We start from the raw sequence: 72,089 nt of genomic DNA, 5'->3' as shown, positions 1-72,089 counted from the left end.
CTGAATGTTGGATAACAAGATTCTTTTATAAGGTAACAAGAACAATGACATAATGGAGGAGGTACCTGGATGGGGATGACCTAATGGGGGGAGGCACTTAGGATGACATAATGGGAAGTACTGGAGAGGTTACTGATATTCTAATGACATCTAAACTGGATAAAGACCTTTATCCCATCAAACATTAAGAAGGAATAAGTAGGGTCCTCAAACTTTTTAAATAGGGGGCCTGTTCACTGTCCCTCAGACTGTTGGAGGGCCAGACTATAGTAAAAACAAAAACTTTGTTTTGTGGTCCTTTAAATAAAGAAACTTCATAGCCCTGGGTGAGGGGGATAACCATCCTCAGCTGCCTCATCTGGCCCACAGACCGTAGTTTGAGGAATCCTGGAAGATATAAGATCTTTATCCTAACATTAAGATGGAATGAGGCAGATTAACTGAATAGGACAATTAGGGAAACTGGGTCAGGACATTTAAAGAGAACTGTGGCACAACAACATGTGATTTCTTAAGTGTTAGTGGGTATAAGAGAGAGAACCTAGGACACAAACGTAAATGTATAAGCTACATCAGATTGCTTATCATATTGGAAAGAGTAGATGATAGAAAGGGAAAGAGATGGAAAATGAATTTCAGAAAGTTATAAAAAATGAATGTTGAAAGCTATGTTTACATGTAATTGTTAAAAAATAAAATATTATTTAAAAATAAGCAGAAAATTGTTTTGAATGAAATGGAGGAAAAATTTTTAAACAAATAATAAATCAAGTAAAAATATATTCTTTCTTTAATAAAAGAGTACAGATAGTATATTACATTTAATAAATTGCATATAGATTATAGTTAACATATATATGGAGGAAGAAGAAACAGATTAAGATCAGATTTATAATTCTAGTCTGGCTAAATGGTGTACATAAAGGAGAAAAATATGAATAATGCTGAAAATGTAGGTTAAGCCAGGGTGGGGATGGATGGAGGAAGAAGTATGGAGGAAACATTGCTAAGATTAACCTACTCCACTAATGAGGTCTTGGGTATCCAGGGAAATCCTGAAGCATTGATAAGAAAGCACAGAAGATCACTGATAGGATTTTCTCAGCCTTAAGTGGACCTTTTTGTTTCTAAATTGGCCTTGCTTGAATGTGTGCTTTTGAGGTCTCTAAAAACAGAACTTTACTGTATCTAATTAGAAAGCCAATTTATGATATCAAGTCCAGGGTTATATTTCCCCTACAAAAGATCTTTTCATACTATAGATCCCTAGTGAACTTCTTTAGGAGTAAAATTCTTTAGAAATCAGTGCTCTTACCTCATGGCATCTTCCTGCCTCATGACAGAGTTCCATTAGGGAACTTGTCTCTTTTTGATAATTGCTAAAACTCCTTTCTTTATTATCTTTTCTTTGAATTTAGCCCTCTCTTAACAGTGTAATAAGATCTTTGCCCATTATTTGGAGGCCTAAAAATTTATTTGAGATGACTCATGACACGGCCCATAATCCCAAAATAATTTTTGGATATCATCCCATATTCTATTATTTTGGTGGCTTAGTACAGGAAGAGTCTGATTGCCTCCTAAAACATCACTGTCCTTCCTGTGGTATATGTTTTTGGTAACAAAATTCCTTTCCTGCTGTTTTTCCACCTAGAATTGGAGAAAAGTCAAAAGAAAACCCAGGTAGCACTCTGTTCAATATTAATAAACTCTCATTGCTCTTATATTTTATGTTCATAAATTACTTTCGAGAAAAAAATAAACAAAAAACAAAATAGAACAACTCTACTGTAGCTCTGAAATATATGAGGTACATAATACTAGTAGCATTAAATGTCTAGTTTTCCTTTGAGGATTAAAATGGCAAATTAATTTGTGTAGGATTCTAAAGGTAGTGCTATAATATAGGGATTTAAATCCAGATCTTCAAACTTCCAAGTCTACTTGACCACATTAAGCTAGCATGCAAATTTTCTAACTTATTAACTTTCTATTAGAGAACATGGTACCTATTAAGGTAAGGAATCTTTGAAATTTGGCATTTTCTCCTTGGAGAAAGGCTACTAAAGGAAAAGAGAAATTGAATTCTTTTCTGGTTCTCTGAAAAATTCCATTGTCCATTAAGAGCAGTTCTTAAGGAGAAATAAATGGTCTTCATATTACTAAGCCTGGATAGTTGGTTTGGATAACTAGTTAGCCATCTCGTACAGTTTACTAGGATATCTTTAATGTTTAATTCACTGTCCATTTTCTCTTTCAAGGTATAACACCCAGTTAAAATCATTAAAAGAAAATCTTTTTTTTCAGGCCTCCCCCTCAATAATTAAGTAAACCCAGAAAGAAAAAATTTAATGGAGTTTATTGGAGCACCCAAGGGAAAAGAAAATTAAATGCAGCCAGGCACCAGATTCAAATTGCATGCTGTTTTTATAAATGAATTCTATAATAAAAGAAAACAATCCTGAGAGATGCACATTTCTAAAAGATGATGACCTAGGATCTTCTCAGAAATGACTTTACAATCTTCATAGTTGCACATTACTAAAAGGCGATCAAAGTGCATGTATCTACCTTTTTCTAGGCTTGAGTTGGCAGATAGTGGTGAAAAAGCTGGCATATATTACTAAGAAAAAGACATAGGAAATCATGGATTCACTAGAATTAACTTTGTGGTAGTGGCTAAATTCTGTATACAATAATTACTTCAGGGCTTACTTTTTTTGAGGGGGAGAGGGGGGGAAGAAATGTTGTTATTCCTGAGTTTAGTCACTATGCCCCTGAATTCCCAAGAAGGAAAAATTGCTAATACCTAGGCAAAGATTGGATTCTTCTTTATCCATCCTTTCATTTATATCTATCCCTTGTTAATCTCTGGCCTCTTTGTGCTTGAAGCAGAATAGAGTACACTTGGGTAATGAAAACAGCAAGTTATATTATAGTGTCTGCAAAAAGACAAGTAATCAGGAGGAAAAGTTGGGAAAGAGACAACTAATTCTTTGGATTTCCCTCAGTCTGAGTCCATCTTTCTGAGATGCAATGACTTTCCTATGTGTTTTCCTTCTCTGCCATAGATCAATCATCCTTTTGTTCTATTCTTGTTCTAGCTGTGATGTTTGTTGGCAAAAGATAACTATGATATTCTCTACCACGATCCTGAAATTTCACAGAATTTTACAGTACTTTTTTTTTTGCCAACAAACATCAAAACAAGAAGTGTCAGGTACATCAATTGAGAGATTTTTTTGTCATAAATTTTAAAAATATATAATGGTTTAATTTGTCCTCTCTGTGCAAATGCACCTGAATATTTGAGAATTATAAGACTATATTATGATTTTACTTTGAAATAAAAATTTATATAGAACTTATTGTACTTTCCTTATCTTATGAATTTTTTAAAAATGCACTTTGTTAATTGATCCAGCTTGGTTCTTTGATGTATATTTAAATTCTTGGTCTCCTGGTTTAAACAAACATTAGTTCACTTTCTACCACAGTGAACAAAGAGCAATTTTTACCTAACCTATTCTGTTATCATGTTTTGTCTTTTCTCAAAGAGGATCATGATATCACAGAGGTGATACCATGACATGCAAGTGAATTGGATTTAAGTGAGAGAGAGCTCTTCAAAGTCACCTGACTCACTTTCCCTCTAGAGCCATGTGGGTCCAGTAGCAAGATATAGATCAGGACAACTGGAAATGGCCCTGGATGAAATGAGTGACCTTGGACCTTGACCTAATGCTGAGACTAGTAATGTGAAGAGTGAAGAATATTTGAGTTTTCTATGTCTGAGATAGCCTGGGTTTAATTTTAATTAGACCTGTTTGTAGACACATTTAAAATTAAATCCATGACATTAGACATTTTTAATTCTTAATTTTCTTTGATTTTTACAAAGTGTATTTTTACAAGTATATTAATACAAGTATATTTAGAAGTATAGACTTCTTTTCTATTAAATTCAATACTGTTTTGTTTATAGGACCACAAACCCAAAGTTTATTATGTTTGCACACATACAATTTAATTTTATCTATATCTCTATCTTTGCTAAACCTAGTTTAGCCTCAAGAATAACAATCTCTCCCAATCTGATTGGAAAACTCATTCAATTCTATCTAAATAACAAAGCTGTCTTTTACTGTTAAGTAGCAGGGTTGTGTTTTTTGCTTTGCTGTTGGTGGGTGATGAAAGGAAAAGCCAAAAAAAAAAAAAAAAAAGGAAGAAAGAAAGAAAGAAGTAAATACAAAACATACCATAAACTGGATATTTGACAGACTTTATGAAGCAATTGTGAACTGCAAATAGGAAAAAAAGAAAATTGAACAGTAAATAAAGCAACATAATTGAAATGAATTGAACCTTCCCTTGGAAAAAAGTAATAAAAGGAAAAAGAAAAACATAACTGCATGTTGGTAGAGCTTATATTGGTTTTTTGTTCCTAACTGGACTGTTTTGATAAGTGCCACTATTTTGTGGAACAGTTATGATAATTAACTTTGAACTGTATTTTCCTCTTTGCCAGAGGTGTACCATAATTCGTTCAAATGACTTTTTCCTCATTTACATTATTTTCCTGCCCCAAAGAAAATACTCAATATTGAAACCTCTTGTAAATCACTGGATTGTTGTAACTAAAGGATTTATAATCCACCTGCTTTTCTCCCAGTGCCTAATATCCTCTTTACAAGTAAGTTTAAAGCTCCTCAGGGATCATCACTATCTTTTTTTTTTTTTTTTATATACCAGACTTGCTTTCACTAGAGAAATAGCCATCTCCAAGCAGAATCTCAGAGCGGTGGGGTTCTATTTGAGAATACTAAATGGCACCCTAATGGCTTAAATATATTAATGTTCCTCCCAAAGAACCTAGCTTATAGCAAGTAGTAAAAGTTCACTAGTAAAATAGTGTGGAATAACAATATTCAATACTTCTAGAATTCATGATTTTATTAATGTAACTCATAACTTTCTTGACAGACTATGAGCCTTTTATATTTTAGTAGACTTCCTGAATATGTGCCAGAAAAATAAATAAATAAAATATATATTCTTCTAGTGATGATGATTTCTGTATATGATTGAGCTGGCTTTTTATAGAGAAACATACTTTGTCAGTATGCCTAGATTTGAAATCTTTCCAACTTGGTAAAAGCTTCTGCCCAAATGGGACAGACTTTGAAGGCCTGGGGTCATTTAGGTATCACAATGAGGAATCTTTGATGTAAGGACTAAAAATAGTAGTAGTCATTACTTTTAAAAATAGATTCCCTACGTCATCAATAAAGGAATGACATTTATTTCTATGAGGTCTGATTTTTATCTCTATTATTTACTAGATATGATTAAATCATTTAACCTCTGCAAATCTCAATTTCCTCACACTTTTAATAGTGATAATGATATCTGTAGTTCCTACTTTTCAGGGATTTTTTTCCATCTGTGATTATAAGATGAGATGATATCTGTAAAGCATTTTATAAATCTTTAAATACTCTTTTAATGAAGCAATTCATAAGGATTCTTTAACTACTGAATACCTGCCAGGGGTATTCAGGGGGAAAGGAAGGAACTAATACCTGGGGAATCAGCAAAGAATATTAATATAAATATACAATGTTTTAACACACAAATATACACACATATGTATGCTTTGTTGTTGTCCTTCATTTTCAAAGTCAAAGGTGATTTCAGAGAAGTGTTGCCATAACATGCAAGTGAATTAGATTTAAGTTAGGGAGATTGAACAAAATCACCTGCCTCACTTTCTTGTTTGAAGCCATCAGGGTCAGTGGCCAGACATAGATCAGACACTGGGATATGGCCCTGGATGGAGGGGGAGACCTGGGCCTTTTTAAATCTAAGGTTCTCCGTTTGACTAAGCTCAATCAGAATTGAAGCAGAAAATGTTTTCCTAGTCAAACAACAAACAAGCAAACACACATAAATAAAGGTATATTTATATGGGAATATCTATGTAAGTTCATATATAATACACACATGTATATGTGGACACAGTCTATACATATACATATACATGTGCATGAGCTTGTGTCTGTCTGTAAAACCTGACAGGGAAGACCTCAGTATTTCAGAACAGAAACAATTACTATTTATATTCACTGAGCCAATGAGGGCCTGAAGAAGGCCCAAGTGGAGCTTGATCTAGGGCCTATTATTGGTCAATCAATGAGAGGGAAAGGGAAGGGAAAGGGAAGAAAAGGGAAATGGAAGGGAAGAGAAAGGAAGAGGAAAAGAAAGAGGGAGAGGAAGGGAGAGGGAAGGGGAGGGAAGGGAAGGGCAGTTGAGACATATACAGAAGAATAAAAAAAGTATCATATCATACAGGATATATTTATACCTATATCTATAAAGACAAACACACATGTACACACATACACAATAATATGTATACATATGTATATGCATGTGTTTGATGCATGTATGTGCCTTTGGATACTACATGTGTTTAGGTTCACATACATACACATACATACATACACACATACACACAAGATAGGGAGCATAGTAAATAGAATACTGGACTTGAAGGCAAGAAAACTTCACTCAAAAATCCTAACTCAGTTGCTTACTAGTTGAATGATCTTTAGCTAGTTACTTAACTTCTCTGTGTCTCATCTCTTCATCTGAAAAACAGAGATAATAATATTACCTATTTCACAATATTATCGTTGAGACTGAGATTAGAAAGCTATTTTTTGCAAACTTGAAAAGTGTGTTTATGCGTGTATGTGCATTTAGGACAGACTATCCCAAACTCTAGTTTGCACTCAGACTAGACCCCTCAGTAGCAATGGTCCAATCTAACTTCAGGGCTCTAGGAAAGACCTTGAGGGGTGAGGTAAATTGCTTTTCTAATCCTTTTGCTATGGAGATCTCCATAAATATGGTTCTTTATTGATTAGTAGCTGATGTGCATTAGCCTTCCAGGCATAATTAGTTTTTATAAACATTTCCTTTGGTAGAGTGGTAAATACAGTACACAACATTTCCCCAAACTGGGGACATGCTTTTCCATAAGCACATACAGAGTCCATAATAAATGGACTTAGCTTAGAGAGCACACAAGTATGGTAAAGGGTCAATTCTGCTTGTGATTGTCTTTTCTCTCTCTTTCTTCCTAGAATCCTCATGAAATTCCTCCTAGCTATAGTGCAGCTTTTTACTGTAGAGTTCTCAAATTACCTTTTCTTGGAAATTCTAGTTTGTCATCAATGTGTCTCCCAGTTCATGTTGCAAAGGTTGCTTATTAGAAACCAGAGCTCAGCTCAAATTCACTTGTTCATTGTGTGAATGTTGACAGCTCAGAGAGAGTGTATATAGCACTTTTTTGCTATTTACCAGAAACCCTGAGAGTCTCCCCCTCACAAATTGATTTTTTTTTTTTTTGTGAAGACAAACTAGGTCATGTTTTATTTCAATTCTTATCTAGCCTTTCATTACTGAATGGATATTCTCTCAGACAAACTGAGACCTGGGAAGGCCCTACTCAACAAAAGCCAAAGTCTCTCACTACATCTGGGCCATCATCGTTGTCTTGACTTATATTTGTCACTGGACATGGATGACTCTGGAGAAGTGTGGCTGATGCCTCATTTAACTCCAACTGATTTGCAAGTCAGAATGTCATCTACTTGATGTCATTGGTTCTCTTCAGAAAGGAAGAAGGAAAAATAATAACTGCTCATCCATCACTATTGTTCCAGAGACAATGACAGGATACCTATGGAACTTTCCAAATCTTTCGAATGATCTTTCAAAATTAACAAAATCATCTTCTAGTCTTGAGGGAGGGAAGGAGCCGGAGACTTGTAAGCAGTTAACTCTCAGGAGCTAGATTTATTTTATTCCTTCCTTCATTGGACTGAGCCAGAACTCAAATCCCAGATTGCAAAATGTTTGTTCTTTTATCCAAGTTCCATAGCATGTCACTGAATCTCTTCAACCAATATCCATACTTTTTTTTTGTTTCATTTCATTCCATCCAATTGCTTAAAACCCTCTACTGCTTCCCTGCTGTATTAACTTATATTATTCACAAGTAGTTAAATACATATGATTGATGGATTAGCTTAATAGAGTTGTTTTCACCTGAAAAAGATATTAGGCTAAAATGTATTTTCTTAGTAAGTATTGAAGTAGGGTGGAGATTATTGATTAAATCAGCTGCATATGCATATATACAGACACACATGAGGAAGTCAATTAAATTATAATGATGATGATAGTGATGAAGAGACTTGTCTATACACATATATGTCATTTACATATCTAGGTATGTTGTTTCTGATACACACATATATGTATATGTACATGCACATAGATTTATATACATACATTATACAAATACACACACATACACATACACACACACATATACACATACATACATATATATGAATTTATCCTGTGAAGGATATTTTGTTCTTTGACAAAACAGCAAATGCAAAGTGGAATAGTCAGTATATTAGGTTCTAAAGGAAAAATAGTGCTTTCCCTTTCAATTTTAAAAAATAGATCAGAGATACAGCTATGGTTTCTTTTGCTACTGATGAATATTTTCTCTGTGACCCTGAATAAATCACATAATCTCCCAGTGCTCTAGGTAATTCTTGGAGATTATAAATTTCAGAGAAGATGCTGACCTGCATTGATGGAAGAATTAACTCATCCAGGAGTTAGATATATCAATGAAATCACAGTTCCAATCCCTATCTCCTTCCCTTTTGTGAAAATAAAGCAATGAAATGAGAAACTAGAAGAAAAAATATAAGTCTGACATTAAAAAATATGCAAGGATTTTGAAGTAAATTTAAAATATTTTTTAAAAAGTTCCTGATTAGCATAGTAGTCAAAGAAAATAAACATCTCCTTTAGCAACAACCAATAATTTTAAAGAATATTTAAAATTGCATAGAATCAGAGCAGCTAGGTGACAGTGGATAGAGCACCAGCCTTGAAGTTAGGAGGACCTGAATTCAAATGTGGCCTCAGACACTTAACACTTCCTAGCTATGTGACCCGGAGCAAGTCGCTTAATTCCAATTGCCTCAGGAAAAAAAAAAAAATCGCAGAATCAGAGAAATGAAAATTAAAATAATATTCTGCATCAACAATGCAAAAATTTAGCAAGCATGGTTAAAGATGAAAAAAATCAATGTTTTTTTGGCTATTGCGGGGGGAAAAACATACTTCTGGTAAAGCAATAAATTAGTCCTACTCTTTTTGAAAGCAATATGGAATTATTTAATAAAAGTCATGAAACTGTTTATGACCTTTATCCAGAAATGCCATTAACTTGTTTGAGATCTCAAGAAAGCATTAGTATTGAGAAGAACTAGCTGCACCTAAATAAATAAAATACAATAAAAATCAAGCAGTGATATTTTAAGAGTAAAAAGATGTTATTTAGGGACTGTTGTTTGATCTTTTCATTTTGTTATTGTTAACAAGTGCCTGACATATAGTAAGTGCATAGAATGTTATATGATTGACTGACAATACAAATATGAATATCAAAATGTTAAATGGCAATAAAATGCAGGTTAAATATAATATAATACATTTTCTTATTAAGATCACAAGACATAACTTACTTTCTTCTAACAGCAGTTCTCAAGCTTTATGGTCTCAGAAACTCTCTACACTCTTAAAATTTATCAAGGATCCCCCAAAACTTTTGTTCATCTATATAGATTGTAGCTGTTAATATTTATCATATCATCTAGATGGCTAGACTGCTGAGCTTGGAGTCAGGAAGGTCAGAGTTCTAATTTAGCCTGAGAGCCTAGCTGGATGTCCTAAGGACACCACTTAACCTCTGTTTTCCTCACTTTCCCAGATGGTAAAATGGGGATTATTAATTCCAGGTTTGTTGTAAGAATCAAATAAAATAAACAATTTAAAAAGTGCTTGCACAGTGCCTGACAAAAAGCAGGCACTGTATGAAGGTTTATGATTATAACATTATAAATTAAACCAATTTATTATTACTATGAAGGTATTTTAATCTTTCAGTCTACATAAAAAGATCTTGGGTATCTCCCCACCACGCCCAGATGTTGCTGATTATACTTTGAGAACTGTTTATCTAAAAAATATAGGAAAATACAAGAGGTTCTCATTCTGTAAACTCCTTACTAGTCTCCAGAATTCTTATGGGATGTTTTTACAACTATTTGGGGAAAATTAGTACATATTTTTTGTGAGTTGTGAGTCTATGTTTATCTGATTTGTTAAAACAAAATATAACAATAAAAAGGAGTGACAAATACTCTGCACAGCACTTATTTGCTCATGAATCATCACATGCACAACACAGACTTGTGAACAGCATATTTAATTACCTCAAATTTGATTCCTCTTAAATATTATCAAATGAGCCCATCTGTACATATTTATAGTTTTAAGGTAGGATTTAGTAATTATGCAATTGACTAATTTTAAATATTTTCATTTTAATTTTAAGAATACATATGAAAAATGCATTTATTCTTTAATGTTATTACCCTCTAAATTGTTTATAAATCTGTATAATTGCATCTGTTTCTTCCTTGCCTCCAAGTTAAGAGAGCTAGAATTTAATTCCTGCTCATTTTCAAACCAGAGCTAGCTATAAAATTTAGATTTAATGTTAGGGCAATTCAATGGCCATCTGACCAGGATAAAAGCAATAAATGTTCATTTCACCATGCCATTGACTTTGACATCACTGGACAATCATTTCCCCAACAGTGTCATCATCCCCTGAAAAGACACAGGGATGATTCAATATTATATTTTTACTTTGACAAGAGCATATGCCTTTTGGGATGGATTAAGTACTGCAATGCAGAATTTCATTGCTAATTTTCATATTTCTAGATGAACTTTTGTACCAAATGCCCTTTAAAAAACTTTTTTTAAAAAAAGGTTTTAAATAATGCCTACAGGACTCTCTTTGTGCTCAGTAAAATATCCAAAATTATATTCACCTTGCTCTTGTTAATCCAAATTTGTCTCTTTACTGTTGTTTTACTTTAAAAATTATGAAATGTTCAAGTGCTTTTAAATTGTTCTAAAAAGAAATAAAGACCATGAGAAGAATTAAACTATTTTTGAAGCAGGCTTAATTAGTAACTGAGATCAGGTTAGGATTATGCTAATATTGGAAGACAATCTTGAAGGGTTTGATGAATATCAAAGCCTGTTGTTCCTTTAAAAAGGAAGGTGGGTTAGGCAATTTTTTGCAAATAACCAGCCATCACAGTAAACAGATTCATCCTTTTTGGGATTAAAATACCACTAAACTGAACAAGGTTTAAGCAGGCCAAAAAGCATAGGGATCTGGGATGTTTAAGGAATTTTTCAACATTTTTTTGGTAGGGTTTGTTGTTTTGACTCAAAAGGAAATACAGGGGATAGCATCTGATAGAAACATACAGCAGATAAGGGAGCTCAATCTGGGTGTTGCCAGGATGAGCAGAAAGCAATAACAAGTAATGGTACTCACTAAGTGTCACTAAGATATTAGGATAAGTATTTAATTAAAAGGGATGGCTAGTGGGAGTATATAGAGGCAGGAACTTTCCAGAATTGATGGAGAAAGGCCAGAATAAGAGACACAGTGATGCTTCCAAGCTTCTATAGGCTAAAACTCCACAAGTATCCATAGCCAAAGTTGTTAGCAAATAATAGTCTTATTGATCCCTGAAATATTACATTAGAATTTGAACTACTTAAATGTTAAGAGTTACAAGGGAAACTTAAAAATCTTCTACTAACTCTGACCTGTTGGTGCCTTTAGTGCGGACAAATTCAGGGAGTATTGATCAATTGATTGATTAATTAATTGATTATCTGACTGGTATTCTTCCTGTCATCCTTATTGTGGGACCTATTCTGTCCTAATGTGGCAACAATTAAAGAACTAAAATCTTTTCCCCCACTTCCTTCCTACTTTCTTTGTAATTCTTGTCCAAACTACTAACTTGCATAGGTGGACAACAAAGAAATGTGACCCTCAGTTGTTTGAGATAGAACTAATCTAAGTCGCTTACCCAAACTCAAACTACTCAAGAATATTAGTATATGAAAATATGCATTTGAACACTTTCAGTAAGAGGCAACTTAGATTTGGAACTGGGAAGACTTGAATTCCAATTCTATGTTCTATAATTATTAGCTATATGGCCTAGAATAAATCATTTAATCGCTCTACTTTTCTTTCCTCAGCTACAAAACAAGAATTCAGAATCAAATGGCTTTTTAAGTCCCTTCTATATTTGAATCAATAATCCTAGGAAATGCCTTTCATTTTCTAATAGCCCCAAGTTTTTAGAAAGTTGTTATTTATTTCACACTAAAAAGAACTCTGCTTCTTTGAATGCTAACATTTAGTCCTTGAGAAGCAATCAAGTGCAGAGGAAAGTCCTCTGTCTCTGGAGTCAGAGAATTTAGATTTAAATCCCTGCTTCTGAAAGTCACTAACTTCATGAACTTGGCTAGTAATGTAACTTCCCTTAACCTCAGTTTCCTCAAAAACTGTATTAGATCAGTACCTTCCAAAGCTCTTTCCCACTCTAGACCTTTTATCATATGGAATAGAATGAAATTCTGATGAGTTTGGAAGCATACCAATATATAATTAGGAAACTAAAAGCTTTTCTATTGAATGTAAATCTTTATGGGGGAAGGAGCATGCTCTAAATGATGTATCAACTTGTGACACTGATTGAGAGCTATTGTGTAAGATATAAAATTATACTTTACTCATAAAATGTTTAAATACTTTATGATAGCTGCTGATTTATTGCTGTTCTCTAGGTATGGTTCAGAAGAGATGCAAGCTATTTGCTTAAATTCTCAATAATTAGTGCCATCTGGTGGTGCTTTCAGACAATTAACGCTACATAAACCTAGCAAAGGCTCCGTGTTCATATTCACATATTCATATGTATATACACAGAAACACATATTATATGTATGTGTACATAGTTGTATGTTTTTGTGTGTCTGTTTATATTGGAGCAAGTCAAAACTATATTTGATTTGTATAAATGGCATATTCTTGGTAGAGAGAATTTGCTACGATTGTAATAATATTATTAATGATAACTACCACCATTTATGTATCAGTTAAATATTTACATAAATTATCTCCTTTGATTCTCACAAAAAAAAAAAAAACATGTTAAAGATACTAGTTAGATACAGAACTTGCATTTTACAACGGGGAAACTGAGACTGACAAGTTAAATGTCTTGATTAAAATCCTCTAAAAATGTCAAAGGAAGAATTTGAACTCAAGTGTTTTTTAATTCAAATTCAAAACTTTATTCTTTATTATTCTAAGATTTTTTTTAAAATTGATATTCCATCATTCCTGTTTCATAGAACAGAGATAAATTATATATCTGAATCATTGCCTTACTGTTTATGTACATGTAATACTTCAGCCAATAATTCTAATAATTTCTTAACAGAAATGATTTAAATTGATTCAATAGTTATTTGTTTTAAAATTAGAAAAAATCCAATTATTTATAATCACAGCTGACACTGGTTTATAATTGAAATGGGGAAAAAATGACTACTGACCCTTTCATTGAGATGATTGACTCACTGAAGAAAAAATGACAACTTAAATATTTTCTCAGTCAATAATGGGAAACTGAGTAAAGTGAGATTCAAATGTCATGAAATATTGAGACATTGACATTAGATTTAAGATATGTTTAGATAGTTATATTTCCCAGTGATCTTAAAATCTGGATCTAAATTTTCAATATAACTACTTTAGGTAAACCTCAAGTAGTGTTGTTTCTGTTGTTTTCCTCAAGATATTTTACATCAAAATGGGAGCAAGAAAATCATATCCAATTCTGAGAGCTGTTTATTCAAAATTCGCACTTACGAGTAAAAAGAAAAAATGCATTATTTTGAATTTTGAATTTACCATTTCATTTTTCTCTGACTGGTAGAAATAACTTTCTTGTGAATAATTAATCATTAGGATTATATTGGATTATCTATGTAGTCCTTAAAACAATATTGAAAACTTTTTTGAACACTTTTTTCTGCACCTAATATGCATATTCCAGAATTGAAGGCATCTATATTTTTATAATCTTCAGTCAAATTATGTCAGCTGAAGACTTTTATAAATATCTTTGAAAAAACTTTAAAATTTGAAATATGAATAAAATATACACTAATATACTATTGTTATGCCTGACAACCACTTAGAAGTGACTCCTAAATTATCAAAAATAATATCAGTGAATGCCAGCTCTGGCAGGTCCAAATAATTGGAAAGATTTCAGGTATGGTCTTAAAAATAGATTCTACACATATTATCTTTGTTAAATTTAATGAGATATCATAAGAAAATTGATAATTTTTTTGGAGATTATATACTAAGGAGGGGCTGAAATCTGCATCAATAGAAGCAATAGCTATACTTCTATACAAATTTTCTGAATTACATTTCTATTTAAATACCAGGAAGAAATCATTAATTCTTTTGGTGAATCATATAAACACTTTGAGGTCCTTAATGGAAATAGGAAAATCATACAATTTTATTTTTTCTCTCTTGCCTTCTTCCTTGACAGTGTCTTCTTCCTGAGCTTCAGAAACACCAAAATCTCCTGTTTTTTTCCTGACTTTACTAGTTTTTCCTTCTTCTCTGGCACTTCATCCTCAATGGATAAAACAGCTGACCTCTAAAGTCATTTACTTATTTTGCCTAATTCCTTTTCTGTAAAAAATGAAAATAATAATAACAGCACCTACCTTCCTAAGGTTGTTGTAGAAATAAAATGAGATAACCTTGTAAAATGCTTTCAAACATTAAAAATCCACAATTAAGTGGATGGTGTCTAATGCTCTACATTGTCCTCCTCCTTCCTTTCTTTGTAATTTTAACAATTTTATTTTCTCTCACAGTTTCACACATCATCTATATTCAAATAGGTCACAAATTTATGTCTCAGCCCTGATCACTTCCCTGAGCACCAGAGCTGTACTTCCAATTACCTACCTAGATGTTCCCTTGGCATCTCAAACTCATAAGGTCCTTAAACAACCTTTTGATCTTTCCTTTTAATTCAGTGTTCCATGTCAAAACTTTGACATTATCTTTGACTCAGCCTTCTTATATATTCTATTCTATTTTTGTAAAGTACTTAGCTTAGAGCCTAGCATGTTGTAGGGCATTATAAAAATGATTATTCCTTTCCCTATATTCAACTACCATAATATTTGTCATATCCACTCTTTATTTTCCTTTCTTATGACTGTTATTTTGACTACTGGAATAATCTTCACAAAACTTTCCCTCATATTTCCTTTTGGCAATGACCTTTCTTCTCAGATTTCAAATCATATTTTGTTAATACACTTGTTGTTTAATATATTTGTCACATAATACTCTGTATTGTATCTAACTTTTCTAGTGTCTTATTACCCTTTCAAACTGTAGATTTTATGAGTGCATGAAATCTTGCATAGAATGTTGAATGAATAAATGGATATATCAATAGGTCTTCTAACCTCCACTACTATTCCTTCTAATCTATCCTACTTACTATATTCAGACAAATCTTCTTTAGGGATAATTTAGACATTTTAGCCTATTGTTCAAAGGCCTCTTGTGGCTCCAGTCTCCTGAGTAAAATTCAATTTTCTTTATTGAATATTCATGATCCTGTAAGTCTGACACCATCTTAACTTCCCAGTTATATTTTGCATTACTTTGTGCTATGAACCCCTTGTTCCAGATAAATTCAATTACTCCCTGCCCCCTGAATGTTTTGAATCTTCTACTTTAATGTGTTTACCCATAAAGTAACCTGTATGTAAAATGCCCTTCCTATACTTCTTTGCATATTGAATTTCTACCCAGCTTTCACAGTCCATCCAAACTACCTTTTCCTAAAATCTTCCTTGGCGTTCTATTTTCCTCTTGGACTTCACAGAGTATGTTGTTATGCACTAATTTATTGATTCTATTATGAATTAATCTGCTATATTGTATTTTTTACAGTATCTTATATAACCCAAGAAAGCTAAGGTATATATTTCATTTAATCCTATATTCTTCCCAATCTTTAGCACAGGGAAGGCAACAGAGCATGTATAAGATAATGAAAAAGTATTTGAAAAATTTGTTTAATATGAGAATAAACCTCCTGGAGCAATGCTATTTGTCCTCATTATGGATTCTTTTTTATCACAGATATAACCTGCACAAGACATGTGGAAAAGAAAAGAATACATACAAACACATACATATATGTGTGTGGGGGTGAATGTGTATACATATATATATATATATATATATATAGTTGATAGAAGGAAAGAATATACTGGACAGGGCTAATGGAAGGAACATTGAAAACCAGGTTGATTTGAAGTAGCAATTGTGTCTGATAATCATTCCTGAGTCCTCATATATATGGTAATTTAAATTATTTGTAATTTAACCTAATCGATATTTCAGATCAATGCTAACAGCACATCACTAACTCAAAAGTAGGAAACCTCAATGTGTCTAGGACACTAGGACTTTATAAGTAGTAAGGTCTTCCAAGATCCATTCATAGAACTGAATTTTCACAAATATGAATGGTGCCGGGATAAATAAAAGAGCCTTCTTCTTAACATCATTTGGCTTGGTATCTTCTCAATAACAACTATAAGAAACTATCAACACTGAGGGAAAATTTGTAGACAAAAATCCTGAATAATAAAGAAAAAAAACTGTTTTTATTTTTTAATGTGTCTATATTTGGCCACTTTGAATAATTGAAGAAAGATGATGCTATTCTATAAAAGATTTGTCTTTGTATTTTCCATTGAAAGTCTGTGCTTTGCCCAGATTCACAAATAAGTTAGTGTCCAAGGGAGGATTTAAATTTGAATGAGGTCTTCCTGATTTCAGCTCCATTACTTTATTATCCATGCTTCTCTAGCTTTCTCACAATGTGTCCATCCCAAGTGTCCATATCAAGTCAGGACAGATCTATAGATGTCCCAGCAATGGGCAACAGAGGAAAGTGTAGGCAGATGATTGGAGCATCAGGGGAGCAGTAAAATAGAATATCAAAGTATGGGCTCATTGTAAGAGAAGTCTCAGAAAGGTGACAGGATATTGTTGCAAAAATAGGGAAGAATACCGCACCATCTAAGTAATATTCTGGATAGATAAATTTAACAAGAAGTATATGAAAAAGAATTCCTAGCAACAGCAAAGTGTGGAACAGAATTCCAGTTTTTCAGAGAACCAGTGAGAACTTGGTAATACCTCAGATGCTACCATTGTAGTCTGTGTCCTTAATAAATACTTACTTCCTTTGAAGAATCAGGATTGATAACTAAATGGAATTTTGGAGTCCAATTAGTTCAATATCATCATTTTATAAATAAGGAAAATGAGACATGGAAGATTAAGTGATTTGCCACCAATGAGTAGTAAATAGCAGAGCCAGAATTCATTTCAGATTTTCTGATTCCAATTCAATTTAAATTAAATTAAATTGAGCATGCAATTGAAATCAAATCCAAAAAGATCTAAGTAAGGTAAGAGATGGACTTAGACTTAGATAATTAGTCGAAGCCTTAGTATAGGGACTAATAAACAAAATATGGCACTCAAGCAAAATGGACAAGATAAAAGATCAATTTTTAGAAATGAGTTATGAGAAGAGAGTATAGATATAGGAAAGTGAAAATGCTAAGCTACTTAAGACATAGCTCTATGGTTTCTCTTATCTTCCAGGATTAAGGGCCAGAGTGGTGCAAGAGTTGGGAGTGCTATTAATTCTACAGGTAGAGAGTTAAGTGACCATAAATGTATCCCATTACTTTCCTTCCCATAGTATATCATAGTATATTTTCCTTTAATAATCCAAAGTATTCATATGTTAGATGCTTTGAAATAGTAATTATATGTTTCTCAGTTATGCAGGTTTGGTATTCAAAAATTTATAAAGGATAGGAGGGTAACAAGAAGCCAGTTCTACCATTACAAAGTCAGCAACAAAGTTTGTTCAAAACTCAGGTCTTAGAATTTTGTCCAGACAGTCTCTGAGTACAACCTGCATAAATTTCCTTGAGATTTTGATTTATGAGAAAAATTTATGGAACTGAATTCATTTAGCCAAAATAAAAATGACATTTTAGAAACTGCAGTAATTTTGTATGAAGACTGAAAGCAGGGCACTAGCCTGCAGCTAAATGCCTAGCTCCCATTAAAATCATTAGAAGGATATAATGTGCAAGTGAAGAAAGGAATGGAACAAAAAATTTGACTAGTTCTCATTTTAGCAAATTGCAAATACCTTTACCTTTTGTGAAATAATGAGCTGTCTCTCATGAGAATATAATAAAGTTTAGCAGAAAAAAAAATATTTGAAAGTCTCTAATTGTTCAAGTAAATGAGATTTTCCTTGTGCTTAATGTTTTGTTTTGTTTTGTTTTCTTTTTCTTTTTCATTTTTTTCTACATGAGGTCAAGGAATTGAACTTTTCTGGGATGAATTCAGCTAAAAGTATTTGTTTCAGAAATCCTACCTCCCTCTATTAGTTTTTCAGAGAGTTTGGTTAAAATATTTAACCAAAATATAATTATTCAGATGTGTTAGATATTGACAACTAGAGTTTGTTGCTGGAAACATTCTTGTACAAAGGCACTCCAAGAATTGAATTGTCCTAACATACTGAAATTAAAAAATAATAATAAAACAAATCTGCAGTCATGGAAGAAGGGTTTGGGAGAGAAAGAATAGTAATACTCTGAAAGGGGTTTTATTATCTACTGTCTTACATTAGTGACACTAAATTAATAATGTGTATTCATACTCTGATCTGATTTACAATTTATGTCCAATCTCACAAAACAAATTATCACTAAGAAATAGTGGGGTCCTCAAATAAGATACTTGTATGATTGTTAAACCTTTTATTTCCTTCCCTTCTACTTTTGAGATATCTTACCGAACCTTTATTGTCCAATGTTTGAGTGGATTAAGGGTAGCATCATAAAGACTGCCCATTTGGATCTGAATCTCAGAAATAGGAATTTTTGCTTCCCAAGAGAGCTGGGATCCATAGAATAGGCCTATGTCTATTGTCTTGCTGTAAGTAGCAAATGAAGTATTGTAATGGTGACCTCAGTAGGGGAGATGAAAAACAATGTCATGGATAAAACGTATTGATCATACATTGGGTAGATTTTTCTCTTAACTTAACCTTAATGTTTCCCTAGTCACTAAACTTTCAGTATAACTAGTGATCCTAAATTCTGTTAGACTATTACTGAAAGGTCAAACTGTCATTGAAGGGACCTTTCATACTGGAAGTTCCACACACAGATTAAATTGCAAATCTGGACAGAAATAAAAATAAGACAGTCTCTTCTCTCAAGGATTTATAATATAGTTTGGTAGAGTATTTGTAAAGTAAAAATAGAGTAGCTACTTAAAGGAGGTCAGTCATAATCTCATTTCACTCAACTGGCTCCTTAGGCAAGAATATATGCAAACTATTTGAGCCTAAAGTTCCTAAAAGACTGAGCAAGATTGCTATGACAACATTGTGAGAAACATTGTAGTGTAGTTGATAGAGGGTCTTCCCTGAATTCAGGAAGCCCATTCAGTCCCTGCCACTAACACATACTGATTCTGTGATCTTGGGCAAATTATTTAATCTTTCAGCTATCTGGGAAATGCTGTTCAAACTATATTTTGTTGAGGTTATGCTGATTTTCATTGGTAGAGATAGTTTGCTCACTCAGGAGTTCAACATACCAGTGAATTTATAGATCTTGCCCTTAGCCCTACCTCTCTAATTAAAGCACAGCAAACATTTAAAGCAAGCCTTTGGATTGTCATCCTATTGAATGAACAAAAACCTCTCTTATTTTAGCATTTTCAATCTCTACAAATTAATTCAGGTATAAGATGGCTTTTATACTATGTCCTATCAAGGAAAATTAAAACCTGTGTAATGAAGAAGGAACATTTAAACAAAAAATGATATATAAATGTAATTAAATGTCTCAACTTATAAATAATAATATATTTGATGAATTAACTGCAACATGAAGTTTTCAAAAGCAGTAACAATTGAAAGCATGCTGGTAATGGAATTAATGATGAAAGTTTTGAATACTTGTTTTGTTACTCATTGACTATATGATCTTGAGTAAATTTCTTTATGAATCAATAATGGGATGAATGAATGAATGAATTAGTTAAAAAAAAATTATTAAGTGCTTACTATGTGCCAGACACTGAGGCTAGAAGAATAACCATGATAGTTTTCTTACTCTAAGGATCTTGCATTCTAAAAAAGAAAACTAAACATAAAGGGGAGCTAGAATTGAGAAGATAAAGATGGCTAGGAGCTGGAATAATGAACCTAGGCACAGATAAGATTAGTTGATAGCTCACAACTCAGAGGTCATTATCAAAAGAATGGAAAAAGGAAAAGAAAGCTTTGGTACTCATACTGTATTATTACATTTAACATCATCTTCCTCTCTGGAGAACTGGGGAGATAAACTTCTTCTTAAATAAGATTCCCAGAGCCATCCACCACTTCATTTCCTACTAGCTTTACTCCTCTAAACTAAACTTCATCACACGTCAATTATCACCCCATCTTCCCTTGTTTTCTACTTTTCAGCTTCATTTTTGTACACTGTCTTCTGTCTTCTGGACTGGAAACTCCTTTAAGATAGAAACTGGTGTTTTTTGTTTTTTTCATGCTTTTATTCCTAGCACTTAGCTTAAAGTCTAGCTTATAGTATTTGTTTAGTAAATGTTTATTGACTGATTGTGAGCCAGAGGGAACATTCAATACAAAGGTAATACTAAAAGACAAAAGGCTGAAGTCAAATATAGTAGACAACATCAGTACTAAGTTATTAAAATAAATATAATAAGCTTCCTTTCTATTATCCATCAATAAAGTACAAAAGTGGAAAATGACAGCTAAGATAACTATGTCATTATAAGATAGCTTCTTCTGTCTGAAAGTGTTCAATTTTGAATCACTAGCCCTGGGATCATAAATCCTTGGTGATATTCCTTAAGCTATGTGATTCTGGGCAAGACATCTGACTTAGGTTTTGTTTCCTCTCCTATAAAATGGGAACAATACACTAACATTAATGATTTCACTGTGTTAGCTTCAGGAAGTGCTTTGCAATTCTTAAAGGGCTAAATCATTGGTTTTGTTTATCCATAATTCTCAAAGGATACATAAAAATTGTTCTTTGCTTTCTGATTCTCCTTTCCCTTATCTGAATAGGATTTATATTTACACAATAGATGTTTGCTAAGCAAGACAGTTTCTAGCAGAGCAGACTATAAGGAATATGTGTGTGTGTTTTCTGCAAATACATTTTCAAATCCAATACATAGGCTATAGCATCCTAGAGCTGGAAAAATCCTTATAAATTCTACGGCCTCATCTTTTGTGAAATAGATCTTCAAACTCAGAAAACATATATGATTTATCCAAAATCATAGAGTGATACAGAACTCCGGGATTATTATGTTTATATTTTAAAACCTCTGAATATTGTTCTTTTTCAGATGTAACTAATTTACAGATAATTATGATACTGTTGTTTTCTCCTTAAATTCCTTTTAACTGAATCACTTAAACAGCACTCAAAAGCAATCATTTACTGAATGGTGACTTGTAGGTATGAATAGTAAAAGAATTGTGATACTTGGCTATGATAGGCTAGACTAGGAGTTCTTAATCTCTATCTCTCTTTGTCTCTGTTTCTGTGTGTATGTGTGTGTGATGAGTTCTGTTAGTGATCTCATAAAGCCTATAGATCTTTCTTAGAATATTTTTAAATTCATAAAAATACATAGAATAGCAAATTAAATCAATTACATTATAGTAATTATCAAAATATTACAGAAGCAGCTTCATGGATTTGAGAATAGACCATTTTAAATGACTATATTTATCCAATCTTCATAAGGCACCAGAACGGAAAAGAATCCCTTCTGTAGTGTCAACGAATTATAAATGGAATGGATGTCCATCAGTTGGAGAATGGCTGAATAAGTTATGGTAAATGAATGCTATAGAATATTATTTTTCTGTAAGAAACGACCAGCAGGATGATTTCAGAGAGACCTGGAGAGACTTACATGAATTGATGCTAAGAGAAGTGAGCAGAACCAAGAGAATATTATACAGTAACAAGATGATTATACGATGATCAGTTCTGATGGATGTGGCTCTCATCAACAATGAGATGATTCAAATTAGTTCCAATGATCTTGTGATGAAGAGAGCCATCTGTACCCAGAAAGAGGACTATAGGAACTGAGTGTGGATCACAGTATAGTATTTTCACTCTTCTTATTGTTGTTTGCTTGTATTTAGTTTTTTTTTTCTCTCATTTTATTTTCCTTTTTGATCTGATTTTTTTTGTGCAGCATATTTCTAGAAATACGTAGAGAAGAATTGTACATGTTTAATATATGTTGGATCACTTGCTGTCTAGGGAAAGGAATGGGGGGAAGGAAGGGGAAAATTACAACACAAGATTTTGTAAGGGTAAATGTTGAAAATTATTCATGTATATATATTGAAAATAAAAAGCTTTAATTTATTTTTAAAAGGATACTTAGAAGATATAGGAAGAAGTATTATCTTTCCCCCAAATTCAATATTCATGGATACCTGCTCCCTTACATTACTTTGATCTGTGAGTAGTGTGGGATCAGATTTAATGCAATTTTTATAAAGCATTCACCGAAACCAAGTTCACTTTTAAATGCAACATGGTCTATTGGTAGATGTGCCTGCAATTTCTAAGTTTCCAGTAAATCTGTACTTAAGAATCTAGTTCAGGGATCCTCAAACTACAGCCTTCGAGCCAGATGCAGCAGCTGAGGATGTTTATCCTCCTCACCCAGGGCTATGAGGTTTCTTTATTTAAAGGCCCACAAAACAAAGTTTTTGTTGTTACTATAGTCCAGCCCTCCAACAGTCTGAGGGACAGTAAACAGACCCCCTATTTAAAAAGTTTGAGGACCCCTCTAGTTGGTGGATTCTGCTTGCCCATACTCTTGAGCTTTCAAAGATCATGAGGTGATTGCCATTTCTGATCTCCTTCACCTAAAACTGGAATAAATTGAAAGAAAAAAAGGACAGAAGGGTCCTCATTCATGGGCCAGATGTTTGCTATGAATATGGAAGTCTGAGACCTCTCTCTTTACAGAATTATCCCAGTGGAACAGAGCTAGAAAAGATTTTTTGTTATTTGTCTTTTGTTCTTAAAGAGAACTATAACATCAAGGAGATAATGCCATGACATGCAAATGAGTTGATTTTAATGAGGATGGGCTGTGCAAAGTCACTAGCCTCCCTGTCCAAAGCCATCTGGGCCCAGTGGCAAGATATAGATCAGGAGAATTAGAGATGTCCCTGAGTGCAGTGGGAGACGTTGGTGTTTTAAGATAAGGTCTTTCCCTGTTCTCAGTTTAACTGAGGCAAAATCCATTCAGTGATTATAGCTAGGTAAAAGCTGAAGCAATGAATAGCCACTTTTACCTAGTCAAAGAAAGAAAAATTAATCTGGGAGGGCCAAAACAGAAACAATAGCTATTTACATTTATTCTGAGTCAATTAGTTGTGGGACAAACTTATTGCTGGTTAATCAGAGACAGTCATTATGATTTGGGATTAAACATGGTCCTCAATAAAAAAGCCTACCCTGTGAACCCCAAAATATCATTTTTCAGGGTTTTAGAAGGAAGGGAGGAAGGAAGGAAAGAAGGGAGAAAGGGTGGAAAGAAAGGGGGAGAAAAGGAAAGAAGGAGAAAAGGAAAGGAAAGGAGGAAAAAAGAAAGGGTGGAGGAAAGGAAGGAAGGAAGAATGGAAGAAGGGGCAAAGGGAAGTAAGGAAGAAAAAAAGGAAAGGAGAAAGAGAGGAGGAAAGAAAGGAAGGAGGGAGGGAGGGAGCTAAGAAAGAAAGAAGGGAGGGGAAAAGGGGAAAAAAAGAGCATGCTCATAAGGACCAAGTTAATTTCCAGCACCTGTTTAAAAAAAAAAAAAAGAAAGAAAGAAAATCCTGTTATTTCTAGATGTCATAAACATCCAAGAAACCATAGTCATAGAAATATACATGAGAGAATATTGATATCTATTAGAAGTTTGAAAGAAAATTGGTCTTAGTGTTGTGTCACAGTTCTCTTTTATTGTCCTAACTCAGTTTCCCTCAATTGTTCTGCCTCGGTTTCCCTAATTGGTCCTGCCTCAGTTTCTCTAATTGGTTCTGCCTCAGTTTTCCTAATTGTTATGCCTCAATCCCCTTAGTTGCAACCCTTCCCTTGATTCATTAAGACTGTATATAACTCAGAGGTTATAAATTGTCGATGTGTATACTCAGAAAGGAGGACTCCAGACATTCTGTCTCTAGTCAGACACTTTCTTAACTCCCAGCTTGTTAGAATTTGTGGTCCTACCCGGCAACCTGACAGAGCCCAGTTGATGGTTCCTACCTGGAGATTCCCCACTCACCAGAGTTTGGACTCAATCCCCCTGCCTTTGTTTAGCTATTGTGTATAAATATGTCATGGAGAACTGGATTGTTTGCTGGATGCTGCTGCATGCTAGATTGTTGGAGACAATAGTCTCATTCAGCCCTGGGACTAAACCATGAATCCACTTGGTCCCAGTAAATCTCTCCCTTTCAAATAAAATATTAAAAACTCTCTAATCTCTATCTTGCCTCAGTTTCTTCAGCATTACATTAAAATCTCAGAAAATAGCAGACAGGCTGGGTTCTGAGCTTAGGATAGCTCAAATAGGAAATACCAATTGAATTTTGTACTCCGATACTTGCTCAAGTACAAATTAAAATAGTTCTCAGATACTACCCTCACACCTATCAAATTGGCTAATATGACAAAAAATAAAAATGATAAATGTTGGACAAGATGTGGAAAAATTGGAACACTAATGCATTGTTGATAGAATTGAGCACTGACCCAACCAATAATTGAAAATTATACCCAAAGGGCAATCAATTTATGCATAATTTTTGACCTAGTAATATTACTATTCTGTGTTCCAAAAACATTATAGAAAAGGGAAAGAACCTACATGTAACATAACAATAATAATAATAAATTTGTAGCAGCTCTTTTTGTTGTGGAAAAGAATTAGACATTGAGATGATGGTCATTAATTGATGAATGGCTGAACAAATTTTAGTAGATGAATATAATGAAATACTTTTGTGCTTTGAGAAATGACAAGCAAGCAGATTTCAGAAAATCTTGGAAAGCCTTACATGAATTGATACAAAGCAAAGAGAATAGAATCAGAACATTGTGTATCATGACAGCAACCATGGGCAATGATTAACTGTGAATTACTTAGGTTTCCCAGCAATACAATGATCCAAGACCATTCCAAAGGACTCCTGATGGAAAATGTTATTTATATCTAGATAAAGAACTGTTAGAGTCTGAATGCTGATCAAAGTACACTATTTTCATTTGTGTGTGTTTTCTTTTTATCTGTTTTTTTCTTTCACAACATGACTAATATGAAAATAAAATTTAAACTATTGTACATATATAATCCTAATCAAGTTGCCTACCATCTTAGAGACTGGGAAGTATAAGAATGAGGGAGGAAATTTGGAACTTTAAAAGGAATGTGAAAAAGTATCTTTATATGTAATTGGAAAAAAAATACTATTTAAAACTAAAAAAGTACTCTGTCCACTACTATACCTTTAACCTATTTTAATAAGCTTGATTTGACATGTCCATCAAGTTTTCTTAGATCTATTTTCCTAACCTTGATTTAGCAGCCTGACTCTAATGTCTATATTCTTTAATTCAACAATTTTCATTTGTAGTCCATACTTCCACCAAATTATATTCTTATATTTCCAGTCTTTGCTATAACCAATTGACCCTGACTTCTAGTTTTTTTTTTCCTAGTTAATTTTTTAAAACAAGAGTGATGGTTTAATTGATAGAGGGAACTTCTAGTATAGAAGCTAATCATACAAATGGAATTCAAAGTCAGCTCAGTAACTTAAAATCTTAAACAGCTGTATAGAATCACTAAGTGATTTCTTAATTATCACCTAACCAGTATTTGTCAATCAAAATCTGGACATGGCATTGTTCCTAATCCCCAAAATAGTATTTTATCTATTATGCCAGGCTATCTCTCATGAAAGCATTTCTATGCTGTCACACAATTTATTCCAAAATTGATTAAATGAGATAGAAAATACAAATCAATTCCATTTTGATGATAAGTAACCAGCTGTATCTATATACTTTCAATGTATATTTCAAATTGTCTAGTTGTATGAATGGTAATTTTATTTTACTGATCTTTAAAAATCTTTAAATTTAACCAATTACAACATGAGACACTTCATGGCACAGTAACCAAAGATGGTCTTCTAGGTGACTTAAAGAGTCCTGACATGACTAATTTAATTAACTGCTTATAAACATATGCTAAATAAATTTCAGGGCTTTAGTAGTTCTCTATCAATACTGTTGCCACAGAAGAGTGCAGATTTTTGAATTCTAGATTTGAGTAGTGGTGAGAGAACCACTTTCCTGCTTTCTCCCCACTATTCAAACAAGAATTGGAAAATTTTACAACCACAGACAATTCCAGTCTGTTCACTGCTTAAATATGTAGACCCAGAACTGCTTATGCTTTGACCCCAATTTTTGCCCTGACAGAATCTCTTTTAGGAGCTTAGATGCTTCTTACCTTAGTATCAGGCTCCATAGAAGGTTAACACATATTGTCACACCATAAATAGCAATTCTAAGAATAAAATCCTTAACTTCACAAAAAAGAAAGTGCTTATTCTCTTGAGATTTAGGACCAAAACTTTAATAAGCACAATTTTGTTGGGTACAGAGCTATGATTTAAAGTTAAAGAACTGATTGTACATAAAATATTATATGCAACTATTCCTAAGTTCATTTTTAACCAATATGAAATATGAACATGAACACTTACAGTACTCTTTCTCTTCTTTACTTAATGGTCAAATTGTCCAACTATACAATTTTTATCTAGTCATTCCTATAATCTGGCCTCCTACTTCTGTCTATTAAGATTGTATTTTAAGATGGAGTTAGAGTTCATTGGTAATACCAATGAACTCTTAATCGCTTAATGCAAGGGCATTTTCTCCATCTTCATTTTCCTTCAGCTTTTTTTAGGCATTTGTTTCTACAATTTATTACTCTTCTACTGTTTTTAAAAACTCTTTCCTTCTTTGTTTTTATGACATTATATAATATTTTTTAATTTTGATTTTGATTTTATTTCTTCCTTAACTAGTGTTCTTCCCAAACTCCAAATCTAAGTATTTACATATTTAAAATCATAAAATCATATAATCAGGGAGAAGATAATTCACAGTTGTTGAGTCTAAACCAAATTTGAAAAGAAATATGCTCTGATAATTGTGGAAATATGTATAGAATAATTGGACATGATTGACATATATTGGATTACTTACCATCCAGGGGAGGGGGTGGGAGGAAGGGAGGGAGAAAAAAAATGGAATAAAAGATTTTACAAGGATGAATGTTGAAAACTATGCATGTGCTTTGAAAATAAAAAAAAAAGCTTTAAAAATACATAAATAAAATTTAAAAAAAGAAAAGTTATACTCTATGATATTTATGAAAATGTTTATCCTTCATTTGAAATAACTTACTATTACTAGCTCCTGAGACAACTCATTCTACTTTTGAATACTTTTAAATGTTCAAATTTCCACATGCTGAGTTGACATCATTACTTAGTAATCTGTTAAAAAGCTATTATCAAAGCTGTCTATAACTAAATGAAAAAAATGCTCTAACTCACTATGCATTGAAGGAATGTAAATTAAAACAATTCTGAGATACTACCACATACTTATTGTATTGTCTTATAGGACTGAAAAGGAAAGTAACAAATGGTGGAAGAAATGTAGAGGAAAAGACATTGTTGTGGAGTTGCAAATTGATCCAACCATTCTCTAAAGCAATTTGGAACTATATCCAAAGGACTAAAAAATCATGCATATGCTATGACCTTGTAATACCAATATAAGGTCTGAATACCCAGAGAAATAAAAACAAAAAGGAAAAGGACCTATATGAGCAAGCTATTAATAGTACCTCTTCTCTGGTGACAAAGTATTTGAAATTGAGGAAATGTCCAATAATTAGGGAATGGTTGAACAAATTATGGTATGTGATTAGTTTGGAATCCTATTGTGCCATAAGAAATGATGAGTAGGATGTTCTCAGAAAAACCTGGGAAGGTTTCACAAGATTAAGCAAAGTTCAAAATAACAGCAATCTTCTAAGATAGCTGAAAATGACTTAGCTATTCTTGTCATACAAAAATCCTAGACAACTCTGAAGAACTTATGATACAACTATCCACTCCCAGAAAAAAAGCTGATGGTATCTGAATACAAATTAGAGCAGACATTTTTTGATTTTTTAATTTTTTTCTTAAGTTTTTTTTTGGGGGAGGGAGGCTATATTTCTTTTATACCATGACTATCATATAAATGTTTTACATAACTACACTATTACTATATCAAATTGCTTGCTTTCTCAATAAGAGAGTTTGGGACGAGAGAAAGGGAGGGAATCCAGAAATCAAATGTTTAAAAGCAAATGTTAAATTTGTTTTAACATGTAACTGAGGAAAAATAAAATGCTAAATAATAATAAATTAATAAAAAAGATGTTGTAATAGCATATGAGAGAATTAAGAAACTTGAACTATAGTGATTCCAAGTGAATGAAAAAGATGTGAGGAAGCAATATAAAGCAGATGTTGCAGATAATGTACACTAAATAGATACAAGTTGTAATAATGAGGGAAATGTCAAATATGAATCTGAGGTTTAAAGCCTAAGCAACTATGCAAAAATGAGTACCATAAACATAAATAGGCTATTTTGCAGAAAAGGCAGTGGGGGAGGGGGATAATGATGAACATGATTTTGTATGCATTGATCTGAGATGCCAGTCTTTAAGATATAGTAAGAGCTGTGGATCATATTTTCTATCATCCCTCACTCCCCTAAAATACTATTTTTTTTCTTTACACATCAATAATACCCAACATTCATGATATGTCTCTGTGAGGAAGTTTTTAGCTTTGGCAAATTGCAGCACAATCTATTTATATCAATTATTATCTTCATGAGTTGCAGTGGCCAAAAATTAATTACCTAATGGTCAATCGGAATAGCTAACACTTTAATCACACTTTACAACACCAACAATAAATAACAAAAACCTACATACATCATTAAGGAGCAGCTAAGTAATATAGGGAATATAATCATTGACTTGGCGTCAGGAAAAACTGACTTCAAATCAAGCCTCAGATACTTATTAACTGTGACCATGAGCAAGTCACTTAATCCTACTTGCTTAATTCTTCATCTATACAATGAGCTAGCAAAGAACATGTCAAAGCACTACAGCATCTTTGTTGAGATAACCCCATCCAGAATCATGAGGAGTTGGACATGACTGAAACAATGGAGGAATGATGTATATGTGATGTTCATAATAAGTATTTTTTATTGTAATATTTTTTTCATGATGATGCTGTTTCTGATGCTGATGAATAATTGAGGAAACTGAAGCTCTGAGAGATTATGGTTTGTCATTATAACAAGACTAGTAAATGCCAAAGTAGAATTCAAACTAGAAGATCCCTAAACTTAAGTTCAATCCTTGGTTCCACTATCTCACAATGACTCATATATTGAATTTTTTTGAATTCAGGTTGGTCCTTAAACCATATAAATATATATTAAATAAGTCAATCACCAATCTCCTATTACAGCTGGGAAGGACTTGAGAGAGGACACTCTGCTAATATAGCATTTGACAATCCATGGTTTGCCTCTGCAATACTATGAGCATCAAAATAAAAGAAGATCAAAGGCTAAATTAACTTGAATTTCATGGCAAATCAATGTTCTTGGCTGGAATACTACATTTTCCAAGAAAAGAATGCTTCTTTTATTTTAAATATGTTCTGGATTGCATACTTAGAATAAAACCTGACAATTTTAGTTCCATCAGGCAGTGTTTATTGATCACAATTGGAGTTGATTGTACAGACTGAAGGATCATAAATTATAGCACTAAAATTCCTTTTTGTGATAATAAATTAGAAATTTAATTAGCAACACTTTTTGTGTGACATTTCTCATCCACAAGGATCACTTTAAAGCTATTTAGAGGCATGATATGTAATCGATACACTATTAAGGCTTCAAGCAAATAGTTTGTATTAATCAAAAATTCAAAAACTGTCTTCAACAAGAATCATCATGATTATTATCTTGTTGTTTAGAATTTATCATCTGCTGCAATTCTTCAAGAAGCTCTGTCATTATTTATTTGTGCTCTAAGCACTTCAGTAGTGATATGTGTGGTTAAAGATGAGATGTATTCCTGTTTGAATAAGGCTTTGAGGCTATGAAATTTGCGGCATTCTGAAATCAGCAGAAACCAGATTTTCAGGGAAGTGGAGGGGAGGGTTTAGGAAATCCAATTCACCATTTTGGAAGTAAGTAGAAAAATAACATACTTTCAACTCCTCCTCTTTTATTTGTAGTTCCAAACGCTAAACTAATAAAGGTTTTCAGAAATAAAGTAGTTTTAGATATAGAAAAGTAAACTTTTATGAGATGAGTTATTTAGGCATAAGGATGGTACAGGCAATTTTGAGCATGCCTGTAGCAAAATATCCTTTAGAAGCTCAGTTAAGAGGGTATAGGATGAATGTCTCTTTTCAATAGCTCTATGGGGAGAGCCACATCTGTGTGGCACCATCAGCCAACAAAGACCACTTGCTGAGTAAGTGGAATATAGAATTAATCCCTGCTAGAGGGAACCTATCCTGGGGCAAACGATAAAGGAGTTATCAATTCCACAATTTGAAGAAATAAATCAAGACAGTCTTTGGCATGCTGACTACTGGGAAAGTAAATTTATTCCTTATACAAAGAGTTTCTTAAAATTTTTCAGTTATTGAGTCTGTGAATTACTACATTTAGATGCTTTATTTCTCTTTATTCTTTAGTCAACATACCTTTTAGGCAATTGGAATATATTAGATAATAACTTTACTCCTCATACATCTGAAACAGCTGACTCTATAGTCTTAGATTGGATGTTGGACCTGCACTAACTTCCCATCCTGCCTCAGACACTTAATAGCTATGTGACATGACTAAGTCACTTAAACTCCTTCAGCCTCAGTTTTCTCATCCATAAAATGGAAAAAAAAATCACTTACCTCATCAATGTCACCTATCATTATAGGGTTTATGCTAGGAATTGGATGAAATTGCATAACAACCACTTCAAAAATCTTAAAATGCTGGGTAAATAATAATAATTATTATTAGTTACCTAGCTACTGAAACCTGTATGCTACTGACACACAGAACAGAATATTGTAATTTATCACACCTTTGCCCACCTAGATCTATATATCTGAAATTGTACACTCTTTAAGATATTAATTTTCATTGGATGAGGAAGAACAATATATTTAGCTTAGAAATATTTATTGATTATCCATTTTGTGTAAGACTGTTCTAAATACTGATAAAAAAGAGACATAAAATATGATTCTCAGAATTTTGCAATCTAATAAGGCATATAAAATGCATGCATAGGAAAAGCTAACTATCAATAACAGGGAATAATTGTTAGTTAAATCTTACAGACAATATTAGGAGGAAAGAGACTTTTTTTTTCCTTTTAAAGCCCCAGACAATAGGTAGGATTTAACTGGATCTTGAAGAATAAGTTACATGCATCATCCCCCATATAGGGGGAATTAAATGAGAAATAACCGAAAGAAAAACAACAGCCTATCAAGCACTCTCTGACTATATGACCATGGGCAAGGTAATTTCCCTATCTGGCCCTCACTTATAGTATTCAGTTAACTTTTCATATCAAATGAAGACAATGTTTCTATATTTTCACTAACAATCAAGAGTTGGATGGATAGTTAATTTTCAGCATTCTCCATTTAATTTTTGCTACTTCAAGCATTTCTGTCATTTTGATTATAATTTCATTTTCTCTTTTATTTTGATAATTGTCCACATCATGTCTATGCATAGTAGAGAGAAAAAATGATAGAAAACAACAAATAGATTATCTTGATTGGAACAAAAGAGTCTCATGAGAAAATAGTAAAAGATGATCTACAGAAATGAGTAGAACTGAGGATTTAACTTTCAGGAGACAACATGCCAGAGTAAGTGGTGAAATTTTCCCATGTTCTTCTCCAAGAAAGCATAAAATAGCACCCCCAAAAAATCTTGGAAGATAAGAACCAACAGAAAAAGTGGTGAAATGGTTTCTGGTCAAGAAAGAATAGCAAAAAAGATCTCTCTTATTAAATTAAACTAAATATTCTCTTATTCAGATAACAGGTAGCACAGTTCAGGACAGTCCTAGCAATGCAACAACAGTAAGCCTCATCTCAGCAAATAAGCAGGAGAACCTGAACCTCAGAACAGTGGAGCAGGCAAGCACCAACACCAGGGTAGCCCCATGCCTTAGCATAGCAAGGGGAATAGACAGCCTCCAGCTCTGAGAATTGCCACATCCATGATTCAGTTTAACCCCAGACAAAGAGACAGCCTCCAGGCAGCTAGACTCCACATGCTTCAGTGTAGCTCCAGACAAATAGGTAAACACAACCAGGACCAGGTAATCCTCCACATCCCTACAGTGTTTAGTAACACCAGTCACTCCCTACCCCAAATTCCTTTGATGATGTAAATATGGTGCTGATACCAAAACCAGGCAGAGGTAAAGCAAAGAAAGAAAACTATTTCCCTAATGATTAAATATTGTAAAATTTTTAAACAAAATAATAGCAAGGTGATTACAGCAGTATATCACAAGCACTATACACTATAAAGAAGTAGGTTTTATACCAATAATACAGGGCTAGTTAAAACAAACAACATAATAGAATATATCTGTAACAAAACCAACACAAATAATATGATTATTTTATATCTTGATTTTTATAAAGTAATATCCCTTTTGTTTGTAAGCAGTTTGATAGCCAAAAGAGTAAATAAAAATAAATTTTGAATTAAAAGTAAAGGATAAAATTTCTTTGAGAAGAAACAGAGAAGAAACAATCTATCAGATAAAATCTTGAGAAAAGAATCAGGTTGTTAAAATAAGCAGAAAAGGAACTTCTCCCTAGATAAATATACACAGAATATCTGGTTAAAGTTAGAGAAATTACTGAGGTAATTATAGCTTCAGGGCATTTTGATCCATCAGCTAATTTTTCTTAAAGTTTCAAAGCTCTTGATTTACAAAATTTTACATTTTAAACTTAAAAAATTTTAAATAAAATAACTACCTGGAAATTATGAAGAGAATGAATGTGAAGCCTGTCATATTCATTCTCAAAGAAAGATGGATTTCTAAAGATTTACTTTATAAAGATGGAAGGTTTTCTGTAAATTATTTGTTCTGTGAAAGAACCAACTGTAAAGAAGCCAATAGGAGAATACTCCAACAAGAAGACTTTAGCTGTTTGATTGGGAACCAGTTGACTATTTAGACAAAGGGAGTCTCATTGGATAAAAGGTGAATTCTTCTATTGAGCTTCCCTATTTATGTATTCACTGTCTCCATAGACAATGCATTCTCATTTGCAAAATAGAGTAATAAGTTTATGATTAGATTGTGATGGGATTTATTGATAATTCTTCAATTGTTTTACATGGAATAATTGTTTTGCCTGATTCTTAAATAAATGTTTTATGTTTAAAAGTTAATGGAGTCATGGTAACTGATTTTGCCACACTTATTGGAGCTCCATAGATATAGTGGTAAGGAGTAGATCCTATCCCTCCCCATATTAGGACTGACAAAAGAATCCTGAGAAATTAGATGTTGAAATATAGTGGTGGAGGCTCTCTAGAAACCTCAAACCTATCTTCCTAAGAATAGGTTGGGATGATCAAACAATCTCAGAAGTAAGGGTGGAAGTCCATGACAAATTTCATGCTATTGTGAATTTGGTGGGGGAGTTAAATGGGAGTGGGGGTTGGAACAAGAATCATATCTTTTGAGGATAGTATAGGTTTTTATTCATGGAAAAGTGTTCCCAGAAAAAAAAATAACCCCAGATAAAGCTTAGGGGTTGAACATTTCATAGAACAATCAGTATATTTGAATGGTTGAGCCAACACAGGCTATCAGAATCCTTTTTTATTTTGAATTGAACTAAAAGAAAACTCATAGAGTTGCTTAAATCAACCCAAGTGATCAACATAAAACAAAAGCCACTGAAACATGTAAAACCATTATGGAAACCACCATGAATTTAAAACTTTAATCACAGCTACAGTATTTATAATCCCAGTTGTCAATCACTGACTTGGTAAATACTATTTTCTCCACAGCTGTGGTTAGAAGCCAAGAATAGTTGATGTCCATCTGGGACAGAATTTCTTAAAACTTCATAGTCCCCTTATGTGCAAGAATGTTTGTGGCAGCCCTTTTTGTAGTGGCCAGAAACTGGAAACTAAGTGGATGCCCATCAATTGGAGAATAGCTGAATAAATTGTAGTATATGAATATTATGGAATATTATTGTTCTGTAAGAAATGAATAATAGGATGATTTCAGAAAGGCCTGGAGAGACTTACATGAACTGATGCTGAGTGAGATGAGCAGGGCCAGGAGATCATTATATACTTCAACAACAATACTATATGATGATCAATTCTGATGGATGTGACCATCTTCAACAATGAGATGAACCAAATCAATTCCAATAGAGCAGTAATGACCTGAACCAGCTACACACAGCGAAAGAACTCTGGGAAATGACTATGAACCATTACATAGAATTCGCAATCCCTCTATTTTTGTCTACCTGCATTTTTTATTTCCTTCACAGGCTAATTGTACACATTTCAAAGTCTGATTCTTTTTGTACAGCAAAATAAATGTTTGGAGATGAATACTTATATTGTATTTAATTTATACTTTAATATATTTAACATGTATTGGTCAACCTGCCATCTGGAGGAGGGGGTGAGGAGGAGGGAAAAAATTGGAACAAAAGGTTTGGCAATTGCCAATGCTGTAAAATTGCCCATGCATATAACTTGTAAATAAAAAGCTATTTAAAAAAAAACAAACTTCAGAGTCCCATTCCAGGATAGTTTGAATTTTGCATCTTATTGCCATGCTTCATTCATCAAGAACTAAAAGTGCAGAAGTGCATTAAAGTAAGGACATCATTGGTTCAATAAAATTCTTCATTTCAACCCACATCTGATTTTGAATTTTTGAATTTTGCTTTTTGAACTTGAGAAGATATAGTGTTTCTTCACTTTCATCAAGTTCTTGGACTGATCTATGGACTGGTCAAATCCATACTATGTGGCTTTTTTTTTTCTGTTTCATAGAACAGAAACTCACTGGGATTTGTTAATTATCTAAAGGTTTTGTTCTTTGATATTTGTGAAGTTCCTTGGAAATATATAATATTTTGGTGAGGGCCAGAGCAATCCCTTGATCTAGATGACCTAGATGACATAAAACAGGAAGCATAGTTATCTATAATCAAAATGAAGAGAATGGAAATGTAATAATTTACATTTAAGGAAAGATAATGGAATAAATTAGGCAGATTATAAATCAGCTAAAACATGGATCCCAAAATGTATTCTCAGTGGAACAAGGCCAATTGTTGTGGGTTCTCCAGTGTATTGGTTGAAGGATATATTCTTGGCTCAGCATAGTTCAATGCTTATGTGGAATAACTAACATATTGTAAAACAGAGTCAAAATATTGACAAGATTTTGATGGGACAGAGTTGGCTTCTTGCCTGTTTTTCTTTTAATCCACAGCAATTAGCAAAGTGTTAGGCATATAATAACTTAAGAAATGCTTTTTGGACCTGTTCTCTTAATGCTAAAATCTACTAAAATAAAATTTAATGGGAATTAACTTCACATTCTGAATTTTGGTTAAAAAAATTGTACAGAATGACAGAGCTATAGTGGATGTTAATTGTGGGGTTCTTGTTGGTGAAGGTCATACTACTGAGGTGAAAGCTATTCCAGAAAAGGGTGAAAACTATTACAAAGACACTGTATCTAGCAAATAACTTTATGGGCATCTGAAAACTTATTCAATCTGACAAGCACATGGTCATGTGGGGTCCCTCTTGGGTTAAATGCCATAGCAAGAATATAATAACCAGATGCAAGCTATAGCCAGACATAAAAGGATACCATGACTAGAATATAACTTTCACTGTCCACTACATAACCTTGGAGGTCTGGCTCACACCCAGGTTTACTGGCACAATGCCCAAATCCTGGAACCTAAGCCCCAAATTAAAAATGCTTACCAAACATAATGTAAATCCACTATCTATCTATTTATCTATCTATCTATCTCTGGGGGCTTTTAGGGGGTCCTTGCAAGGATCCACTGAATAGTCTGGTCGCTACCCCAGACTGCATGACTGAATTGTGTGATAAGCATCCCCTGAAAGTCCTTAAAAGTCACTAATCTTACTTATTAAGTCATTTATATAACCATAATGGAGCTCTTTGCTCTTCTTTTGGTTCAATTAGCTTGCCCTTAGTTGGCGGTGGGTGAGAAGCTCAGAGTTCTCTTGGTTTGGGAATTCTAGACCCCACACTAGTTTAGGCTAAAAAAATTTAAATCTGGGTTTCACAACATAATGCAGGTTAAATAATGCATGAGTCAAAGATGTGACAAAACAGCCAATAAAGCTGAATTGAATTTAGGCAGAAGAACATCCTGAATGAGAATATGATAATCCATGTTTTTTGTTCTACTCTGTTCTAGGCAAAGCGCATTTTAAGTGTTGTTTTAAAATGCTTACAACAGGGTCAATATCACTCTTGGGATTATATTCCAACAAGATTATTGAGAGAAAAAAAATGAGACCTATTAGAACAAAAATACTCTTAAACAGTGCTATATGTAATGGAAAAAAACAAACAAAAAACCTAGGTAAAAACAGCTGAACAAATTATTGAATATGAATATGCAATGGACTACCATAATATCTATTTTACCATGGGAAACAACAAATATAAATAATTCAAATGTATATGGGAAGTGAAGAAAGTGTAATAAAATGAATAAATAAATAAATATACTAAAGTTAAAGACAACAATAGAAAAAATATCAATCTGGAAAAGAACAAGAAAATAATTGGAGCTATGGTTTTCAAACCAACATATGTATATTTTGGGTTGGACTTAACAAATGATAAATTACAAAACTTTATAAAGTTTTTATATTTTATATTTTTATAAATGTAATTTATTTATATTTTATATATAATTTAATTATATTTAAATTATTTAATTTAATTTAATTTTTATTTAATTTTTAATTGTTTTTTTAAGAGAAGAGTTTTGTTTTGTTCTGTTTTTTTCTATGGTTAGAGGGGTAGTAGTCATTCATGTTCCAACTTCAACATTCTCTTGGATCCACCATTTTAGGCAGCTAATCTCCACTCTAGGAGAATACCATTTTGGTGCTAGATTTAACACAATTCAAAGATTGGCTTTCTCCCTATTATAATTCAAAACTCTAGCACTTAAGTGATTTATCAGTGACAGCCTTCCCCAATAGCAGCGATTATAAGCATGTGACATGTGATATTTAAAATGTAGTTGTTCAGTTTTCCTTCTGTTTTATTGTTTCTGTTTCCTAACTTTGATTTCACTAATGTAAGGTGTTTCCCTGGAAAGCTACTTAGGATGGTAGAAAGAGCACTTAGTTTGGAATCATGGACTAATATTCAAATCTTACCTCTGATGATTATTATTTGTGTGACCTATGACGAATCTCTAATTCCCTCTACTTCTATTTCCTTCTCTATAAAATGAGGTGGTTAGATTAGATGAATGGTGCCAAATTAAAAAATAAATGGGAACCACTAAATGGTACATAAATGTGTCTGTAGACTCCATGTATCAACATTATGTTTTATTGTATTTATATTTATGTTGTTGAATATTTCTGGACTGCATTTTGATCTGTTTTGAGCCACACTTTGGAGTATCTCAGGCTATAGGGAACGTCTGATCCTTCTAAATTTGATAACATGTGAGAGTCCCCAGTTTTAACTCTAAGACACCATGAACTTATTCTCAAAACTAGAAGTCTTAAATAGTTGCCCTGGCTCAGAGGATTGGACTACACAGACAGAATGTGTTAGAAAAGTAAGATTTTTACTGATATTTTCCTGTTTCCAAGGCTAAATATCTATTCACAATGTCCTGTTGCTTCTTTATTATGTTTTGTTTGTAAAAGATGTCCCAAAAAACAGTCCAGGATTCTGAGACTCATCCAGCATCACATACTCAATATGTGTCAGAATTGGTGCTTCCTTGTAGGGTTTCTCTTCAGATTGACTCCCTGTCTACTTCAACAAGTTGTCACTCATTATAAAATAGTCAAAATAAACCCAAGATAATCTTGGGTGGAAGGCATTAACAATTGAATGGGAAATAAGAAAACACTTTAGAAGCTGATGCTTCTGATCTTTGTAGAAACTAATCATTCTAAAAGGTACATGTTATAGAAGAATATTCTTTGTAGGGGGTGACTAAAGCAAAGTTCTAGAAGACGAGAATGGGATGTTGTATGTGAAAGCTAGAAGAAGGCCAATATGGCAAAGTTGTATTCCCAAGGCAAAACAGATTGGGCCATAGTAAATTTCATAAATTATACTTTATGTATAATTCACAACAATATGTAAATATATACATATATATAACATATTATGTATATATGTATATATAAAATATGAAAATTATAAGACACATATAGCATTTTATATAGAATTTATAATATGGATAATGTAAGATATCTACTTTGTTCATATTATATAAATATGTATGTATTATATACATACATAATATATGCGTGTATGTGTGTAATAATAAGGTTGGAAAGATGGATTAGAGTCATTTAACCACAAAAAGAAGAACATCACCTAAAATAATTTATGTCTTTTCTGATACATTTCATATTTGTTATATTCAGGAGAGGATCTGGACTTTAAAATGCAATAGTGTTTTAAAATATTTATATTGGATATGTATCTCTTAGGTTTCATCCACTAATGTGATGTGCATTTTGCCTGTCTTTCATGGTTGATGTTGAAAAGAGACACAATGCTGAATAATAAAATGCTGATATAGATACTGAGGCTGTCTGTATTTGTTGAAGTTACTGCAATATTATGTCAAACTATATTTTGCCCAGAAAATATGCATAAAAATGAGCAAGTTCATGAATAGGGAAACATTACACTGACATATACATATGGTAACAAGGTTAATTGGTATACCATTGTATAAATTTTGGAATACTTACTAGACCTGTTTTAGTTCTGATCCAAGATAAATTCAATTGATTCAGAACATCTAGGCACAGTCTGACATGAATCTCAGTGAATAATATTTAAAAGGTTATTATCTATGATTTTAAATGTTGGATCTAAAAATGACAAAATAGTATTAAAATAATTAATGAAGCAGTAATTAATAGGAACAGCTCTAAATAAACTTTGGAGTTTCAATGCGTAGAAGTGGCAGGTTCTGAAAGACTTTGAAACTTTGTCAGTTGTCAGGGAAAATAGATAATAGTCCGTGAAAGGTATAAGATATAGGAGGATTTTCAACTAGGTGATCCCTGTTAAACTTTAGTTTTCTAGTTATAATGCTGAAAGTAGTTGCTACTTTTGATGTTTCCTTGAAATATTCTTTAGGACCCAGATTCTTAACTTAATTGTTTCCCAATTCCATATGGGATCATGTGGGGGTGAGAGGAAGATCACAAAATTATGATTTATTGGTAGTAAATATTTCAGTTGCCTACTTCTTTTATATCGCGATATACATGGATCACATACAAATTTCTCAGATGAAAATGAATCACCAGTAGAACAAAAATTAAAAAGTCCTGATATAGGAGACTATATAGCAAGCAAGTAAAATGGCTCATCTGCTTCTGTAGACTCTGTTTTGTGGCACAGAGAAGTATTGTGGGGTTTTTTAAAGTAGTATTTTAAAATTATTTGGAAAACATTTCCTTCAGCTTTCTATACTGTCACATTTGAGAATAATAATAACTGATATTTCTTTGCATCAGAAACTGTGTGTTCTGCTTTTCTTTGTATCTCCAGTGATTTGCACACTGTCTTGAGCATAGTGGGTGGCTAATAAATGCTAGTTGACTTTTAGTGACACTCATTGTGTTTGCTTTACATACATTATCTCATTTGATTTTCTCAACAAATCTCTGCTGGGTTAAGGGAATACAAAGATTATGATATTTCATTGGAATATAGCCATCTTAACACCAGGAACTAGTTTTTCCTTTAGTTATATTCCCAAGGCAAGCAGATTGCCTGGTCCATAGCAAATTTCAAAAATGTATTTTGATTTATAATCCACATTTTATAAACAAAGAAGTAAAGGCCAGAGAAATTACATAACTTATCCATAGTTATACAGCTAGTATAAGAATTGGAATTTTTTTGGTTCTTTGGAGTTCTGATCCAAGATTAATTCAATTTATTCAGAACATCTAGGCACAGTCTGACATGAATCTCAGATTTTGGTGCAGTAGCACAGGGCTGAAAGACTTAAAAGGAGAGCTCAATAATTCAAAGAAAGAATAGGTAAGATAATACAGACAAAAATTGGCAGAAGAAATTAGCTCAGAAGAGTTGTGAGATGCTTAGGAATAAAATTCTGAAGATACAAAGGGACACAATTTCATTAAAAAAAAAAAGAAAATGGAATTTGTGTGAAGAGACTGATGTTTGTGCACAGGGAAATTGCTACCTGATTTAGTTTTAAAAGAAACATACATATGATCCAGGTTGGATTACAGAAAATTAATGTAAGAAAATGATATAGTACTTTAAAAATTGTCTGGATTGTTAAAGCTCAGAAAGGGATTAGGGAGTAAAAGGATAAGAAACAGAAGTAAGGATGAGAAGGAGGGATTTTTTTAAATCTACATTGAAAGAAAAAGGAGCACCAAAAAGGAGATAGGATCTTTGGGATGGACAGGACAATAACAGACAAAAGAATGTAAGTGGAACAGCTTTATTTTTTTTCTTTTTCTCTATTCTCTGCCATGGAGAATTACTTTTGCATTAGGAATGAAAGACAACAGAAAAAGCATACTAACAGAGAAATAATATCTAAGGTAAGTATGAATAAAAATCATTTGGTTCAGTTCTATTCTGTTCTTGCATAGTAAAAGAATTGATGACTGTGGTTACTAAGCCATTGTTAGCAATGTGAAATATGTTGTAAGATCACAGAAAATAAAAATGCAATCATAAGACTGCAGAAAGCAGATATCCAATTTTGAAGAACAATGACAACAACAAAGATGGAGGTAGGAGAGAATGAAATCTAGAAGCAATAGGCCAGTGAGCTTGATTTTGATACTTAAGAAACAATGATTACAAAGAGTCAACATGACTTTTTATAGAGTAGGACCTGTCAAAGAAACCTTATTTCTTCTTTTGATAAAGATAGTAAATTTCTAAATAAAAGGGCATAGTACAAATATTAATTTTCCAATATTTTATAAACACTTATGTATCTCATGTATGTATCTTATGTTATCAACACTTTTGTATCTCAAATTGTTCTTGTAAAAAAATGGTGGTCCTAGGGATTGTGAAAAATTTGACAAGAGTACAAGATTATCACATCCTCTTCACCCTTCAGTACCAAATATTCCTCTGAGATTTAATGCTTTAGGTAAAAATAAACAATCACATCCATCTCATTAGTATGCAAATTTGCTTTAATCTTTAATAAATGCCCAGGTTTTATCTATATCAAAGAATTGTTTTAAAATAAATTTCTTTATGATTATGATAAATATGATTTGTTACCTGCAAATGTTTGATTCATAAATCTATTTTATGTACCTATATATCTAGGATCTATATACCTAGGATCATGTAAAAATTTTTTGGGCAGAAAGAGGGCATGTGTAAAAAAATTTTAAGAAGCTCTGCACTAGGGTATAATATATTTAGAGGGATTCAGAAGGGCTTAGATATTGGAGTACAAAAAGAGTCACTAATTCTTTGATGTCACAATATCAACTTGGTTTGATTCTTCTATTTTTTCCTCATGTATACAAAGCTATGTGCACCTACATGCACTCATATAGTACACACACACACACACACACACACACAAAAATACATTAATTTAATTGATTTAGACTAAGCCTTAGGTTAAGGTTTATTCATCCCAGTGGTAACGCCAAAAGAATAGTTGGATCATATCTTTAAAAGGAAAAAATAAACTACTGAAAATCAGAATAGTTATGCTTTCTTAATTTCATTCATTAATAACATGCATATATATATGTATGTATACATATATTTATGTATACACATATACAGACACACAGAGACAAAAAGAGAGAGATGTTATACTTCCACTCATCTTTTTTTTTTTCATTTTTCAAAGTATAGGCAATACATTCCCTCATCTTGCAAAATGGATTGCATAGAGAAATCTTTTAGCATTTGCATTTTTCAAATGGTGTTAATATTATGCTTATTTAAGACTGAAGAATTTGGTATTTTTTTTCCAGTACATTAGGTCTTATCAGTCCCAATATTTTTCTTTCTCTTTTAGATACTTGTTGATAGATTTTGCAATTTTATCGAGATTAAAACAACAACCAAGATATTGAGGCCCATAAAAAACTCAGTAGGTTTTGCTATCTTGGCTGTAATTCTAATTTTTTTCCATCAGAGCACAGCAATAAAAGTACTGAGAGAGGAATCTTAATAGGATGTATTGCAATGCATTGCTCTGAAGACTGAGCTTTTATCTTCTCCATAGACTGAGCCTGCCACTTATATATTCTTCTGAGTGGTAATGGCACTATATATAATGTATGTGTTTCATAGTCCTTCAAGACATGAGGTAGATTTGAAGTTCTTTTTCTTATTAAAAATATTTATTAACTTTAGCAAGAATGTCTCTTGAGCCAGAGGGAAATTGCTAATATATATAAAGAGAGAGAGAGAGAGAGAGAGAGAGAGAGAGAGAGAGAGAGAGAGAGAGAGAGAGAGAGAGAGAAAGAGAGAGAGAGAGAGAGAGAAAGAGAGAGAGAGAGAGAGAATGAATGTGATAAAAGTTATTATTATTTTTTTTTTTGGTTAATAATGGTATCCAGTGCCCATGGTTGGAAAGAGTTCTCTCTATTTGCTTTGCTTTATATGCTAGATAATAGAAACTTGCTGGTATTATAACACATTCCTTTTTCAAATTGTTGTCCCAAATGCATTAGGAATAATGTTGCTGCAGAGTTAAGCCACAGTAGACTTAAAAAGAAATTTAATAATATTGAGTAGAGAAGGATGTACACAGTTGGGAGAGGAAATGCCTGAATTGTTTTACTAGTACATCATTAACCACAGATTATAGCTTCCTTTATATGCATAAAGCAGTTTAACTCTTTCAATTCTATTGATTTACCAATTTATTTTACAAAGAAAATAAAACTCAGTAAGAAAAATAGTAGTTGGGTCCATTCAATCTGTTCTTTTATATTTGACAGTTAAAGGCCCAGGGTTGATATTTTGTTTATATATGTTTTGTATAGAAGGACAACAAATGAAGTAGAGCTTAAACTTGGGGTTCTTTATTTGAGCATCTTTTCTCTTGCATACTTGTTTCATCATAAAGTCTTTGTTCATTTTGAGACAGCCTATGACAGTATTGATGCTAAGGAGTCAATGGAGAAAATATCACATTTCTAGGGAGATTGTTGTAGTCCTTCAGAATTCTTACTCTAGCTTTGATAAAAATACCAGCTTTTTTTCTAGCTAACTTTGCATGTTGGGCAAATCAATGCATTGATCATCTTCCATTGTGTGTTCAGTAGCTTCAGATTCACCCAGTTTAGGAATCTGAAGATAAAATCAAGCCCTTCCCCCACCTGCCCTTCTCATCCTCCCTGGCCAGGCTCAGGTGCAATCACTCCTTCTAATAGAACCCTTCTAAACCCAGCAGGGAATGAAATAAGAGTCAATATCTTCTCTCTGAGAATCACTGTGACAAGACAAGGAATTTTTGTTTTAATTGTAAAGATAATTAGTCCTGAAATCATTGCTTCCAGCTAGACTGCTTCCCCAATTGATGAGCACACTGGTGCTATTTAAGGAGTTCTGAAAGTAACTTTTGGAACAAACTTATTTGTAGGTCTCCAGACATTTATGTTGAGAGGTACTGAATTTTGTTAAACTTGCTTAGCCAAGCTCAGTCTTTCTTTTAATCTCTTGCCTCTCTATTTTATTTGTTTATTTTGTTTGAGCTGTAGAGCTGCCTTCACTTTGATCCATTCCCTGGATGCTTCTATTTGCAGGGAAGACTCTTTAACACAGTCCATATAACAACATGAAATATTAATAGACTACGGATACTACAGCTGTTCTGCTTTTATAAAATTACTCCCAACCAAAAACAACAGGAATGACATAAATAAGTGAAAGCCTACCTGGACTTCTCGTGGGTACAGAATAAAGTCCTGAAAATGAAATGTTTACTCTTTTGTTTTTAAATCAATAAAATGACTTTGATTTAAGTTTTGACAATATTCACTGTTCACATTGAGTCTAGAGGGAAAAGGTATGGGTCACACATTAGTGATTACAGCCCCTCTAAGATTTAGCTACTACAATAAAAAAGTATCCCAAACTTGGGGCAATAGTCAACGAATGGCTGAAAAGCTTATCCAAGTTTAAAATCTGTTGTGGTTGCTGTCCAATTCTTCACAACCCCAGTGGGATTTTCCTGAAAAATACACAGCAGCAGTTTACCATTTCCTTGTCTAGGTAATTTTACAAATGAGGAATGAAGACAAATATGTTTTGGTGATTTCTCACATAGCTAATTAATATCTGAGACTGGATTTGAACTCATGAAAGATGAGTCTTCCTGACCATAGACCCAGCACTCTATGCACTGTGTCACCCAGACATCCTGAATTTATTCAGCTATGTTTAACTCTTTGTAACCCCATGGACAATTGGGTTGGTTTCCATTGGGAAACCATTGGGTTTTCTTGGCAAAAATAGTGGAGTGGTTTGTTGTTTCCTTCTCCAATGGATTAAGGAAAACAGAGGTTAAATATGGGAGAGTCACATAGCTTTAAGTGTCTGAGGCTGGATGTTAATCATGTTCCCTGACTCCAAGACCAGGGTTCCAGTCACCAAGCTACCTAAACACCTAGAACCATTTCAGGAAATACTAGGGAAATAAATGTTGGGTCGAGGGTGATTTTTCCCATTAATCAGGGAAGAGCAGAGAGAGAGAGAGAGAGAGAGAGAGAGAGAGAGAGAGAGAGAGAGAGAGAGAGAGAGAGAGAGAGAGAGAGAGAGAAGATAAAAACACAGAGAGATGAGACAGAGAAAGAGCAGAGACAAACAGAAAAAGAGAGAGAGAAAAGAAGAGAGATGAGAAAGAGAGAGAGGAAAGAGAGAGAGGAGAGAGAGAGAGAGAGAGAGAGAGAGAGAGAGAGAGAGAAACAGAGAGAGATGAGACAGAGAAAGAGCAGAGACAAATAGAAAAAGAGAGAGAGAAAAGAAGAGAGAGAGAAAAGAAAGAGAGAGAGAGAGAGAGAGAGAGAGAGAGAGAGAGAGGTGGAGAGTTAGTCAATTACTGTGTATAACATTTCTAACTATTGCAGCTTAAAAAGTATTTCTCAAAATGCCTATACTATTGTATTTGCTACTTGGATGAGGAACAACTGAATCTCAGTGTTGGCTCTAGATGAAACTAAGAGAAACACAGGAAGGGAAAGCATTGAGAATGGAAAGCATCTGACTGTTATTTCCTTCTCTTTTCTCACCTCTCAATTATTCTTCCCAACACATTTTTCCCCACCATAATCAGTACTCCCAAAAAGTTTGCTACACATGAAATAATCCTACTGTCTTTCCTCTGATTATTTTCCTAATTTTTTGTCCTCTTCTCTTCAGCATGAAATGGTAATTGCCAGTTATTCCAAATAAGAATGAGCTAAAGACATGAAAGCTACTCAGAATATTAAGAATACCTCCATACATGCACAAACTTCTTCAAATTACTCTTAGATTTTTGTTTGATCTCTCCTTTATAGTTTGTACCTTCACTTCTTGTATAGCAAATTATATATATATATATAGTATATAGTATATAGATAGATGGATAGATAGATAGATATAGATATATAAATCTCCATTATAAAATTATAATAGAATCTTATAAATCTTATAAAAGAATCTTGGAGCTGGAAAGGTCTTCAATGACCATTTTCTATATCCTATTCCTGACCAGAATATTCCCTCAACATGACCACCAGGCCTGTGGTTTGGGGGGATGATGTTTCTGGTCTCAGTTCCACTTTCCATTCTCCCCTCTAGCCCAGAACCAAGAACTCTGGCCTCCTATAAGTGCCCTCAGCCAGGAGTATCCCTGGCCCATGCTTCTGCCCTCACCAGATTTTCACTGGCTCCTTCTTGCCTGTGGCTGTGTCTGGGTGACACAGCTAGACCTGTCTCCCTTTACCAGCAGAGGTTCCCTCAGTATTCCTCATTTTAACTCCCCCCACACTGCCTGGAAAGTAAAAATTCTTGTGGCTGGGGACAAGGCCACCTCCCCACCCAGCTAGCCCTAGGGTTTGCCATTTGCTGTTTCAGTTGAGCTAGGATGGAGCTGTTTACCCTTCACAGGGACCAGCCTCAATTCTGGGGTCTTAATTCTTATCTGCTCTGGTTGTCCCAGGAGGACCACCATTCTACTCCAACTTTTGTTTATTTTTATCCATCTAATTTTTGCCCTATGGAACTATTTTGTCTTGTTTGTGGGGAAGATCTGTAGAATTTGGAATTTTCTAATCTACTGCGCTATTTGCCCAGAATATTCTCTGTTGTCATATTATTCTCAAAATGTGCTGAAAGAACCAACATTCTTGAGGTATAATTGAGGGTATATTTCCAGTAATGATACAATCTGGAGTGGGATTGCTTTCTTACATACTTTAAAAATTTTATTTCTTTCATTATTTGTTAAGGACCACCCCTAAGTACAAAACCCAGAAATCCTGTAAAGGGTTAAAGGGGACCATTAAGGGTCTGGTTGGTTCTCCAAATCATAACACACTTGGAAGAACTGCAAATCAGCCTTTACTGACCCAGATGTTGTTTGTGAATTGGGAATAAATAAATAAATGGGAGGGAAGAGGGAAGTGGAGAGAGGTCAGATAATGCACCTGCCTCTCAGTCTCCTTGTATTGTTATCATCTTCTCACTTGAAGGGAGCTATCCTCCTGGTCAGAATTAGATCCCCAGCAACCACTAGCAGGTGGCTCCCTTAACAATTATTTATCAACAAAATCTCATTTTTTGAATGGCTTTGAAGATTTTTAAACCATTTTATTGACAGGGTACACATAATTGAATATAGTATTTTTTCACAACTTAACACTGGCCTTTCAGGAAACTAATATTGCATTCAATACCCTCAGAAATCTCAGATGCAGATGAATATTATCTGATGCTATATGAAGCACAGTGCTCTAATGAGAAAATTCTCAGAATGAACCTCTGAATTGCTTATGCTTAAGGGGAAAAATTTTCTAAATGAAAAGAAAATATTTTTTCTACTCTAATTCAAACAACAAGTATCCATTAAATATCCATTATTTTGAAAGGTGATTTGCTGAGCTATCAGTATACAAAGGCAAAAACTTATCAAAACAAAAAAAATTGCCTTTTCCTTCAAGGAGTTTGTGTTCTTTTTTTGAGACACAACATGTAAACAAACAAATATACTGTTAGTATTCATGACTCATGAAATTCATAGAAGATAGCATATATTTTTCCAGTCATTTCAATCATATTTTACTCTTCATGAACCCAAGATAGCAGAGTAGTTTGCCATTTTCTTTTCCAGCTCATTTTACAGATGAAAAACTGAAGCAAATAAAGTTAAGTGAGTTGCCTTGCATCACACAGCTACTAAGTGTAGGAGGCTGGATTTGAACTCAGGAAGAAGAGTCTTTCTGACTTTAGGCCTGGATCCACTGTTCTACCTACTGACATTACACATAATATGTTCAAAATGAATATATGACCTGAATACTTAAGATTTTATCATGAAAAAATGAACAAAACATTATCAAGTTCATCCTTTTCTCATGGCTGGGAGTGGAAGAGGTGGAAAATTCTTGATCACACAAAGAAAAAAAAAGACAATTATAAAGGAAAATAGCTAATTTTACTTTCATGAACTTGAAAAACATTTTTTCCACAAACAAAATTAATTCATCTATGATAAGAAAGGACTAGAAGAAAAAAGAAAATTAGGTAATATAGTAAAATAAAATCCCTGAGTTAAATATCTTTTATGCTCAAGATGTATTAGGGAAATTTTGGAAACATAAGACAAAAAGCCATTCCCTAATAAATAAATGATTATAGTATATGAACAAACTTGTCCTAAAAGATGTGGAGCACAGTCCTACCATGTTTTATTACTCTTCACTTTATTGTTCTATGCAGATACATAAATTTTATTCATGTTAATGGAGTCTTTACCAACCATTTGTGGACAGTTCTAGTTATTAAGACATTTTTCCTTATGTTGAAGTAAAATCTGCTTCCCCATGACTTCCATTCATTGGCCAAAAAGAATAAAACCTCAAACTAAAAGCACAAATATCACTGATCTTTTATATAATAAATCCTCAATTATTTGAAGACAGCGGTATTTCTCCCAAGTCTTCTCTTTATCTACATTTTCTGATTTCCAAATTATATATGGTAAAGTCTCTTCATACAAAACTCTAAGTATGAAGAGAAAGACAAAAGAATATAATCTACAAGGAAGCAAACAAAAGATGGACACTTATGAATATAACTTCTATTATTATATAATGCTTTCTCAAAATGGAAATTTACTGTTATATATTTTGAATGCCCCCTAATGTTCTGCTGGGCACATGACAATTTTTTAAATTTTCTGTCTTTCTTTTTTCCTATTCTGTTTTTTTTTTTATACTTTATATTTAATTCAATAAACAGATAAAATAAAAATAACAAACTCCAGATTTTTAACATGTATTTTAGGTGCAGTACCCAGAAGCAAGAGTGATTATGAAAAAATAAGCTTAGTCAATTTTCTACACTGTTTTCAGAATCATATAAGAAATTAACTTTATTTAGGAATATATATTTTAGAAAGGGGGTTTCAAATAGTGAAAAATGAAAGAATATTAAGATTTCTCTCCGATGTATTCAAGTTACTTTCTACAACAAAAATGAGCTGAACTAGGGAAAAAAATCAACATTGACATTGTTTTTAAATGGAATGCTAATTTATATATAAAAAACATTTTATAATAGGACAAATACACAAATTACCTTTTTTTGATATATCTATATGAATTAAATAAAATAGCTGAAGCAAAAGTTTTTGAAACTCTTCTGTATTGAACATTCCTGCTCCAGAAAAAGACAAACTACATAAATAATGTGAAATAAATGGAATGAGAAACATATTGTAAGCTAATTAGATATTCCCTTGAATTCACTGGTGGTATATAAAGACAACTAGACATAATGCATTCCAAAAAACCATGACTATGATATAGCATAGTACTGAAGTGAACCAAGATTTAAAGCTATTGTGCTCGATTAAATCTTTCAGGCTATGGAAAGATTAAGTAGGTTATTTGATTTTTTGGACTATATTTTAAATTGCATTATTTACATTAGAAATTTATACAGAGAAAGAATGACAAATGAGAAGCAATCAGTGCTGTGTCATGTTAAATGCATATGCAATCTTTCTAAACAAATTTATGTCAAGAAATTTATTGAAGACTATTCACACAGCAGATAACACATTGTTGTATTAAAAATAAGGGAAATAATGAAATCTATCAGGAAGAAATATTCTTGGAATTTTATTTTCACATGAAAATTTATTATGTTGATCTAAGACTTAAAAATCTGGTTTTCAGATCTATGTTATATATACAGTATTATATAATTTGTTCTATCACAAATCTACCAATACATTTCCTAGTAAGTTATAATATAAAATCAGACTACCTGTAGTAGAAATATATTGCTTGAATGTTTAGAACGTATAATTGTTCTTTAAAAACATAACAGACTAAATTTTAAAAAGAACAAATACTTTTTGAGAAGCACACAATAGAAATTAATTAGAAATTCAAATATTTCAAACATATAGCCAGTGACTTTCTGACTTTGAACTGGATTATGTCTCCCAATAATATTTATCACTCTTTAGTCCTGGAGGTCTCCCCAGATACTCAAGTAAGACACATAACTACCTCCGGGATCCCTGGCTATCAAAATAAAGGTCAGGAGAGATACATAGGAATGGCAAATGCGAGGTTAATTTCTCTCCATGCTTTGATTGGCTTTTATGTGTTTTGAAGGAATAACCTGCTCCACTAGCAGAAAATCCATCAAGCAAAAGTAAGAGTGTGAGCAAGTTCTACTCCAGTCAAGTTTATGGATAATTGTGCAGAAAGACATTAGATTAGGAACCAGCTTCTTGCTGTCATTTAGAGTAACAAGTGATACCCCAGATTCCTCATTTATAGAATGTTGATTTGTTCATTTACTTTGAGGATAAAATAAGATAAATATAAAATGTTTTGCTAATCTTGCTTTACTATTATTGCAATATGTATTGGAAAGAACTGACATAGATGCTATTTCTGAGATATTTTAGCATCACCTTTCTTTTGATTACCTGTTCATCTAATCAGATGGGAGTATAGCGTGTTCAGGGAGGAAGGCAGCCAAGCTTTTCTTATGATTCTTCATCCACCTTTGTAATACACCTTTTATTCAACTTAAACTAAACCACTCTGATTCTCACTGATTGACCACCAATAGATCCCAGACCAAGACCCATTTTCTCATTGTTTGTCCTAAGGTAGTACTAAACTAAGGGTCATCCATGAGTTTAGAATGAGGGGTACAATTTGATGGAACCAAAGGCAATAAATAATTCAGATTAAGGCATCTATAAACTCAAAATAAACCACAGAACCATTCAATTTAGAAGTTCCAGGATTATTCTCTGCCAGGTACTAAGCCACTTTAATGATGTTTTAGGAACAATGGAAGCAGTTAGTGATACAGATAGTAGGTGTTCATTGACAGGATGCTTGTGATGTGTGCTTTATATAAATTCTGCTTTAGATACATATTACCTCTATGATCCTGATTTAGTCATTTAGCCTTTCCTACTCTGTTTCCTCATATGAAAAATGGGGATGTTACTACCCATACACAGCAATTAGAGTGTTGTACAAACCAGAGGATTATATAAATGCTTGATTATTATTATTAATAATAACCACATATTATATTGTTTATGATTAATGTCATTTCTCTTCAATATGCTCCTCTTTGCTTTTCATTTATGCTATCTTTGCTGATGCCATGTATATGTACATTTATGTTGTTCATATATTATTTTTCTATGAGTGATCTCAATGATATCAAACTTAAATAGAACCATTAAACCATAAATATAGATCCTTATGGATGTCTATTGACTTAGAAAATCACATGTTAATATTATATATGTCCTAATATATCTTATAAATTTGTTAAATATTTCCCAATTATATTGAGGGAATTTTAGGCTTCAATGCTGCCTTCTTGTGTTGTGTTTTGATACCTCTGCTTATGTGTTCTGAACTGATCAGTGCAATAAATACTTTGGGGTACTTTTAATTATACATCACATCATTGGCAAGTAGAATATGCACACACTTATTTCTCATCATTCTAAAGTAGTTATCAAGCTAGGAGTTGGGATCAAGAATTCCCTCAACATTCCCCTCCAAACAATTTTAAAATAATGCCTCAAAAAACACTTTGGAGCTGCAGAGCCAATAAAAAATCAGGTTGTATTTTTTTCCCCAGTCTAAGAAAATTCAGGAGGTTTTCAGAAATTTTTGCCATTGGGTAGATGTTTATCTGGAGTCCACACACGTAGCTGCCATTGCAGCAGCCCCAATTTCAGAGTTTCTCAAACTAAAAACAGTATGAGGGTTGGCCAACTGTTCCGAAAGAGATTACAAGGGGCACTTTGCTGACATTGGGCACAGCTGGCATTGAATGCTATTGCTTATATTCAGCTCTGCATTATAGTTCCAGAGTGAATAGGAGCAATGGGAATGAATCAGAACATAAAAAGTGTTCTGGTTACAACTCCAATTCAAAAAGAGCTATAGTGCTTTGGGCTTCTTGGTACCAAACCTCCCTGAGTAAAGATCAGACTTCAGTCATGGAGAGCAATGACTATACTTCTCCTATTATCATACCACATTGGGAAGACCAAAAACTTGGAGACCCCCAGATATGCTCCAAAAACAGCAATATGAGAAAGCCTGATGCTTGGAACAATTCCTTTCAATTCTCAAGAGAGCATAGCCCTTTACCCCCAACAAAAGGTAGGTTTATGTAGCTGAAGAGGTTATAGACACAGTGAAGAGGTAAAATTGATACCAGGCGTGATAAATATGTAATAGATACAGAGAGCAATAGGGTCATCAAGAGTTTGGAGGAATCCATTAAAGATATATGTCTGCATATTCTATTATTTGGCAGGTTAGATCCATAGAGGGAAATTACTGAGCAGGGAGAGAGTAGCTCTAAGTGGATTTAGTCCTGAATAGGACTTAGTAAAGGTCTTCATCATGAGCAGATCTTTTGCAAGGGAAACTTGGAGTTTCGCAGGGCAGAAGGACCAGGCAAGAATTTTGTAGCTCACAGGTGGGAGTGTCAAATTGAAGCCAGATGCAATATACCTGGCAGACCAGGTCCCAAGATGTCTAAATATGAGCACAAGCCTTTAGGAGGAAAATAAACCTTTAATGAAATGGAGGACTTTGATGTGTTACTGATGAAAAGAGCAGAGATGAATAGAAATGTTCACATTTAAATACAGAATTCACAAGAAATGTGTAAAGATAAACATGAAAGAGTAATCATAAAGGTCTAAAGTTAAACTGTTTACATTTTTCTATAGGAAGAAGATTCATGTAACTTCTAAGATTTTTATTATTATGAAAACAGTTAAAAAGAATTTACAAAGACAGAGATCATTGATGAAATCCAATTACATTGAACTGATCTAAAAAAATAAAAAGGTGAGGAAGAGGGATGCACTGGGAGAAGGAGAATGGGGGAAATTATCTCATATTAAATAGGCATGAAAGAGCTTTCACTGTGGGAGTGGGAATGATTTGTTGAGGGGAGTGACAGGCAATGCTTACTGCCACTGGAATTGGTTAATAGAAAATACACATGAACACATACACAGACATGCAAGTAATCAGTTGCTTATAAAAAAATGTAACTTATCCAATAGGGAAATATGAGAGAAAGGAGATAAGAGAAAGAAACAGGGAGATAAAAGAAAGGGCAGATTTAGGGAGGCAGTGCTTAGAAGTAAATTAGACTTTTGAAGAGGGGCAAAATAAAAGAGAGAAGAAGAAAAAGAACCAGGAAAAAAAAAAACTAGTACAGAAACATAAACACCATAATCATAACTGTGAATGATAATGTGATAAGTTTATCCATAAAAGAGAAGCAAATAGCAGAACGGATTAGAAACCAAAATTCAATAACACAGTGTTTACAAGAAACATACTTGAAAACAGAACATAAAGAGTTAAAATAAAGGGCAGGATCAGAATCTAATATGCTTCAGCTAAACTAAAAATCATCAGGGGTAGCAATCATGATCTCAGACAAAGCAAAAGTAAAAATAGAACTAATTAAACTGGATAATCAAGGAAATTACATTTTGCTAAAAGGTACCATAGACAATGAAGTAATACCCAATTTTTTTATAGCAAGTTTCTCTGACAAATGTCTCATTTCTCAAATATATGCGAAGTGTGGAATTGAGGAAAATTTATAAAAACAAGTTTATTCTCCAATTGGTAAGTGATCAAAGGATATAAAGTTTTCAGAAATAATCCTAACAAATGCTAGCTATATATATTCATATACAAAATCACTTTTGATTAGAGAAAGGGAAATTAAAAACAACTCTGAGATACCACCTCATACTAACCAGAAATAACAAATGCTGGAATTTATGAGATAAACATATCTATGCAAAAAACTGTTAGTGAAATAGTCAATTGGTACAATCATTCTACAACTATCCACAAAAGGTTATGCAAAACTTTCTCTTTTGACCCAGAAAAACCACTATTTATTTATCAAAAAAGATCAAAGAAAACATGTGTGCTAAAATATTTATAGCAGCTATTTTTGCGATGGCAAAAACTAGAAATCAATGGGATGCTCATTTGTTGTATTATATTATTGTGATGGAATTCTATTGTGTTATAAGAAATGATGAAAGGGATAATTTCAGAAAAACAAAATCAAAAACAAACAAAAAAAAACATGGCTAGACCTATATGAACTGATTCAAAGTGAAATGAAAAGAAGGAGGAGATGATTGGGCACAGTAATAGCTATGTAGTAATAATGATTAACTATGAATGACTTGGCTACTTTGATCAATACAATGATCCAAGATAATTACTAAGAACTCTTGATGAAAAACTGCTATTCACCTTCAGAGAGAGAACTGATCAACTTTGAAGGTAAATTGAAATATTTTCTCCCTCTATTTTTCTTGCTTTTAAAAATGACTAATGTGGAAATTGTACATATATAATTGATATATTGTTGAGAGTAGGAGGAAGAAAGAATTTGAAACTTAAAATTTGAAAAGAAAAGAATATTTAAAAATAATAAGTTAAAAAAATAAAGTGGATAACAGACATAAAGTGCCTGAATATGCATTTTAAATGCAAAAATAAAATTTTAAATGAATTTGGAATGTGCTTGCTTTTTTTGTTCATGGACTTTATCTTCTAGAATGCTACCTCACATATAAAGTAAGAGTGTGTGTGTGTGTATGTGTTTGTGTATGTGTATAAAATGTTTTTTCCCAAGGGCTTTTCCCAGTCTTTGAAAGTGAAGTCTGGAAGGCAGGGATATAGAGAATTAATGCCCAAGGGAAGAATTTCTCTCTACTTTTAAGCCTGCTTCTGCACTTCAAAAAGAAAATTCTAATTCTATAACTTGAAATAACAACAGGTACAAATAGCAAAGTGAGTGTTGTTCCATCAAGTCATATAATGAGGAACTACAAAAAAGTAGTAATTGGGTGGAGAATCAGATTCTTGCTGATATGAAAGTAAGAAATAGAAATCTCAACTTACAGTCAAAAACTGGGTGGGAAATCTATTAGTGAATAAGACCTCTTTTATCCCTAAAGAAATTAGATTTGCTTAAACACCTGAATCTTTTGTTACTTTTTTCTATGTGTAGCTTATACCAATGAGAATGAAACTATTGTCCAGTGATGGGTAAGAGAAATTGTGGTTTCTGTTTCTATCCCTACTTTTTGTTATTTTTTAATCTTAATTGTTTAATAAGGCAATGATGCTATGTAAAGAGGTTATTGACGGGCAGCTTGAAGGGTGCTATTAGTGAAGGAATAAAGGGAGTGACTTGAGAAGTAGACAGAACTACCTTTAAATCTGTACCAGAACTCCTTTTAGTTTATTCCAAGGTCAGTGGTCTATAGACAATGAATTCTACTAGAATCCTGAAATAGAAAAAAATGATGAGACTAACATAGTTACTCTCAGTGGTTATCAGTACTTTAAAAATATAACACCCTTGTACATAGTGGATATTTAAAAAATATTTCAAGGATTGCTATACCATGGGAAAAGTCAATTACACTTTCAAACACAGAATAAATTAACAAACATCTCTTGAGCATCTTAGATATAAAAGTCACTATGGTAGCTACCAAAAAATGACATTGTCTTTGACTTCAAGAGGTTATACATATTATAGTTAGAATATAAAACGATACTAGGATGAATCCATAAACTAATATGTGTGTCTTCTTTCTCCATTAATACTTCTATCTTTTTTATACTACTATTTTGATCTTCATTTTCCAGAAATCCAACATTTAGGATCCACTCAAACCTCTGAATGATTTTATAGTTCTTTTAATATTTATTTAATATCCATTTCAATACTTGGGCTGTCTCATATATTTAATCTAGTGTATATATTTTTATTTAATGCCTTTTTTTCAACATTGATGATAGAATTACAGAATTTCACAATCAAAAGATATTTTACTATCTACTTATTCCAACCTATATCTGTAAAATCAGAACAACTATCATATACTTAATAAGTGCTGGAAAACATGTAATGGATGAGTTACTAAACCCTTAAGTTAGCACATTACACTTCTAAAGAGCTCTAATTATTTGGAAATATTTTATGGCATTAAGTCCAAATTTTCCTTTTCGCAACTTTTGCAACTGAAACCTATAATTATTTGCCCCCAACAATCAAAGCAAATCTTGTCTCACTTTCATTCTATATAGTACAACATTCAAAACTTGAAACTAGCTATGTCAAACCTGAGTCTTCTCTTAACTAAGTTAATTATCAACATTTAGTCAATCCTCCCATGTGACATATATCATATGACCTTCACTATTGTGATAGTACTTTTTAGCCATTGCTCATTTTATTAATATCCTAAATAAATTTATTGATTTTTCTTTAAAATTATTTGTTGTGGAGATGACTCTATGAGAGGAGAAAAGTGAAAGAATTGATAGGAAATCAAGGATATGTAAAAACAAAATATATCCATAAAAATCTATTTTTAAAAGGAGGCAACATGCCTTGTTGCACAGTGAATAAAGCACTGGACTTGGGTAAGAAACTCTGCATTGATCTACATCTCACACCCCATACCAAAATAAGGTCAAAATGGATACATGCCTTGGGCATAAAGGATGATATAATAAACAAATTAGGAGAAAAAGGGATAATTTACCTATCAGATTTTTAGAGAAGGGAGGGATTTATGACCAAAGTAAAACTAGAGACATCATGAAAGGCAAAATGGACAACTTTGATTACATTAAATTAAAAAAGGTATTGCACAAACAAAACCAACAAGAAACAAGATTAAAAGGGAAATACAAAACTGGAAAAAAATCTTTACAGTGAGTATTTCTGATAAAGGTCTCATTTCTAAAATATATAAAGAAGTGTGTCAAATTTATGAGAATTCAAGTCATTCCCAACTGATAAATAGTCAAAATATAAGAACAGAAATTAATCATCTATAGTTATGTGAAAAAATACTCTAAATCATTATTGATTAGAGAAATGCAAATTAAAACAACTCTGAGGTACCACCTTATACCTCTCAGTTTGGCTAGGATGACAGGAAAAGATAGTGATAAATATTGGAGGGGATGTGGGAAAACTGGAACACTAATGCATTGTTGGTGGAGTTGGGAAATGATCCAACCACTCTGGAGAGCAATTTGTCTTCTGGTTCTGTTTGTTTTGTTCATCATCAGCTCATGCACATCTTTCCAGGCCTTTCTAAAATCAACTTATTCATCATTTTCTATACAACATTAATATTCCTTTACCTTCATATACTATAATTTATTCATCCATTCCCCAATTGATGGGCAGCTACTAATTTTCCAATTCTTTGCTACCACAAAAAGATCTGCTAACAACCTTTTTGCACATGGATCCTTTTCTCTTCTTTATGATTTCCTTGGGATGCACACCCAGTACTGGTACAGCTGAGTCAAAGGGTACAAAAGCAAAGTATTATAGCCTCTTAGGCATATTTCCGAATTGCTCTTCAGAGTGGTTGGATCACATATCAGCAAGATTGTGTGATTGTGTCCATTTACGAAGGACGTGGTTCTTCTCAGTGGTTCAGTGCCACTGGATTCCAATTCCAATAAACTTTGGACAGAAAATGCCATTTACTTAATGTGTTCTTTCCAAGGAATAATATTGTAGCATTCCAAATTTAGATACCTTACAGATCATTTCCTCAAATGCATTCATTCAGATGAAGAAACAGAAGCTTAGAGAGATGAAATTACTTATTCCAAGTCATGCTAATAAATAATAGATCCATCTTTTAATCTAGGTACTCAGATTTCAACATTCCTTTGAATATATTGCAATTTTGATGGGACTTTTCAATATATTTAACCAAAGGATTGAATAAATACTGCAGAGAACACAACTCTGTTAGGCTGGCCACATTATTCAAATGCCAAATGAATGCTTGCCCCAAAAATTATTTTATGGAGACTTCATACAGGGTAAGTGCTCACAAAATGATCAGAAAAAGAGATGTAAGAACATTCTTAAGAACTTTAAAATCAATTTTATGACATGGGCACAGTCCCACTGTGCAGTCCCACAGCACAGTATATGTGCTCTCATCAGAGAAGGCTTTGCATTCAATGAACAAAGCAGAATTGAAGTAGCCCAAAAGAAACACAACATGTGCAGAATTAAAGAAACTACCCCAAATGTTTATAAGGACTCTTTGTCCCCTACCTGTGTCAAAGCATTCTGAGCTCTTTGAGAACAAAAAGGAACAATCACCAACCAGCATTGGTTTATTTTAGAAGCATAATCAAGTCATAGTAAAGTTCTATATGCAATGAGTTTATGTCTTTTTAAATAAACTTAAAAGACTCTTTAAAAATTTTTAATCTTACAAAGTCATTTGTGACTAAAGAACCAAAGTAAAGCAGGAGATTTAAAAGTACTTTGTTCTTCTTTTAAAATCTTTCTTTGGAGAAGAAATCTCTTTTTCGACCAAAGCTAGTTAATTTATATATATTCACTCAGCTTAGTTAATTAAAATTATATCTTTTGCTGAATATCTTTCACTCAGGCATCCTAAAATATCATCATTTATGTTGTGTTTTTAGACTACAAATTAAAAGACATATTCATCATTCACCAATACTGGTGGTTCTAATGACACTTTTAATAATCCCTCAGCCATGTTCTCCACAGAGCTGACAGAGCTCTCTGCAAGAGAAATACTTATTTAGAGTGGTCCATTAATTTTTTCAGCCATTGAAAAAATTCTTTCAGTAATTTCAACTTTCATCTACTACTAAAGATTCAAGCCATTAAACTATGTCTACATAAAGTCAAATAATCCAGATCAGAACCAGAGAATTTCAGTCATGAATCAGTATAATCACCTAATTATGAATGCTTAGTTTCTTGTGGTCCCCTGCTCCTACCCTTACAACTTCTATGACTGATTAATTTTTGTTTTCATCTGCCATTAAAAAAAGAAACACAAAACATTAGATGTAGTTTGAAAGATCTAATTTTCTACCACAAAGCTTCTCAGACTCAGAGAAGATATAGTTAGATCATGCTCCTGACCAAATGGATATAGTGTTTCAGTTATAATTACAATCAACATCAATGTGTGATTTCAAGTTTGCTGAGCACTTTGTAGATGTAATCTTCCCCTTCAATTCTCCAAAAGTTTCTAGGGACTGATCATACCCTCATTAAGACATCATGTAGGATTGAGAACTGGATTGTATGAGATATTTCTTCCTACAGAGTTTGCAAGGAGGAAGGATTTAGGCTAAGAAAGTAGCACATCAATAGTGCCAGGCATAGTAACAAGAGGAGACGCAGAAATTAAGGGAGACAGAGAATGAAAACATGGAGGACAGCAGAGATGAAAGACTCCAGGGAATAGAAGTTGTGACAACTGACCCTCTTGGCAAGAACCCAGACAAACACTGCTCAACAATTAAGAACAGCAGAGAAACTGGTTGCAAACTCACCATCCGATCCTTCCTTGCTAGGCTGTGAATCCAAACAATTTAGGGCACCTTCTGTGTCCTTATCTTGTCTCTTCCTGCTCTTCTAGCTGTCCAAAGCAACTGAATTTAAGGCCAAATATCTTATTTCCCTGTTAAACTCTTTTTTTTATCAATATGACAAATGATATTTTGTAATCCCGATTCCTTTAGCAAAATGACTTTCCCACTGATTGACAGTTGCATATATAAACACATCAGAATGTGCAAATTGGAAGAGGAAATTTCTCAGAAAAGTTATATTAAGACTTCTAGCTTAGTAATCTAACACATAGGTATCAAATACAGGCTACAACATTCCAGAGTTTGGTTCAAACCAGATTAAAACATAATTGGGAAAAATTTAACAAAATAAATAAAAAAATTAATAAAACATAATGTTAAGATGTTATTTTTCAAGCCAATATATGGTCACAAAAGTTTTTATGTACAGTTTAGTGGCCCCTATTTCAATTTGAAGTTGACACTAATGGTCTAAGAGACTGCCAGTAGACCTCATGATCTAATATTATTACAACTTTTACAACCGTTTAAATGGAAGAGAAGAGAGAGAATTCTATGTGTATCTGGAGCATTTATACCCCTAGTGACTAAAGGACCCTATATTTCCATTATCATTGTAACCTCTGGTGGAACATACCAAAAAGCTCATGCTTGAGATTAATTTTGTTGTGAGGGGAGTGGATTAGGGAAGCAGGAGATGTCAAAGGAGAAAGTCTTGCCTTCCAGACTAACTATATAGAGGTAGCAAAATCAATGAAATCAACCAGTCAATCAAAAACATTTATTAATTGCTTAGTATGGCAAATTCTGTGCTTTCACATAAGTGAGAAAAAATGAAAGTTAGAAAAGTTAGATTATGAATCTTCAAATAAAGATTGGTATGTGGCAACCTTCTACGAAGGGTCATTAATTTACTTTTTTCATGTGTTATCCTGTAATATTTATTCCTTTAAAACCAGTGTTCTAAGAATGGATTCTTTCTTAGGATCTTAGGATTGTTAAAAGATTCTCTCTCTGTGTATCTCTGTCTCTATCTCTCTGTCTCTCTCTCTCTGTCTCTCTCTCACACACAAACACACATACAAAGTTAAGAATTCCTACTCTAATCTTTATGAAAACATTAATTATGAAAAAAATATGTAAATCAAGCACTTACCTCAAAAAGATCATATAGGAACTTGGGACATAATTATTATAAGCAATTTTCAACACTTGAAAAAGAAAAGTCTGATTTAAATAAAAAGTATTACTTAAAATTTAAAAATCTTATTTAAATCTTTACAAAATTAGCATATTTGATAATGTAATATACTTTTTTTGTAACTTCAAATGCTTTTATAAGAATCAGTTTAGCAAGTGACAAAATAATTTATCCCTACTATAGCCACAGTCAAGAAGGAAAGGCAGAAGATTTGAAGGCAATAGCCATTTCACAAAGCCCTAATGAGTAACAATGAGCAACTCTAGGTAACCATGGAAATCACATAAAATGGGATAAGTGAATCCTCTGGACTGGTGTTCGGCTGGCCCATAATGTATTGTTGATCAAATTATATGTTTTTGATGGAGACAAGAGGGACAAGAGACAATCTTCTTGCAGCAGAAGGAAAAATATCAGGGGACATTGATTACCACAATAGTTTTTTGTTATATTGAACAAAAGTCTTAGGGGAAAAGTCTTATACTTTTATATAAACTGTGTTATAAAGTTCAGTAGGTCTTAGGCACACAATGTAGGCAAGAATTGTTCAGGGAGGATGGTCTTAACATTAACCTTTTTCAGCTCTCCTTTGTCCTTGGTATTATCATGCAGTAACTGACACTTGGTATTATTGGGCAATTTTAATGGAAAGAGATCAGTGTCTTCCTCTTCTAGTTTTTGTCCATTATAGGCATAGTCTCCAAAAAGTTAAAATTTAAAGGGAACATCCTTTCCTATAAATCTAGGTTAATAGATCAGCCAATGGATATACAGGCTAAAGAAATAGCTTTTAAAATGATAGGAGACGGTTACTAGATTGTGTTGTAGCAAAATAATCTCCTTCAAGTGATGACAAAGACTCCAGTAGTTGTCTGACTACTGCATGATACCATCTTTCCCCCCTAATTCAAGGTTTATGAGCAAAAAGAGTAGACTTTGCCTCCTTAGTTATTTTGAGTTAATTTTTATGAACCAGCTATATATCAGTAGCTTTAATTATGGACCTATTAGATTGTGGCCTTGTATTGGTTAGTTCCTCTGTTGGAATAAGAACATTCTTATGGGTTTGGCTATCATGATCCCAAGTAGTTAAGTTATTTCCTTTCCTTCTTTCTCAAGGAAGATACACTTTCATAGTCTATATAAGAGAATTTCACCAACTGAAGGTCATTTAGGACTGAAAGAAGGTGGTACTGAAGGGAATATTTCTAAAGGTTACAGCCTTTAGATATTTCCCTTCCATTGAATGAATTCCTAGAAGAAGTAGTGGGTAAAGTTGACATTAAAATGATTATATGAGCCATGGAACAGTAGTGGCTCTGAATCCCATAATCAGAGGTCAGTCAAAAATTACTGATCCCTAACAAATGGCAGTTTTATATTTGCCACAATTTGTATTTGTAATGTAATGCTTCTGGTGATAAGCCATTGGTGCCTGGAAATGTAGATTGAAGACAAATCAAGTCAATAAGCTTTTATTAAACACTTACCGAAAGAATCCATTAAGCAATGAGAAATAAAATTCCCCTTGACCTCAAAACTAAAAATGTTGTGCCTGGCTAATTTGTCTCGTCTTTAGTTCCTTGAGTAGAAACAACAGTGTTGGTGGATTCATTAGGAGAAAATGATCTTAGACTTGGTATGTTTTTTCCTTTTTTATTTTAATACATATTTATTTATGAATCATTTTGGGAGATTAGAGCAAAAGGGAAAAATCATGGGAGAGGTTAAAAAAACAGAAAAAAGAAGTGACCATAGTATGTGTTGATTTACATTCAATTTCCTTAATTTTTTAACTGGTTGCAGATGGCATTTTCTGCCCAAAGTCTACTGGAATTGCTTTGGATCACTGACACACTGAGAAGAAGCAAATCTTTCATAGTTGATCTTCAAATATTTTTGCTGTTACTGTGTGCAATGTATAATTCTGCTTATTTTGTTCCATATCAGTTCATGTAAATCTTTCTAGGTTTTTCTAAATCAGCTTGTTCATCATTATAAATTTTGTATTTTGATATAATTTATATGAAATTATAATGATTTGAACATCATTATATGTTCATCATATATGATATTCCATTTCTAAATCAGAACTTGTTCAGCCATTCTCCAATTGATGGGCATCTATATATTTTTTAGTTCTTTGCTATATCAAAAAGAGCTGCTACAAACAGTTTTATATATATGAGTCTTTTTACCTCCTTTATGGTATCTTTAGGATAGAGACCTAGTATTGGCACTGCTGGGTCAAAGGCTATGTATCATTTTACATACATATACATATAGTTTGAAGAAAGCTCCACATTGCTCTCCAGAATGGTAAAATTAGTTCATAACTCCACCAACAATGTGTTAGTGTCCAGTTTTCCCACATCTGCTCCAACAACTATCATTATCTTTTCCTGTCATTTTAGCCAATCTGAGAGGTGGGAAGTGGTACTGCAGAGTTATTTTAATTTGTATTTCTTTAATACAAGATAAAAATGCAATAATGCATTTTTAATACAATTAAATTGTATAGATGGCTTTATGGATGCCTTTAGATGGCTTTAATTTTTTCATCTGAAAATTGTCTCTTCATATCCTTTAATAATTTATCTAATGGGGAATAGATTTAATATTTCAATGTGCCATCAAAAGTAGAATTATCTGAACCTGAGTTTCAGGTGTGGGAGTCCAGGCCAACTGACGAAGTCGGACAAATAGAAACTACATAATAGAGGGTAGCTAAGATGGCTGAGAGTAGTCACACCTCTTGCTGACCTGCTCTAATATTCTTTCAAATCAACAGCAGCTTAAGCCTCTGAACTGGTATTGGAGTGACAGAACCCAAAAATATTTGTAGTACAACACATTTCCAGAAGAAGATTCTTTGGAGGAACTTCAGAACAGGTCTGTTTCAATTGGACAAAGGGACAGTCTGTGGAGCCCAGACCACAGTGCAGGGAGCCCAGAGCAAGGAGCTGGGATGGGGATCCAGGGTATTGCTTTCTTCATGTACTGGAGAATTTACTGTGAGACTCTTAGACTACTCGGTCCTGGTTGCAAGCAAGATTTGCTGTAAGACACCCAAAAGTAAATAAAAAAGGCAAATTGAAAGCCACTGAGCCCCAGAAGAATGCATAATGACTACCCAGCACTGGAAGTCAGTCAGCAGAATTGCTCCAGGGCAAATTAAAGCAGCTGTCACCCATTTACCTTAACAGCAGATCTCAACCCTTAAAAAATGAACAAAAAAGCCAAAAGAATTCTGACCATATAGCTTTTATGGATAAAGAAAAAAACAGACCTCAGACTCTGAGATTCCTAAAGGAAAATCAACTCTAGATGAAGCTCCAAAGGGAGATATGCGCTGGTCCCCATTTCACAAGGCTTTCATGGAAAATTTCATAAAGGACCTTAAAAGAGAGAAGAAAAATGGGAAAAGGAAATGAGATATTTGCAAGAGGATTTGGAAAAGGAAAAACAGAAGATTTATTGAAATGGAAAAAGCATATAACATAGATAAAATAGATATGAAAAAGAAACTAATGTGTTGAAAACAGAATTTGTGAAATGGAAAAAATGCAATGAAAAAAACAACTCATTGAAAAATTCAATTGACCAAATACAAAAGGAAGTAAAAAGCAATTGAAGAAAATGATACACAAAAAATTAGAATTAAACAAATAGAAATAAATGACTCAATAAAACTTCAAGAATTAGTGAAACAAAAACAAAAAAAAATAATGAAAAAATAGAAGAAAATGTGAAATACCTCATTGGAAAAACAAGGGACCTGGAAAATAGATCTAAGAGAGACAATCTAAAGATTATTGGAATTCCTAAAAATCATGATGAAAAAAAGAGTCTAGACATCATTTTTCAGGAAATCATCAAGAAAAACTGCCCTGATGTCCTAGAGCCAGAAGGTAAAGTAATCATTGAAAGAATTCAATGATCATCTCCTGAAATGAAAACTCCAAGGAATATCATGACAAAATTTCAGAATTATAAGACCAAAAAAATCTTGCAAGTAGCCAGAAAAAATACAATTGAAAAACTGAGAAGCCACAATCAGGATTCCCCAGGACCTACCAGTTTCTATTTTAAAGGATCAAGCAGCCTGGAATTTGATATTCTGAAAGGTAAAGGAAGTTGGAACACAGCCATGAATCAACTATTCAGCTAAATTGAGTATTATTTTTCAGGGAAGAAGATGGACATGCAACAATACAGGTGAATTTCATTTATTTCTGACAAAAAGACCAGAGCCAAAGGAAAAAAAAATGATCTCCAAATACAGAATTCAAAAGAAGGGGTAAAAAGTAAAAAATAAAGAACTCGAGAATTATATCTTTGTTATAGGTATTCTTAAAGAGTATAGGTATAATTTAATTTTATTGTGATAATATGAAAAAAAAACTAGAGGTAGAAAAAGGATTGTACTGGAAAAAAGAGGAATGGTGGTAAAATCAGGGAAATTATATCTCATAAAGAGGCAAAGAAGGACTATTATAATTAAGAGAAAGAATGGAGGGGGGATGAATATTGTATGAATCTTACTTTAATCAGTTTTGTCTCAAAGTGAGAATATCAGACATATTTGGTTTCCCAGAGAAACTTGTCTCACCATATAGGGAAGTGGGAGAGGAAAAAGAAAGCAAAGGGAAGGGTAATAAAAGGGAAAAAAAGAAAGAAAGAAAGAAAGAAAGAAAGAAAGAGAGAGAGAGAGAGAGAGGGAGGGGCTATAAAGAAGGAGCGTTGTTGAAGGAAGTGGTGGTCAGAAGCAAAATACTGGTGAGGAGGGTAGGGAAAAAGGAAAGAGAAAAGCACAATTTGGAGTAATTAAGGTGGCAGGAACTAAAGAATTAGTTATTTTAATTGTGAATGTGAATGGGATGAACTCTCCCATAAAGCAGAAGCAGATAGCAGACTGGATTAAAAGCCAGAATCCTCCCATATGTTGTTTACAAGAAATACATTTAAAGCAGAGTGATACATATAGAGTGAGGGTAAAGGGCTGGAGCAGAATTTATTATGCTTCAGGTAAAGTAAAACAAACTAACTAACAAAAAAACAAAACAAAGGTAGAGATTCTGATCTCAGATCAAGGAAAAAGCAAAGCTAGATCTAATTAAAAGAGATAAGGAAGGAAACCATATCTTGCTAAAGGGTACCATAGATACTGAAGCAATATCAATGCTAAATATATATGCACCAAGTGGTATAGCATCCAAATTCCTAGAGAAGATGCTAAGAGAGATGCAAGAAGAAATAGATAGCAAAACTATACTAGTGGGGGATCTCAACCTTGCTTTCTCAAAACTAGATAAATTGAACCACAAAATAAATAAGAAAGAAGTTAAGGTAAACAGAATGTTAGAAAAGTTAGGGATGATAGATCTTTGGAGAAAAATGGAGACAGAAAGGAATTTACTTTTTCTTGGCAGTTCATGGAAACAATGCAAAAATTGATCATATATTAAGGCATAAAGACCTCAAAATCAAATGTAGAAAGGCAGAAATAGTAAATGTGCTTTTTTCCAGCTCATGATACAATAAAAATAACATTCACTAAAAGGCCAAGGGAAAATAGACCAAAAATTAATTGGAAATTAAATAATCTAATCTTAAAGAATGAATGGATAAAATAACAAATCATTGATACAATCAATAACTTCAACCAAGAGAATAACAATAATGAGACAATATACCAAAATTTGTGGGATGCAGACAAAGTGGGAATTAAGGGAAATTTTATATCTCCAGATGCTTATTTACATAAAATAAAGAGAAGATCAATGAATTGGGCTTACAACTAAAAAAAAAAAAAAAAAAAAAAAAAAAAAAACCTAGAAAAAAAAAAAACAAACTAAAAACCTTCAATTAAATACCAAATTTCAAATTCTGAAAATAAAAGGGGAGATAATAAAACTGAAATTCAGAAAACTATTAAATTAATAAAATTAAGAACTGTTTTTATGAAAAAATTCAACAAAATAGATAAATCTTTAGTTAATTTGATTAGAAAAAGGAAAGAAGAAAATCAAATTAATAGTCTCAAATATGAAAAGGGAGAACTTTCCACCAATGAAGAGGAAATTAGAGTAATAATGAGGATTTATTTTGCCCAATTATATATCAATAAATTTGATAATCTAAATGAAATGAAGAAATACCTACAAAAATATATATTGCCCAGGCTAACAGAAGAGAAAATAAATTATTTAAATAATTCCATTTTTAAAAAAGAAATGGAACAAGCTATTAACTACCTAAGGAAAAATCTCAGGGCACATGGATTTACATGTGAATTCTACCAAACATTAAAGTATAATTAATTCAAACATTATATAAACTATTTGAAAAAATAGGGAAAGAAAGTTTCCTATCAAATTTCTTTTATGACATAGATATGGTGCTGATATCTAAACCAGCTAAGGTGAAAACAGAGAAAGAAAATTATAGACTAATTTCCCTAATGAATATTGATGCAAAAATCTTAAATAAAACATTAGCAATGAAATTACAGAAAGCCATCATCAGGATAATACATTATGATCAAGTAGGATTTATATCAGGAATGCAGGGCTGCTTCAATATTAGGGAAACTATTAGCATAATTGCTTATGTGAATAACCAAAATAACCAAAACCATATGATTATCTCAATAGATGCAGAAAAATCATTTGATAAAATCCAACACCTATTCCTATTAAAAACACTTATAGAAATAAATGGACTTTTTCTCAAAATGATCAGAATAAATGGACTTTTCCCTAAAATGATCAGTATCATCTATTTAAAACCATCAACAAGCATCATATATAACAGGGACAAGCTAGAACCATTCCCAGTAAGATCAGGGGTAATACAAGGTTGCCCACTATCACCATTATTACTCAATATTGTATTAGAAATAATACAATAAGAAATATTAGAAACAAAGTTTTTGTTAACTTTGGCAATAAGAGAAGAAAAAGAGGTTAAAGGAATTAAAAGAGTAGGTAATAAAGAGTCCAAATTATCACTTTTTGCAGATGATATGAAGATATTCTTAGAGAACCCTAAAGAATCAACTAAAAAAACTACTACAAATAATTCATAACTTTAGTAAAGTTGAAGGATACAAAATAAATCCACATAAATCATATGCATTTTTACATATTATAAGCAAAGCCCAGCAGCAAGAGATACAAAGAGAAATTCCATTTAAAATACCTGTTGATAGTATCAAATATTTGGGAATTTATCTGCCAAGGGAAAGTCAGGAACATAAAATCAGATCTAATCAACTGCAAAAATATCTAGTGCTCATGGTAGGCTGTGCAAATATAATAAAAATGACATATTACCTAAATTAATTTTCTTATTTAGTGCCATACTAATCAAACTCCCAAGAAATTATTTTACAGACCTAGAAAAAAAGAATAACAAATTTCATCTGGCCAAAGAAAAGGTCAAGAATTTCAAGGGAATTAATGAAAAAAAAAATGCCAGTAAAGGTGGCCTAGTTGTGCCATACCAAAAACTGTATTATAAAGCATCATTTGGTACTGCCTAAGAAATAGAGGAGCTGATCATTGGAATAGGTTAGGCTCAAAAAATAAAATAGAAATCTAGTGTTTGATAAACCCCAAAACCCCAGATTTTGGGATAAAAACTCACTATTTCACAAAAACTGCTGGTAAAATTGGAAACTAGTATAGCTGAAACTAGGCATTGACCCACACCTAACACCATATTCCAAGATAAGATCGAAACAGGTTCATGATTTAGAGATAAATAGTGATATTATAGGCAAAGTAGAAGAACATAGAATAATTTATCTCTCACCTCTGTGTAGAAGGAAGGTATTTGTGACCAAAGAAGAACTAGAACTCATTATTGAACACCAAATAGATCGATCATTTTGATTACATTGAGTTAAAAAGGTTTTGTACAAATAAAATTAATGCAGACAAAATTAAAAGGGAACCAGTAAGTTGGCAAAATATTTTTACATTTAAGAGTTCTAATAAAGACTTCATTTCTAAAATATATAAAGAATTCAGTCAAATTTATATGAATTGAAGCCATTCTTCAATTCATAAATGGTCAAAGAATATGAACAATTTTCAGATGAAGACATTGAAACCATTTCTAATCATATCAAAAGGTGCTCTAAATCACTATTGATCAGATAAATGTAAATTAACAGTTCTGATATATCACCTCTCAGACTTGCTAAAAATGACAGGAAAAATTAATGAAAAATATTCAAGGGAATGTGGAAAAATTGGGGCACTAATACAGTGTTGGTGGAATTGTGAATGGATCCAAGCATTCTGGAGAACAGTTTGGAACTATACAAACAAAAACAAAAAAAGGATATCGTTGATCGAGCAGTGTTTCTACTAGGATTATATCCCAAAGAGATCTTAAAGGAAGCAAAGGGATCCACATGTGCAAAAATGTTTGTGGCAGCCTTTTTTGTAGTGGCAAGAACCTGAAAACTGAGTGGATGCTCATCAATTGGAGAATGGCTGAATACGTTTTTGTATATGAATGTTATGGAATATTATTTTCTATAAGAAATGATTAAGAGGATGATTTTAGAGAGGACTGGAGAGGCTTATATCAACTGATGCGAAGTGAAATGAGCAGTGCCAGGAGATCATTATACCCTGCAATAGCAAGGTTATATGTCAATTCTAATGGACTTGTCTCTCTTCGACAATGAGATAATTCAGATCAGTTCCAAGGATCTTGTGATGAAGAAAGCCATCTACACTCAGAGAGAAGACTGTAGGAACTGCGTGTGAATCACATAAAGCATTTTCACTTCTTTTGTTGTTGTTTGCTTGAATTTTATTTTCTTTCTCATTTTTCCCTTTTTGATCTAATTCTTCTTGTGCAGCAAGACAATTATTTAAATATGTATGCCTATATTAGATTTACATATATTTTACCATGTTTAACATATATTGGATTACTTGCCATCTAGTGAGGGAGTGGGGGAAAAGGGGGAAATTGGATAACAAGGCTTCGCCAGGGTCAAGGTGAAAAATTATCCTTGCAAAAAAAAAAAAAAAAGCTTCAATTAAAAAAAAAAAAAAAGAAAAGAAACTAGGCAGAGAAGGAAGTCTTGAGGACAAAGATTGGTAGACAAAGGAGAGTTTCTCTATTATTTACTTTTGATGAATGGAAAAATGAATTAATTAAAAATATTTAAATGCTTTCTACATGCCATCCATTGTCTAAAGTGCTGAGAACACAAATTCAAGGAAATAAAATAATCCTTGGCCTTATAATGCTTACATTTTAACAGGGGATGCCAACAGTTATGAGCAGTAACCAGGAAAGGGTATATTTGACCACAAAGGTGGAGAGCATGGTGATTAGTATTCTCAAAGAAATTATTGATATACCCCAAACTGGAACTAGGGATTAAAAAAGTCTATATTAGCATGATATCTTTGACATTTGGCCCAAAGGGATTGCATTTAAGACTGTTCAAGGGGGAAGTGGGTCATGCAGTTGTAGAGAAAGATTGTCCCTGAACTAATTTTCATGGTTCAAAGGAGACCTCTGGGAGAAGAGTTCATATAGTTACAAACTATTTATCTTACCAATAGGCAAGGAAAGAGTCGGATTGGCTAGTTTTGAGCAGTATTAACAGGGTTCTGTCAGCAGTAGAGTTTGGGCTACAATAACTCTTCAAATGCTTCCTGATATCCCAAAAGAAAAATTGGAATCTTGAATCAGATTATTAGGAAGGGAGCGAATCAATGTCCTCCAGTCACTGAGAATGAGAACACTGGGGCATCAATTAAATTGGGAGGCAAAAGTGATAGGCTCCATGAAAGTTTGAAAAAGGTACCAAAGCAAGTCACATGTGAGTTTATATATGTGGAGGTATTAGTTTAGAAGCAACTAGTGGATCTTGACTACCCCAAGGGAAGAAACAAGATGAGACCTTTGCAAGCCCTGTCTGCTTTCTCATCAGGGACACAAGTAAGAAAGGGCTGGTATTCCCTCAGATTCCTTCTTCTTTGAAGAAGTGAAGAGAGAAGAATAGACCACCTAGAGAAATACTATTTCTATGATAAGAACAGCAGTTTTACTGATGTATGGGAAAGGAAAGGACTAACTTGAGATCACAGGCATAAACTGAATCAGAAAAAGTAGTCACTAAGATTTTGTATGATCAACAACAGCTGTTTTTCCCTTGAATAAATCTTTTGCACTTTCCCCAAGTTATGTATGGTTGCTCCATGTCTCAGGATACAGGTTGTATAATGAAACTATGGCAGATATTGGTCCAAATCTGGCACCTCTCTGAGTCTCATTACCATTATAGACCATGTCTTGTTTTTCAGCACAATTGCTCGTACGACATAGTCTTATGGGGAATGTTAAAGTGCACCTTGAGTTTTACAAGGATCATTTAAAGTTATATGACCTGAATATAGGTGGCAGAACTATAGTATTAGAGCAAATAAGAAGTCTTCTGACTTCCATTGATTTGCTGTCACCATTAAACTACTTTTGTATATGGCAGCCTATTTTATGTCATTATTGAATGTAGTACTTTAGAAGGGGTAGTGGATTTAGAATTTTCTCATGGGTACAACAAAATAGAAAATAAGGGATAAAAATATGAGAACTCTTTTTCAATTCACCTGCTTATCAAATTCAAGTGATTCATTATAAAACTAATATCATGTAAATACATTTTTTGAAAGCTTCTTTCATCTTGCTTGATTTTTTTCAGTCACAATCCACACACCATTGCTTAGTACTTCTTGTTCCCAGATTCAGGCCCATAAAAGATGGAAATAATGGGAGGAGTTGGATATTACTGTCTAGATAAATCAGAAAGGGAAAAAAAAAGTAAAACTGCCAGAAACTGATTTGGCTCATA

The sequence above is a fragment of the Antechinus flavipes genome, chromosome 3, assembly GCF_016432865.1.
Source record: "Antechinus flavipes isolate AdamAnt ecotype Samford, QLD, Australia chromosome 3, AdamAnt_v2, whole genome shotgun sequence".
NCBI lineage: Eukaryota > Metazoa > Chordata > Mammalia > Dasyuromorphia > Dasyuridae > Antechinus > Antechinus flavipes.
Note: the sequence above shows the minus strand (reverse complement) of the source record.